The sequence below is a fragment of the Myodes glareolus genome, chromosome 1, assembly GCF_982192425.1.
Source record: "Myodes glareolus chromosome 1, mMyoGla1.1, whole genome shotgun sequence".
NCBI lineage: Eukaryota > Metazoa > Chordata > Mammalia > Rodentia > Cricetidae > Myodes > Myodes glareolus.
The window spans coordinates 60,642,126-60,699,833 of NC_142026.1; the positions used below are offsets into that span (position 1 = coordinate 60,642,126).

Sequence of the window (57,708 nt, forward strand, 5' to 3'; positions counted from 1 at the left end):
TGGGTTTGGGTTTTGGGGGAGCCTAACTGAAGGAAACATCCTGATGGCTGGCTAGCGAGTTGGGAGAGGCTCCTCTGGAGTTTTGTTCCACTGTGGAGGTCCTAGAGAGTGGGATGTCCCACCATGTGGCTGTTCACTCACCCCCTAAAGTTCCCTCAGTATTGGAGCAAGCTATGTTTCAGAGTGCCACCGAGGTTGCAGGAGGTCAGGCAGGTTGGGGGCGGGGTGTGGCTAGTAGTTTGGATGAGCCTCTGGATGGGTTTGGGTTTTGGGGCAGTCTACCCACAGGAAACTCCATGTTGGGTGCCTAGAAAAGCCTAGGGAGTTGGTGGATGGGTCTGGGGTTTTGTACCAATGTGGAGGCTCTAGTAGGGGAGCATTTTAGGAAGAAGGGTTCAGCAGGAGTGGGAATTGATGAGAGAGTAATGGGATTACCCATGACAAAAATACATTTGTATGTGTGTGAGTGCCAGTATGCCTATGAAATTGTCAAATAATCAATTTGAAATATTTTTTAAAGTGGTGGCTCCAATTCTCTTCACTCTTTGAAGAAAAAGAAAAATACTTAGAACACAAAATTTCCTCCTGACCATTTCTTTGAAACCTTAAAAGAGAAAAAAAGAATTGAGAACTGGTCTACCTTCCAAAGGCTTTCTGAGAAACAAAAGGACACAAAAATATTTTTAAATTTTTAAAAGACACAAAAGTATTTTGAAAACTTAATATTTTGAAAACTTTTGCATGTGAAATATGGATTTATTTTTAAATTCTAGAAGAATTTAGTATGAAAAACTAAACTTGGGAGGAAAGATGTCTCAGGAGTTAAGAGCACTGGCTCCCCTTTCAGAGGACCTGGGTTCAGTTCCCAGCACCCACATGGCAGCTGACAACTGTCTGAAACTCCAAGATTTGACACCCTCTCACAGACAAACATGCAGGAAAAATACCACTATAGATAAAATAAAATAAATAAATTATTTTAAAAATCTAAAGTTGTAAAGTTGGTTTTGTGAAAGAGTACTGACATTCATGCTCTAGTCCAAATTACTTAGTGAGCGTACTGGATAATTTTACATCCACTTGACACAGCCTAGAGTCATGTGAGAACACTTAATAAGAAAATACCTCCTTAAGGTCGGGTCATAGACAAGCCTGAAGAGCATTTTCTTAATTAGTGACTGATGGGGGAGGGTTCAGCCCACTGTGGGTGGAGCCATCCCTGGGCTCCTGATCCTGGGATCTGTAAGAAAGCAGATGGAGTAAGCCATGAGGAGCAAGCCAGTAATCAGTACCCTCCATGGCCTCTGCATCAGCTCCTGCATCCAGGTGCCTGTTTTCTTTGAGTTCCTGTCCTGACGTCCTTCAGTGATGAACAGTGATGTGGAAGTGTAAGCCAAATAAACCTGTTCCTTCCCAAGTTCCTTTTGATCATGGTGCTTCATCACAGCAATAGCAACCCTCAGACAGCAAGTTTATGAATTAAAACGACAAACTGAAAGAACAACCTAGACAACAGAGAAGCATATTTGTAAGTCATATACGATATGGCTTTTGTGTTCAGAGTAAACAACAGTAAAACTGAGGAAAACAGTGACCCCTGCACATTAGATAAATGCAAACTAAAATGACTGCAAGACACCAGCTCACCAGATAGAACGGCTGTCACCCCTATAACTGACAGCAGTGCTGCAGAGGATGTGGAGAAAGAGGAACACTAGTTCACTGCTGCTGGGGGTGCAAATTGATGCAGTCATTCTATAAAGTCTGTGGGAGTTCCATGTGACATAGATATTTCACTGGGCACATACCCAAAGATCCTGTACCCCACAATATTTACACCCCCATGAATACTGCTGTTCAATTCCATATACAAGGAGATGGAGCCAATCTAGATGTCCACCAACAGATGAGTGCATGATGCCAGTCTAGTGCATATACCAAATGAAATATTATTCATCTCTAGAGAAAAATGAAACCACAAAATTTAAAGAAAGTTGGTAGACTTAGAATGTATAAAGCTAAATGAGATCACCCAATGTCAGGGGGGGAAACACCTGTATGTGGATCCTAGCCTATAATGTATGCATGTAAACATTTTATTAAATATGCAGAGGTACTGTGCAACATTGAGGAAGGAGAACATGAAATTTTTTTTCAAAGTTTATTAAATTATAATAGTTTCCATTTCTGCCCCTCCTCCCATTTCCCTCCCACTCCCCCCACTCCCTCTCCTCCTCCCTCTCCATCCCTAAGAGCAGTCAGGGTTTCCTGACCTGTGGGAAGTTCAAATTCCTCCCCCCTCCCTCCAGGTCCAGGAAGGTGAGTATCCAAACAGACTGGATCCCAAAAATCCAGTATATGCAGAAGAAACAAGTCCCAGTGTCATTGTCAATGGCTTTTCAGAAAGACTCCGGGCCAGCCACATTCAGAGAATCTGGTTGGATCACGTGCTCGTTCAGTCCCAGTCCAACTGGACTTGGTGAACTCTCATTAGATCAGTCCCCTTGTATCAGTGGGTGAACGCATCCCTCGTGTTCCTGATTTCCTTTTTCATGGAGAACATGAAATTTTAAAGAGACAAAACACTCCCTAATGAGTTCACATACATGCTGTATTTTGTGGGTCCTCTGAATGCTCTCTCAACATGTGCACGGTTTAGATGTAAAACAGGCCCTTAACAAGCAATATCCACATGTGAATCTGTGCTGCCACCTTACTGGGAGGACCATGTTTGAAGGTATGGTTTTTACCCTTTAAATGTCTCTGTACAATGCAATTCAAATAAGTACTACCAACTTAGGGTATATTGTTCTCTAAACAATAATTCTAGGTATAAAAACTGTAGAGAGTGAAGGCTGTCCAAAGTATGCTTAAATCATCATAATCAGGGAATTTTGGTGAACTCCTGGGAATGCAAACTTACTGGCCCTGAATCTGGAAAACTAACACACCAGGAATTACCAACACTGAGAAGCTTGTATGATTTGGTTTGCTTTGATTTTCATTATATTTTATGTAATATTTCTAAAATGTGGTTTCTGGGTGGATGAATGTACTTCCCTTTAAAACTTAAAAGTCATAACAAAGCTATTTTAGAGTGAGCAAAGGCCTTGGATATTCCTGTCCCTGAACGAGATGTACAAAAAGCTAATGAACTCACGGGAAAGGGGGTTCAACACCATCAGTCTTCAGGGAACTGCAGATCAAAGTCGCAGTGAGTCTCACCTCAGCTGTTATAGTCTCCAGCAAAATCTAACTGGGTCCTCAAAGGCAGCTGCACACTGGGACCTTCCCTGGGAAACTTGGTGCTCAGCTCCACTACAGCCTTTGGAGCTTGTGACAGCACAGACATGAGCTGCAGGTCTCCTCATGGACACCAGGGGGCAACAAGAAGCCACATAATCAGTAGGGAAGCTCCCTGAGGCCTGAAATCTTGCAGCTTTGTCTCCATCCCAGTTCCAACAGACCTGGAGCTCCCTCACATAGTCATTTCCTGTGTCTCTGAGAACCCAGCTCTACAAGGAGACCCTATGTTGTCCCCTCTCCCTCGCACCACCCATGAGGAAAGATGGGGAGATCACAGGGCAGTCACCAAGGAGAACAAAGACATCCCAGAAGGGTCAAGGAGGGCATGGGCAGACCTGATTCACATTCAGACAGCACAGGAAGCTGGGGGGAGGGGTGTCTCCCTGGGGCTCTCCATGGGGAGCTGGAGCACACAGTCCTCTTTCTAGGACACACAGGTCACCTCCTCCTGCACGCAGGGATGTGAACCCCTGAGATAACTTTTATCCCTGGATCAGACACCTGACTGGTGACAGCAGTGACCATGGATCGGGTCCCTCCCCAGTCAACACTCAAACCTTTTCCAGCCCCTAGAGATAACTGTCACTCCCTCCCTGGAGTAACTCCCACTTTCCCAGAGCATTGAGATCACAGGGCAGACTGGGCTCTGTTGGGTTTTTGTGTCACAAGGAAATACACTCTTGGCTATAGGAAGTGCAGGGACAAGGCCCTGGGGTGAGCCACTGTTCTCTAGGGGCACAGGACACTTCCAAACCTTGTGGCTCAAAGTATGTTCTAGAACACAGAACCAGAAAGAAAGAAATAGAAGGAAGGAAGGCAGCACTGATACACAGACTCCACCCCCAGACCATGTGACTCCAGGAGGCTTCCTCCTCTGGGAGGAGGCTCTGGAAGAAAAACAGAGCAGACACCAGAGCAGGCAGACTTGGCAGCAGCCTGAGAGGCAAACCTCCTCTCCAAAGGAAGAGCCTAGGCCACAGCAGAGACCATGGAGCTCTCCTCAGCCCCTCTCCACAAAGGGCAGCTACCCTGGAGGGGACTCCTGCTGGCAGGTGAGGAGACATTCCTCAGGGGTGTGGACAGCAGGGGAGCTCAGAGACTGGATGGGGTCTTCTAAGAGAGGGACTTTGTCTGAGGAGACATCTGGCTTCTGCTTGAAGCCTGAGAGTAACAGGAAGCTGGCAGTGCATGCAAATTGGTAAGTGGGGAGGAAAAACTCAGGGGTTCCCCACAGTAAGTTTATCAGCACTGGCCTCTGTACCCTGAAGACTGACTCCCACAACTGTGTCAGGGTGACTCTCTAAGTGAAACTCAAACTGGGGCCGGTAAACAGGGTCAATTCCTACACACGACCCTGAGGAATCCGCAAATAAACCCCAGGCTCTGGGACACTGATTTGCTCACAGGTGTCTGAGCCTGTTCCAGGCAGTGGGGTTTAAACAAAAATTAAACCAGTTCTCCTCACACAGTCCTGGTGCTATGGAGCAGGAAGACAGAGCAGCAAGGACATCTAGAAGGTGGGGTGGGGTTGACGAGGACTTCCGAAGAAACAGAGCTGAAAAGGTCAGAAAATGAAGGCTGGAGTCTTTAGAGGAGGAGGTCAGAGAAGACAGGCCTACACTCACCAAAGATTCTGAGTGTGAGCAGGGATCTGAGGGACTGAGGAGTGAGCTGTACAGACACCCGAGAAGACAGTTTCATTCAGTGGAAAGATTCAGGGGTACAGAGGAATGGGGGTGATGCTGCTGACCTCACTACAATAGGACACACACCAAGGCTGAGAGTTGAACACGCTCAGGTCTCAATTTCTACCAATTGCAAAGATCTAACATTGATAGAGTTTTCTCTCTTTCCTCTTAGCCTCACTTTTGATCTACTGGAGCTCTCCCACCACGGCCCAAGTCTCTGTGAAAGCAGTTCCGCCCCATGTTGCTGAAGGGGCGAATGTTCTTCTACTTGTCCACAATCTGACAGAGACTGTCCACGTTTTTTACTGGTACAAGGGAGAAAATCGGGATAACAGTAATGAAATTGCACGATTTATAACGTCAACTAGCGAAATTACAACAGGGCCTGCATACAGTGGCAGAGAGACAATATACCCCAATGGATCTCTGCTCTTCCAGAACGTCACTCAGAATGACACCGGAGCCTACACGTTGCACATGATAATGGAAAACTTTGACCCTAAGACACTATCTGTGCAGTTCCATGTCCACCGTAAGTAATTCTCTGTATCCTCTGGGTCATGGGTGGACCTAATCCTACTTCACACATAGAATTGTCAGTCCTGGATGACTGTGTTATGGTCCCCATGTTGTGGTTCAAGCCTTTAGTAAAGGACACAGAGTGGAGGAAACAGCAATAAATCAGGATCCCTCACTGGAATCCACCCTCAGAGAGAGGGGGTGAGGTTACTCAGCCCAGGCTGTCAGACTCTGCCCAGGGTCTTAGATGCTCATCATGAACATGGCCTTGAGAAAGACCCTCCAGGACTCCGGCAGGGCCTGGCCTATGAAACCATGAGATTCACACAGAAACATGAACACCTGAAGTTTGCTCAATATCTCCGCCCCAGACTGGACCAGGAATTCTGGGAAGCTTGTAGACTGGGTTGGAATTTGACCTCCTGTTGGAGCTGACAGGGGACTGTGATTGACTGTAGGCTGGTAGCCTGCTGACCATCAGCCTGAGAGAGTCATGTCTGAGGCAGGTCACCTGGGCATCTCCTCCTGAGACTCAGTGTGCTCAGCATAGGTGGAGGGGTATGAAAGGCAACCAGTCAGCTGTCCTGGTGGTCTTCTGAGATCTCACAGGAGGGTGGAGAGCCCTAAAGAGATGGGAGAAATGTGTACAAATGGCTGTTCCTTGCCTCCAGGGATCCAGCCCAGAAATTATTTTCTGCAGGCAAATAGTAAGAGACACTGCTTGGTGGAGGGGTCAGGTCATCGCTCACATTTCAGGTTAACTTGCAGGCATGACAATGATCATTTACCCTGTGTCCTATTCTAGGGAAACTGATACAAGAAACACAGTCACTGAGTCAGGGTCACACAGGTCATGGGTCGCACAAGCTATCTGTCCACAGCCACATCTCCAGCCTTCCCATCATGGAGGCCTTATTAGGGTTATAGCCCCTGAGTCTTATAGATCATTTCCTAGACTTGTGCTTCTTTTAAGGTTCCCTGATTCATGTCAATCAACATCAAACTCCTGACAAGAGTGGCCCAGCTGAAGCCCAGCCTGACATGAATGGCAGCCAGATCCTGATCTGTGTGCAGTCTCTGACGGACTGTCAGGTTCTCAGGGAAGCTCAATGGGAAGACTAATCATGACCTATCTATCTGTAGGAGAGCCCTGAGCAGCAAAGGCTTGGAGGGCGCTGGTCCTCACTGAGCAGTGGAGGTCAGGGCAGCTGGAGGGACTCGCACATCGTGTCCCAAGACATGCAATGGGTCAGTGAGGACCAGGAGATAACGTGAGGTCTGTGATTCCAAATCTCAAGTCTGTCCATCACCACACACTGCAGCTCAATTCCCTCCTGGGAAAGCCCTTGCTTCTCCCATACACAGCACAGATGACCCCACTGTCTCTGAGAGCTCAGCTACTCCATCTGCCTGCAATTTGCTTCCTCCCTGATTCTTTGAGGTTCTGGGTTTGTGGGAAGATCAGAGACAATATCTGATGAAAGAGGCCCTTGCAAGAATCAGAGCCACCACACAGGGCAACCTTCTCTCTGTTGTCTGCACACACAGCACTGTTACCCAAGCCCAGCATCACAAGCAACAATTCCAATCCTGTGGAGGGTGAGGACTCAGTAGCATTAATATGTGAGCCTGAGACTAAGAATACAAGCTACCTGTGGAGGAGAAATGGCCAAAGCCTCTCAGAAGATAACAGGCTGAAGCTGTCTGAGGACAACAGGACACTCACTTTACTCAGTGTTGTGAGGACTGACACAGGACCCTATGAGTGTGAAACCCAGAACCTAGTGAGCACCTCCCGAAGTGACCCATTCACCCTGAACATTACTTGTGAGTATTGTCTGCTTCATCCTGGCTTCATCTGTCTATACAAAAGGCTAGAATTAGGACACTTGGTCCCCTTGGGTTGGTAACACAGACCCACCACACAGATACCTAGACTGGCCAGGACCTGCTGGCCCAGCACAAGCACATGCAGCCAGGCCCAGCATTGAGCGGGAATGGGTTTGAGACTCAGGGTGATGGAGACAGGCTTAGGCTCAGTGCATACATGAGTGTGCAGTGGGGATGTTTGTGTGCTGTGCTCGAGATGGATCAGGACTTGTGCCTGCTGCATGAATACTCTTCTACTGATCTGCACCCCAGTTCTGGGTGGGACCTGCTCAGCTGAGGTTATAGCACAGCTCAGAGAGATAATGTGGCCTTCTGCAGACCAGGATTGCCCTTCCCTCTGCTGACATCACATGTGACTTTGTTCTGTTTGCTCCAGATGGTCCAGATGTCCCGATCATATTCCCCTCAAATACTTATTTTCATTTAAGGACAAACCTCAACCTCTCCTGCCATGCAGCCTCTAACCCACCCGCACAGTATTCTTGGTTTGTCAATGAAGAACTCCTGTCATCCTCCCACGAGCTCTTTATCCCCAACATCACTACTAATAATAGTGGATCCTATATCTGCTTCGCCTATAACTCTGTCACTGGCCTCAATAAGACCACAGTCAAGAACATTACAGTCCTTGGTAAGTGGATCTCTGAAATATCAGCGACAGGTTTGAAGTGGAGTCTTTTGGCTTTCTGGGAAGACGCAGAAGAATTTAATTTCCAGCCCATGTCTATGGGAACAAGCAAAACTCCATTCTCCCCTGAGCATCCTGCTCCATCCCTATGTCTGATCTGCTGCTGCTCTGACTTTCCTGGCTGTAGGGATGGAGCTTGGACTGTGAGGAGGAGCTTCTCCCAGTCTTGGAAACCTCAGATTGTTAGAGGGACTTCCCAGGGGAGGGAGAGCCTTAAGGTCAAGATTTCTTTCTGTCACTAACACAGCCCTTCCTGTCCCCTCCATTTTCTTTTTATGACCTCCATCACTCAGAGGGACACCCAGGGCTTTCAACTGTGCTCACATTGTTTTCCCCCAAATGTGAGGAGAAAACTCCCTCCCCACAGATGGGGACCAGCAGTTCAGAGCTCTGCTCCCAGCTCTGCTCCTGTCTCAGGGGTGACTGGCTGAGCTCTGACTCCATGGGAGGGGAAAAGAGGGTGAAGGCACCTGGGAGCCCTGTTCTGACTCGGGGTAAACGATGTCCCTGACGATTTGATGATGCTCTTTCCCTTACTCTTCTCAAAAAAAAAAAAAAAAAAAAATCTAGAAATGTTGAACCTGGCAGTGCTGGCACATGAGAGAGGCAGAGGACGGCAGGGATCTCTGTGAGTTCAATGCCAGTCTGATCTACAGGGGCTATTTCCAGGACAGCTAGAACTGTTACAGAGAGAAACCCTGTCTAGGAAAACAAAAACAAAAAAAGAGTCCACTGAGTGTGGTGGTACATGTGCTTAATGCCAGTGCTAAGGAGGGAGAGGACAGGTAGACGATACGAGTTCAAGGCCAAACTGGTCTACACAGCAAATTCCAGGTTAGTCCAGGTCAGTCAAACCTACAAGTGAGACCCTCCCTCGACGAAAAAAACAAAAAGAAAAAAAATCATAAAAAAAGAGAAAGTAAAATAAAACGTCACTGATGCACATCAGAGCCCTTGAGGTCAGGAATGGGAAAGTGGAAAGGAGGCCTTCAGGTTAGTTGGCTCTGAACTGCGTCTGGCCACCAGCACAGGAGGTGACTGTTGAGAACAGTGAAGTACACCTGCTTGGAGAACAGAGACTGCTCTGTCAAGTCTCCACGCAGAGGAGTGCACGAGGAAAGTCCAGAGATATCTGTGGTGAGAGCCAAGGATGTTGGACTCAAGTCCTAGCCTTTGGGAGGCTGACGCAGCTGGATCTCTTTCAGTTTAAGGCCAGCCTGGTCTACATAGCAAGTTCCAGACTAGCCAGGACTGTAGAGTATGGAGGATTAGAGCAGCAGGCTGTGGTGAACGGCACTCTGTGACCACTCACTTCTCTGTGGTTAACCCATCTCCATGCAGCAGGAAATAGATTTCTCTTCAAACAGAAATTCTACTTATTTATTCATTCATTCATTCATTCATTCATTTTGGTTTTATGAGACAGGGTTTCCCTGTGTAACTTTGGTGCCTGCCTAGAACTTGCTCTGTAGACCAGGCGGGCCTCAAACTCACAGAGATCCACCTGCCTCTGCCTCCTACCACTGCCCGCTTCAAACAGAAATTCCTTAGATTGGGATTTCTCTGAGCCCTGAGGTGTAGGCTTCAACACCTTTAAGATTAGCTGGGCCATCTGAACCCCATGACACATTACTTAATGAAAAAAAAAAACAGAAGGCTATTTTATAATTAGGGATCTGACTGTTCACACTCACAGAAAGTGTGAGCAACAATTTGCACAAAAATCAATGTGGAAAACATTCTGCCCACCATGACATTTGTGGTCATGTGTACTGAAAGGGCTCCTAGTGTGGATCCTGCACATATACCCTGAGTCAAGGGTCACAATGGGCAGTCTGGGTAGGAGGAAGATTCAGCTCTCTCTTTACAGATTGTATCTTGCACCCAAACTTGCGATCTTCCAGAGGGCCATGTCATTCTGTGGGCCCTGTGAGCTGGCTGAGGTCTCTGAGGATGAAGGACTCTCAGCTGTCCCCTCCACTGTTTATCTACAGAGCCAGTGACTGCACCCTCCATTCAAGTCAGCAACACCACAGTCAAAGAACTGGACTCTGTGTCCCTGACCTGCTCCTCAAACGACACTGGGATCTCCATCCATTGGCTTTTCAATGGCCAGAGTCTGGGGCTCACAGACAGAATGAAGCTGTCCCTGAACAACAGCACCCTCAGCATAGACCCTGTCAGGAAGGAGGATTCCGGGGAGTATCAGTGTGAGGTCTCCAATCCAGTCAGTTCTGAGAGGAGTGATCCCATCCAGCTGGACATAATAGGTGAGTGACCTCCCCTCCCTTCTTACCCCATAGTGTTGGGGGGGGGGGATTCTTTATCAGAAGTGTCCAAAACAGATAAAAGTCACTAGGAGAAAAACAGTCAGTTTGGTGAGGGATGCATGTTAATCTCGCGTGTAACTACAGTTCCACGAAATTCATATCCTCTATTGTCCTCCTCAATTTCCAAGCGTGCATATGGTGCAGAGACATACAAAGCAAAATACCCATACATAGAAATCATCTTTAATTTTTAAATCTGCCCACTGTAGAATTCTGAAATGTACATCTCAGGGGCAGAAGGTGTATTCATATTGCTGTGTAAACACCATCATTGTCCATTTCCAAAACTTCTTGTAATCTATCCCACCCCTACAATCCTGAACGTAGCTATTGAGTTGAATGTAATTCTCTACTCTTTTGAGGAGCCACAGAGCTGTGCTCACGGTTACATTTTACCCTCCCATTGAGCGATGCCCCAGAGCTCTAATTTCTTTATATACTCCAAAGCTCTTGCTTCCTGTCTGTGATTTTAATGGTATGCATCCTAAGAGATGTGGATGGTGCTCTATTGCGACTTTGATTTCCCTTTGGTCAGTGACTGAGAAGTGAAGTGGAGCCTCTTTCCGTGTGCTTCTTGGCCATGCACACACTTTCTATCAAGTCCGTTCCTTCCTACTCTTGTCCTCTGTATTTCAGCTGGGTTCTTTGCTTTTGTTTGCTATGCTGGAGTTTCTTACTCTGAACATCGGCCTCTTGTCAGATGGTTTATTTACAAATATTTTCTGTCATTCTGAAGTGGACTTTTCACTTCCTGGTGTAGTTCTTTGTTTATTGTTAATAATGGTTTTTAAATTGATGTCATAATGGAATACATTCAAGAGAAACAATATCTAGATACAGTTTGGAAGGATTGATTCAAATTATTTAACACATCTGTTACTTCCCTTACCTTTTTATGCTAAGACATTTGAAATTTATTGTTCATTTCTTCGCAATCCATTATAGTGGACTATAATCTGCCTGCTGTGTCATACCTCTCAAAACTTAACCCTCTGCTCTGTCTGAATCCTTGTGATTTTGGTCAGCAACTCCCCATTCCCTCCTGCTGCCACTCAGTCTCTGGTAACCTTCATTCTTCTCTCTCTGTCCACAGAGATTGTGAGATTCTCCTGAAAGAGATCATGTACTGTCTTTCTGTGTAGGGTTTATCTCACTCAGCATCATGTACTCTAGGATCTTACACATAACCGCACTGACAGAACCACCTTGTTTTGAAATGTTTAACAGCACAGCCATGAGAATAGACATCACATTCTCCTTACTTACTCATCCATGGATAGACATTTAGTATCCTTGATTATTGTGAAAAAGGCCACAAAGACCTGCTGGGTCACATGACTGATAACATCGTCTGATGCACAAACATTTTCAATTTTGTGCCAAAATCCCATTTATCTATTTTATTGTTTTCTATGCATCTGGCATCATAACAAAGAAACCAGGCCAAGGCCAGTTTCAAGACGCTTTCACCCTGTCTCCTGAAAGGCTCATAGGTTTCAGCTCTGATCCATTTTAGGTCTTTGATCCATTTAGAGTTAACTTTTATATGATGTTAGCTGAAGGCTTAATTTCATTCTTTTGCCAAGATATCCAATTTCCCAAACATCTCTTGTTTAAAAGATTATTCTTCCATCATTGAACAATCTTAGCAATCTTAGCAGCCTGGTCAAAACTCATCTGGTCATAGAGGTGCAGTTGGACAGCGAGAATGTCTTCCAAGTCCTCTAACTCAGCAAGACAACCCTGTGTGACTCTGACCAATTCAAAGGAGTCAGCAGAGACAAATTTTCTTAACAATCGTGAAAATGGCAAATGAAGTAATGGATGTGCTACCTGCTTGGGTCTGACAACACATTATAATATATGTGCAAAAATTGTGCCCCATAAACACATTCATAGTAACAACTAATCTTTAATCTAATCATTGGCCAGTATGCATGAGCAGTTCTGGGCTTTCCAATTCTACTTCACTGATCTGTATGTGTGCCTTTATTTTGATTATTTTAGCTTTATACTAATATTATGAAATCACTAAGGATGTCCTGAAATTTAATTCTTCTTTGTTAAGATACTTTTAAGGCACTCACCTCTAACATCAACTTTGGGAGCAGACAGGTGGATCTCTGAGAGCTTTAAGTCAGCCTGGTCTACGTAGTGAGTTCAGGACAGCTAGAATGGACTTTTCTCTTTCTATACTGAGATTTTGATCTGATGTGCAAAGAACTGATAGATTACTTTCAGTAATATTGTTATTTATCTTTTTTTAAAAAAAAGTAATTACAGCCACTCATGAAGCTGACAGGCAAGGGTACCAAAGTTCTAAGAGTATCTAACATAGCCAATTCAAGGTCTGCCTGATTAATTTAGTGACGTCCTGTTTCAAAATCAAAATTAAAAGGCATAATTTGGCATAGTCCAACAATAGAGCATCGTTCATCACGTATAAACCCCAAGGTTCCATCCCCAGCACTGCAAAACAGCAATAATGAGATGAAGTTTTACCACCCATCAACCGCACTGGCTTTCATTCCTTGTCTTCTTTCATCATCTCTTATTTGGTAGTTTTCTGGGCGCAAGTTTTTTATCTCTTTGATGGAGTCAATTCTAAGTATTTTGTCCTTTTTTGGTGAGCTCATAAGTAAAATACTTTCTTGATTTCCTTTCCAGTTGTCCAATGTTAAGACTGGGGCTCTTGCTCAGTAACTGAACACTTGCCTAGCGTACATGAGGCCTTAGGTTCAAGCGCCACTACTGACAGGAAGAAAAGGAAATCTAACTGTTCATGATCAATATTAGTATGCAGAGATACAGCTCATCTGGGCACGTTCACTTTGTGAGCCAACAATTTTGCTAGTTTTGCTCATTTAGTTCTGAGACTTTCCATAGAAGGTTAAGGATTTTATACAATCAAGCTCGTGTCATCTCAGATGTATATTTTACCACTTTATAATCGGGCACCTTTTATTTCATTGTCTAGCCTGATGGTTCTGTGTGGTGTGTGTCCTAAGAGTCTCTTGAACAGAAGTGGTCACAGCAGCATCCTGTGTGCTTCCTGGTCTCAGAGAGAAAGCTGCCAGTGTCCCATGGAATATGATGCTGGCTATGGGTTTCCACGTGTGGCCTTTGTTAGACTAAGCTGGACTTCTACCCAGTGTCAGTGTTTCTGCCATTAAGTCTGTGAAATGTTGTCAAATGTTTTCATTCAATCTTGCTAGTTATACATTTATACTATTTTGTTTCTTTCTGTCTCTAAAGCATCTGGGTTTTCAGGAATTTGTCTGCTGCATCTCAGCCACCCAACAGTTAGCACATAACTATTGAGTGCTCTTGAAAGTTTTCTTATCCTTGAGAATGGATGGTAAGGTCTCAAATTTTAGTAATAGCTATCTCTTTTTTCAAAAGTTCATGTGGGAAAAGGTTAGCAATATTGCTAACCATTTTTGAAGAGCCAACATTCGGTGCATCAGCTTTCTCTATTGTTACTCTAGTCTGTTTGTTCATCCTCAATCTATTCTTTATTTCCCTCCCACCACTAGCTTGGGGGAGCTTTTAGGGAGGCAAGGATCTTATTATATGACCCAGACATGCCTCAAACTCACAATCCTCCTGTCTCAGCCTCTGATGCTAGGGTTCTAGGTTACATCACATCCTTCACCTGCTTCATTGTAGGTTTTAAAGACTTAATAAAAATAACCAATAACTTTTGGCAAAATATTACAGAGAGAGAGAGAGAGAGAGAGAGAGAGAGAAAGCAAAATGAATGCTAGCTGCAATTATTCCAACCACTCATGTTGGCCGTGAAGTCAGGTAGCCAGGTCTGTCTCTGATCAACCATACAGATTCAAGTACTTTTTACAAATCACTTTAAGCCTCAGTTTTTTCATTCTTTAAATGGAAATAATTTCATCTCATGCTAAGAATTCCCCAGGTACACCACTGGAAAACATTTTATTTCATTCCTTCTTGTCTTTTCCTTCCCTGACAGCTGACCCAACACAAGGGAATTCTGGCCTCTCGGGGGGTGCCATTGCCGGCATCGTCGTTGGATCTGTGGCTGGGGTGACTCTGATCGCAGCCCTGGCATATTTTTTTTATTTCAGGAAGACTGGCGGGTAGGACAGTCTTTCCTTTTTTGTGTTCTCCAACTCTTAGTGTAAAGCTTGGGAGTGGGCAAGGATTTCTCTCCCTCTGCCTCTAAGCTGGATCTCTTTGCCCCTCTGCGAACTCTCTGCTTCTCAGCACTGACCCTGTGGGTTCAGCCCCCCTGTCTTCATGTTCCCTGTACTCTTGTATCTTGGACTCCATTCCCACATAGATAGACAGGAAGCCAAGGTCTAAGAAGAAAGTGAGGGAATCCAAGGAGCAGCAGGAAGATGCAGGTGGCAAGTCTCTCTGTAGCAGCAGCGAGGGGTGGGGGTAGAGGGAGAAGGGACCTTAAAATGAAGTAACAGAAGCATTAAAGTTCTACTGGTCAAAAAAATAGGTAGAAAAAAGTCAGGTGGTGGTGGAGCACACCATTAATCCCAGTGCTGGGGAGGTAGAGGGCAGGCGGAACTCTGTGACTTCAAGACCAGCATGATCTACAGAGCGAGTTCCAAGACAACCAGGGCTACACAGAGAAACTATGTCTCAACACCCCTCCCCCCCAAAAAAAAAACAGAAATAAAGAAGGAAGAAGAGAGAGAGAGAGAGAGAGAAAGAGAGAGAGAGAGAAAAGGAGGGAGGGAGAAGAGAGAGAGAGAAGGAGGAAGGGAGGAAGGGAGGGGAGAGAGAGAGAGAGAGAATGAATATAAAAAACAGAACCATCCTTAGAAAACAAAGCAGGGCAGGTGTTACATAGGGCAGGTGCAATCCATCAAAGATAAGAGAGCTACACACCAGGGTACAGCTCAGCAGTAAAGCACCAGCACGGGGTGTGGTCCCAGCACCAGGGGACAAAGTAGAGCAGATTTGGAGTCCAGCAAAGACAAAGGACACCACTAGCAGGGATCACACCTAGATTAAGGGACGAGGCCTCAGGAGGGAAGGCAGTGCCAAGAATGGGGTGATGGAGCTTCAGTGACAGCAAGGAGCCCAGGAATGAGCTGCCCACAGCGTCCTCCCCGACTCCAGGAGCAAAGGCCCTGTGTGTGGGAAGAGTGGTTACAGTGTCTGATATTTATTTAGGGGAACTGACCAGCGCGATCTCACAGAGCACAAATCCCCAGCCTCCAACCACAGTAAGTAAAGCCGCTCACAGAATGAGAACTGGCTTTCTGCCACATATCCTGCTCTGCCAGGGGATCCTGGGCTCAAAGACCACACCTTCCTTTCTGCATGTTTGCAGAAGGGATCTGCACTTCCCTGCACTGAGGATCCCATAAATCATACCCTTCCTAACTACAGAGGAGTTGCCTGAGAGAGCCCTGAGAAGCTCCTTCCACCAGGCTAGGCAGGCCTAAAGAAGTCACGTTTCCAGGGGTCTCCTGATGCCTTCCTTCCTGCCTCGATTATAGACGTAGACATCTCCCTTGGGAGACTTTCTTTGTCTTATGGAATATCTGGGTGCTGTGGCCTCTATGCTCCCCCTGCCACTGGAGCATGCTGCTGAGAATCACCTCTGGGCATCCTGTGAACTGGGCAAACAGAAGGCTCTATCCTGCTCCTCCTCTGATACTAACACAGTGGGTCTGAGCGGCCTCTGAGGGAAGCTAATTCCTGAACTGACCATGGCCACCTCCCCCTGCAACCCCTGCCACCTGCCAAAAGTCAGGACACCTTAAGTCAGCTTTGCACTTCTATGCACTGACAACTCTCTCTTGCTCCCCTAGATCTGGGCCCCTCTGACAACTCTCCTAACAAGGTAAGCACTGCCACTTTCACTGACTGTTTGCTCATGGAAATGTCTCTGAAGAATGTGCGCTGTCTGTATGGTTTAGGTTTGTGTGCTTGTTTGTTGAGAGAGAGTCTCACTGAGCAGCCGTGGTTACCCTTGAACTATGTAACTCAGGCTGGCCTTGAACTCGTGACCATCCTCCTGCCTTAGCCTCTCATGTGCTGGGATGACAAATGTGTGCCACCACACCAGGCTGAGAATGAGGTATTCTTGGAGACATAACTGTGAAATTCAGTTTGGGTTTGCATTCCTTAGTGCTGCAGCAAAGATTGGATTAATGAGCCCCAAGAGTCTAATGCAAGAGTGAGTGTTTGGAAAAATCCCCCCCCCCGTGCTTAATTCCTGACCATGATTCCTAGTATTTGTGTCCCTTGACAAGTAACTTGAACGTTTTGATCCTCGGTCATATCACCTGTGAAATGGGCATTCTGTTCACCTCAGAAAAGAGACTCAAGGGAATAAAGGAGTTGACACATGCACAGCACTGTGCACACAGAGACAGCAGCACATCTTTTTCTTCCGATCTGAACCTACTCTGACCATAAAAAGGATGGATTCCATTCTAATGGGTCTGAGACCCTGTTTTTTTCTTATATAACAATTTTACCAAAATTTTATCATTGTAGCTTTTCAACCGAGTACAGGCATAGACTGAAGAGTGCTTTAAATCATAAGGACACTTTCACAGTGTGAACTCTCGCAGATTGAATACACTCGTAAGCAGCAGGCAAGCTAAGTGACTTCACAATCACCCCCATCCCGTAAACACACTTTGCTGTCACTTCCCAACAAAAAGCAGTGGCGGTCAGGATGGTCCACATCCTCGCGCACTGTTCTGTGGCCCATCTGGATGTCGCTGTTGATTCCACCTCAGTCCCCATGGCTCTCTCACCTCCTCCTCAACCTGTCTCCTCTAGTGACCACACATCAGACAGTGAGTGACGGGTGTCCTCTCCCATGGCTCACCCGGCACAGAGGCCACAGCACAGTGGTGCTAGATCACCAGCAAGGTGAGGTTCTGACCTGTGCGACCTGGTGTCACTGACCAACACTCATACTTTTAGGTGGATGAAGTGGCATACACCGTCCTGAACATCAACGGCCAGACACCCAAACCACCAACTTCAGCCTCCCCATCTCCAAGATCCACAGAAACAGTTTATTCAGAAGTAAAAAAGCAGTGATCATGGCCTGTCATACTGGCTACACCAATGATGCATTTCTAAATTCTCTCCCTCACTAGGAGATCTCTGTACCAAGAGATGAGGAAACACATGCACGTACACACACACACACACACACAAACACACACACACACACACAAACACACAACTAAAGGCGGCAGCATCAGTAGAAGGAAAAATGTATTCTGGAGTATACGGGAAACCAACCTGTCTTGGAATTGAAACTTGACTGAGAAAAGGGCATCAAAGCTGCCCGCCCTTCACTCCCCAGACATGGCTTGTCTTAAATTGCCCTGTTTAGAGCACATTCATTCTCCCCAGCTCCAGTCCTGTCCTAGCACAGTCTGACTTGAATTCCCATAACCTTGGATGTCACCTAAGTGCTTATGCCAAAAACAAAGGACAAGCAGGAAATGGGCATTCCTGTGTCTTTAAAGCTCAATGTGAAGCTATCGTGCATGGGAAGATCAAGTCCCAGCCAGAGGTTGCAGGAAATCTCCACACCGACAGCTGTCATGCTTGCCCGGCTGTGGCATCAGCGTCTCTTTATGTTGTGCATTTACACCTGAGCTCACCTCTGAGCCTCCTCCAGAAAACCCACTCAGAGCAGCTAGCAAAGCTCTTTGGCAGCATCCACAGCCACTACTAACGCAGAGTGCAGGTGCAAAGACAGCACCTCTAGCCTCTACCAGGAAGGAGTCCAGAAGGCAGGGCTGGTGAACTGACAGTCTCCTGGAAACTGAAAACAACAGAAAGATACCCTACGTGGAGCATTGAGATTGTTTTAAAAGAAGCCATGTTTGGAGGTACTGGAGTTTTCTTCTCTGTAAGACAACCCACTACTTGAATTTTTGTAACTGCTGACTTGGCTCAGTGTGTGAGCCAATAGGTCTGCCTTAGGGGCAAGAAGCCACTGTACCTCTGGCTCCCTTGGCCAGGATCAAAAGGCCTCTCAATCCCTTTTGATCAAGAGTTCCAAACCAAAAATGAATAAATGAATAACAAAGCAAATCAGTTGCAGAACCACTGCCTAGTGTTGACCTAAGCCTCCTACTTCCCTGAATTCGTCAGAAAAGTCTGACATTTCCTTTCTCCATGTCTTCACCTTTATTGTTGGGCACTGGTCAGAGCCTACACAATATTTCTCTGACACTTTGGGCTTCTTTGCTTTCTCCCTGTAGCTCTCCCGCCCCTACCCTGTGCAGGCTGCCAGCTGAACTCTTGCCTGGCTCAAAGGCCAGCCATTCCTCCTCCACTCCAACGCCTCTCCAGGCTGATGTTGAGATTTCCAGCTTGTCTGCCTTGCTGTTTTGCTTTATAACTCTAACAAAAACTCTCCTCGGTATCAACAACTAACAACAGACTTTCCTCATTCCCACCCAGCCTCTGGGGACCCAGGACCAGCCTCCAACTACCCTTCCACAGTGTTTCTGCCTGTGCATTGCTTGCCTTTCCTTGGCTTCTCTTTTTGACTTTTATTTTTTTTGGAGACAAAGTTTTAGCATGTAGCCTGAACAGGCTTCAATATCACAATAATGGTTTCTACAATCTCCCACCTGCTGAGATTACAGGGCAGGCCACCAGACTCAGCAGCTTGTGCATTCCCTGACTGCCCTGCACTCTCAGGAAACCTTGGCCTCTGCTAGTGTTTGGTCCACGTGAATTGTGCCCTTAAAGGAACACAGCCACTCAAGCCGAAGGCATTGTTTACAGCCTAGAGAGCTCGGCACTGCTGTTCCACTGGGAATGTGGGATACTAGCAGGGTGCTCTTCCCCAGCCCTGGGCTTTCAACAGCCTCAGAAACCTACTTTTCCCACCTGGGATGAATCCCAGCAACAGGAGAAGGAAAGGCCAACGTGTTCTCAGGGATCCTCTGTTCAAGACGTACACCCACTCTGTGCCAGTTGATCAAGGGTTTTATTGGATAATGTGTTTGTTCTCATGCCGTGTCTAACAGGCCTTCCAAAACAGTTATTCTGGAGTTTTGTGGGGTTTTTTTGTTTGTTTTGATTTTGGTTTTATGAGACAGGGTTTCTCTGGAGCTTTGGAGCCTGTCCTTTAACTAGCTCTTGTAGACCAGGCTAGCCTCAAACTCACAGAGATCTGCCTACCTCTGCCTCCCGAGTGCTGGGACTATGTGCCTGCGCCACCACTGACCGGCTATTTTGTAGTTCTTGTACTCAGGGATTTCTCTCAGGGACTTCCAGCCTGTGTATATTTTCCATTCTGGGTTAATTCAAATTTGCCTGGCTAAAGCCAAATCAGAGGTATTTGTAAATTTCCCCTATGTTCGTAATAAAATATCACATATCACTAATGCTACTTTGTGGGGTTTTCTGTATTTTGTTTTTTTCTGTTTTTGCCAAGCTTAGGATGGATACTAGGGTCTTGCACGCGCTAGGCAAATGCTCTACACTGAGATACATCCCTATCTGATACCACCTAGACAATGTCTTCCTCACAGGTAGAAGACAACTGCTGGATGAGGGGCCAGAGTGAGCCTTCTGCTAAGTAGAGTACAGTAGCTCTCTGACGTAATTGTCTAGGAATTAGCTAAATGCATTGCACCTTTTTTTTCCAAATTTATTTATTTATTTGTTTATAAAAATTTCCACTTCCTCCCCTCCTCCCCATACCCTCCCATTCCCCCTACTCCCTCTCCTCCTCCCTCTCCAGTCCTAAGAGCAGTCAGGGTTTCCTGCCCTCTGGGAAGTTCAAGTTCCTCCCCTCTCCCTCCAGGTCTAGGAAGGTGAACATCCAACCAGACTAGGATTCCAAATAGCCAGTACATGCATTGCACCTTTTTTAACAAAGTATACATGCAAGCAACAAGCCGAGCCCTGAGCTGCCCGGAAAGAGCTGTTTATAGTCCTCTAAGAGAGGAGGGATTACAGGAATAAAGAGCCTCTCTGGTCCTTTCCATCATAGTAAACAATTCCTCCTACCCAAGTGGCTCCAGCCACTCAAAGGCAGCCATGCAGCCTTCAGTTTAAAAATCTCCACATGTGCCTCACACTGAATTCTCTCCAGCACTTCCTGTCCCTTGATTGTTGCTAATTTCCTGCCTCTCCTCTTAAACCTCTGACCTGAATAAGATCAGTTGTAATTCCATCAAGTGCTACCCTGTCAACTCCTTTTCCTTCTTTGCAAACAATGACAATGTATGTGTGGCTGGCCCTTCCCCTATCCCATTTCCATACCCAAGACACTGGAAGCACCATGAAGCCACTGTCACTTCTTGGATTCAAAGGGGTATGTCACCCTCACACCATCTATGACCACAAGCAACTCTTCTTTTTGGGTCATTCGTGTTGCATCCACCACCAACATACAGCATCCTGACACAAGTCAGGCCTCAGACACTTCGTGTGCCCACCCCTTGCTCAGCTCCAAAGGTGTCTGCAGATGGCTCCTGCAAGTGTACCTCAAGCCCCTACCTCTTCCTGGAACTCATGGTGCCTGCCTCCTAATAAATACTCATACAAAGAGCACATCACACTCAGCACATTGATTTCTTTGTTTCAGACTTATTTTGAGTTTGTGTTTGTTTGTTTTTGAAACAAGTCTCCCTGTGTAGCTCTGGCTGATCTGGAACTCACTCTGTACACCAGGCTGGCCTTAAACTCACAAAGATTTGCCTGCCTTTGCCTCCCAAGTGCTAGGATGAAAGGCATGAGCACCAGACCTGACTCCCTTAATGGATTTTTTTAATTTTTCACCTACACATGTTGTATGTCAAGCATGTTCTCTCGTCTCCACCACTCTCAATTCTCAGTTCTCATTAGATGTGTCTCTGGACACATCCCTGTGCCTCTACCATATGTACTCATAGAAATCTTAGTCCCAATGCTATGCCTACAAATGGACACCAAGCAGCACGATTTCTCCATCACATTCACTGTGGTCACCCTTCATCATAAGCAACTTCACATACATCAAACTCTAGATCATTCAAGTGAGGACATCAGATTCAGGAAGGACACAACTGTGTGGTAGACAATATTTTCTTGGTGACTAACGTATGGATTCCTGAAAGGTACAGAAATTCTCTATCTTCTAAGATGGGGTCCTTCTCTAGGAAACATAAATCCTTAAGACACAAGACACAGAAAATAACAATAACACAAAATTTGAAAGGGACAAATACCACACGTACACAGAGAAATGGGGGCTGAGGCACAGTTCAGTAACATAGCACTGGCCCAGGAGTGTGAGACTCTCTGTTCAATCCCCAAAACACAAGGGGAGTGTATAGAGAAATCTAATGGGATACAGGAAAATATGGCTACATGTTGGAATCCGTGAGGAATAGTTAGATATGCCCAGGCCCCATTCACATCTTCTAATTGAATTGATCTACAAGGGAATGCAAACACTGGTAACATTAAATCTGCCGATGCTATTAATGGGTAGTTATGGTGGACAGTGTCAACTGTCATCCTGAGAGACCTAGGAGACAAGCCCCCAGGCACACCTGTGAGATCATCTATGAAGGCTAACCTATGAGAGTGTCTGTGAGGGATTGTCTCGTTACAGGTATTGACATGGGTAAATCAAATTACTTGTGAGGGGTCCATTTCCCGTGCAGTGTGCCCTGCACTGTGTGTGGGGAGAGATGGAGCTGAGTAACAGCATGCATTCCTCATTCTCGGTTCCCTGAGTGTGCATGTGATGTGACCGGGTGATTCAAGATCCTGCCACCTTAGCTCCCACCATGATGGACTGTACCCCTCAACTGTGAGCCTGAATAAACACCTGATTGCTTCTCTGTCTTAGCACAGCAATGGGAAGAGAAATGTGACAGTGGTCAAGAGGCCCCTGCTGGAGGAAGTAGAAGCTGGGCAGTGGCTTTTAGTTAGGGCTGTGCATCATTGCGGGAATTTCTCAACTTGCATAAACCTATATTCCATCCTGGGGAAAAGGGACAGTATGTTCATGAGACTTGGGCTTGGGTATTCTGGAAAACTCCCAAGTGATTCCCACATCCTACATGTCAGGAAACAGTGACCTGAAGCACAGAGACATGGAGACCTTAGAGGCTGAAAGAGAACTCAGTGTGATGGGCATGTCAGTGAACTGTTTCTGCAAGGTGCGAACAGAAAGGTCCTCAGGAAGAAATTGCTGACAAATAGCTACCTTTTAAAAGACTGACAGTACCAGTGCTGTGAGCATGGGCATGACTAGCACACGCGTGGCACTAGGAGTACACACTGGTACAGGCACTCTGGAGGAAAGTTTGACAAGTTCTCCTAAAGTCAAACACACACTTCTACAACCCAGGCATCTCACCGGATCATGAGATATTTATCAAAAAACACATAAACAGGCACACAAAGAGTTATACATGAATGTTCATAGCATCATAATTCATAACAACCAATAATTTTAAAACTCCATCAACATGGAAACTAAACAGATCATCATGTGTCCACAAGATAAAATACTCAGCTACTATTAAAGAGATAACTGTGTAAAATGAAATTATGAATCCTGCTGGGTACTGAGGCACACACCTGAGCACTTGATCCCAGAAGGTCTAAGTCATCCTAAACAGAGGAGAACACCATCTCAAAAAACAGAAGATGCGGCCGGGCGGTGGTGGCGCACGCCTTTAATCCCAGCACTCGGGAGGCAGAGGCAGGCGGATCTCTGTGAGTTCGAGGCCAGCCTGGTCTACAAGAGCTAGTTCCAGGACAGGCACCAAAAACTACAGAGAAACCCTGTCTCAAAAATAAAAAAAAAAAAAAAAAAAAAAAACAGAAGATGCGGAAGTGGTGAGATGGCTCCAGAATTAAGAATACTTGCTTCTCTAGAAAAGAAGTTCCCAACACATGTGGGGGTGGCTCACAACCACCTGTGACTCAGTACCAGAGAATGAAACATCCTCTTCTGGCCTCTGTGTATGTGTGCACACATGTATTGCATACACACACACACACACACACACACACACACACTTAAAATAAGTCTTTTAAGATAAATTTTGACAATACTGCCCCCATGCACAGCAAGCCACACACACAAAGAGCACATGATGATATTCAAATTTCCAAAAGCAGATAATTCTAATTTATAGTGCTAAGAATTCACACTTGGAGGGGCCGAGGAGATAGCATGGGTTAATGGTTCTGGTTGTTCTTCCAAAGAACCCATGTTCCATTCCCAGCACCCACATGGTGGCTCGCAGCCATCTGTAATTCCTGTTCTAGAGAAGCAAGACTCTTCCAGCTTCCTTGGGCACCAAAACACATAGTGGTGCAGTGCACAGGGGAACATGCACACAAAACGCGCATACACATAACATTTTTTATTACTTTTAAAAAGAAATTGACACTTGAAGGTGGGATATACTGCAAAGGTATTCAAAGAGATTTGGGAGTCAAATCACACACCATAATTCAGGTGGCAATTACACATTTACCAAAACTTGGGGTGTAAACTGTCATGGTGATTAGTGAGGAGGCTAATGCAATACAGCAGGATTGCTTGAACCCAAGAGTTTGGGACCAGCTTAGACTACATAGCAAGGCCCTTGATACAAAACAATACAAACACAAAACAAACAAACAAAAGAAATGCATAGACTGGAGAGTAGCCCCAAGAGAGGACGCAGGACTGAAATGATGAAGCATTGGAGAGTGAGGCCAACACCTCAGAAACAAAGTCACAGCACCAAGACAGAGGTACACATCAACAGATTTGAATTTTATCCCATTTTTCTCTTTCTATGCACATACTTATATTGGAGGGAGACATTGCCATCGCATTAATGTGGAGGCCAGAGGACAGCTGTGAGACTCAGGACTCTCCTTCCACCATGTGGGCCCCAGGGATCCACTCAGTTTATCAGACTTGATGGTCCTCTATCTCAATTTTATTATGTATATATGTGCTGGGTAGGAGTGGGGAATATGTACACGTGAGTGCAGGCGCCTTCAGAGATCAGAAATCTCACATCCCCTGGATCTGGAGTTACAGACTGCTGTGAGCTACTTCATATGGGTCCTGGAAACCAAACTGGAGCCCTCTGGGAGAGCAGTTTGTACCTGTACACTTAATGGCTATCTCTTCTAGCTTAAACAAAATCAGCTGCTTTATACACACAAATACATCTTCCAAATCCTGATCACCACAAGTTAATGTAACCGTGGGCAGGAGGTGGGATCTGAACAATGTTCTAGTTTCGGGCAGAGGGGCCAGCTGAGGATTCTGTGCAGCACCTCGTGCACAGCCCTGCTCTGAGGGAGCTCTTTCAGGGTCCTGATCTGAAAAATCGGGCAAGGAAGCCAAACAACTGATTGATGTAATGTGAGACAGGAGACCACCGCTGTGTCCTTTTGCCATGCCAGAGTACACACAGCTGGGTGTAGGAGCATTCATTTGTGATCCCAGTATTTGAGAAGCTGATGCAGGAGGACTACCAAAAGTACCAGGCATCATGATCTACATAGTGAAAACCAAGCCAGCCTGAGCTACATGGCAAGATGCTGTCTCAAAAAACAACAACAATAAAAATAACCTGTAGACTTAAGCAGAGAGTCTGTGTTCACACGAGTTCATGTTACACTCACAGTGCCAGAGCTGGGACACAAGACTGCACACGTGATAGGTTAGTGCCCTACCACTGAGTACAACCCCAACCCTAACAACTGAGCTTATTCTCATCATAGCTCAGGAGATACAAAACCAAAGTGCCAGCAAATTGTGTTGCTTACTTTTATTACTTTTGTTTTTCTTTATTAAATATTTTAGGTGAATTTTTTCAATTTTTAAAAATCAAAATGTAATTAAATAATCCCCCCAGCTCCCTCTCAAACTCATAGACTCTTTTAAATGAAATTTATTTTTAACTGATACAAAGACATAAAACTGTACAGAATAATGGAGTGCCATACGATGTTTTGATACATTGTGCAGTATTCAAATACAATTAAACATATTCTCAAACAGTTAGCATTTCTTAGGTTAATGGCTTTCAGTACTGAGAGAGACAGCTCAGTCTGTGAAGTGCCTACCATGCTTGCATAAGGTCCTGAGTTCAGATCCCATGCACCTGTGACCCCGGCGGGGGGAAGGAGGGAGGCAGTGACAGGTAGACCCGAGGGTCCCACTGGTCAGACAGTCTGACTAAAACAGTGACCTCTGGGTTCACTGAAAGACCCTGTGTGTAAGGTGGAAGAGCTGGAGAGATGCTATATCTGGCCTGACTCCAGAGTTTTCAGTCAGCCCCTATCCATCCTTTGTTTTACCTTTTCTTGCCCTATGTGAATTTTGTCTATGAGTTTCCCATGGATACAACTCACATGCAAAACTTGGTTTAGAGGAAACCTGGAAAACCGATTTGCACCTGGCATTGTATTTTCAGAAACCTCAATCAGTTTGTTTTGAGATATGGAAATCTACTAGCTAAAGTGTAAACATAGAAAAAATAAAGACACCTAGATGGGAAAGTGCTTCAGTTCACGGAGACTGAGCCCCCTGCAGCCACAGAGGCTAAGTTCATTCTTATGTGTCTCTAATCTTCATTTCATAGACCCGTGTGAATACCACACCCATGGCGAGTTACACGCAACAGATGGTTCCATAGTAAAAGCACTTATTACTTAGCAGAGGACCAAGTTTTGATGCCCAGCCCCTATATGGTAGCTCATAACCATCTATCTCTCCAGTTTCAGGGAAATGATGCCCTCTTCTGACCTCTGCAAGCACCAGGCATGCATGTGATATACATGCAGCCATACAGGGAAAACACACATGCACATACAAATAAAAATAAACCTTTAAAAATATTTTAAGGTGTAGAAAGACACCCGGACCAATCTTTGGCCTCTACACATGCACACACAGATGAGTTCACCTACACACACACACAGACACACACACACACACACACACACCATACAAACACTTAGCAGAAAGAGAAGAAGGAAGGCAAGAAGGACTCCTTTCCTGTCACCCTGTGTAAAGATCTGACAAATATTCCCTGTAAGGAAGATCAAGACGCTGTTAGCAGCAAGCACTTAAACTAACCCTGAAAAACTAAAGTTTTAAGAGGTTGAAAGGCATCCTGGGGACAGGGCACTCACTTAGCAAGACCAAGACTTAGTTTGACCCCCATCACCGCAACAAACACAAAAAGAGGAGCTCAGTGATAGCTCAGTGAGTGAGTACCACTTGTCATGTGAACACGGGGACCCTAGTTTGTTCTCATGTCAAAAGCTGGACATTAGTGACTGTGATAACACTGCTAAAGAGGTAGAGACAGGCGAATTGCAGGGGCACAGGCAAGTTCCAAGTTCAAGGAGAGATCCTGTCTCAATAAAGAAAAGAAGAAATAATAAATGAAGAAAAATGGAGGGAGGGAGGGGAGGAGGGGAGGAGAGAAGGAGGGGCGGGGCGAGGCGCGGAGGCGAGGCGCGGGAGGCGAGGCGCGGGAGGCGAGGCGCGGGAGGCGAGGCGCGGAGGCGTGAAGCGAGGCAAGGTCTCTGGGAGTTAAAGCCCTAAAGCCCGGCCTGGTTTATGGAGTAAGTTCCATGCCAGCTAGTGAGCTCCTGTCTGAAAAAAGAAAAGTGCTGGCAGCTCTTAAAGAGAACCTGGATTCAGTTCCCCAAACCACATAGAGGCTCAAAATTGTCTGTAACCCCAGTTCTAAGGGATCTGACACCCAACCTGAACTCCGTAGGCACTGAGCACACACAGGGTACACAGATGTCCATGCAAACAAAACACTCATATCCATATCAATAGATAATTCTTTTAATCCTGATTGTTTTTTTTAATAGTGTAGGGGAACACAAAGAGAAAGTAAATGAGAAAAACAAGCTTGACCTGAAACAGTGACTGATGAAGTGAGCGATGAGTAAATGTAACATCATTTAGAACTACTTGAAGTTTTCCAGATAGTTATAAGTCCCTGCTCTCTAGAAGCTGGCAAAGCAGTCAGACGTCCTAACAAGCAAAAGTACTACGCTATGCAAGCCTCCAGGACAGCAAGTGACCCAGGACAGATGGAGTGAAAGGTATGACTGAAGTCCCCTTTGACCAGGGCCTTTACAGGCATCCCAGGCCAAAGTGCAGTCAGGCGGGGCAGAAATGGCACCACTCTGCCCTTTGCATGACTTACTTGCAGTCACACTGGTGACACACCAGGTCACAGAGCCTGACCTTGTGTGCTGGATTCCTGCTTCTGAGTCCCAGCTGCTGGGAGACCTCAACCAAGTTCTGTACATCTCTGCTCCTCAGATTCTCTATATGAAGCAGGAACCATAGCAGTTTATACTTAAGGTAGATAGTGTCAAAAGTCAAGAAGTTAATCATTGTGCAAATGCCTACGAGACAGTTTGTGGATAAAAAATGTTACCTATCATCCATGCTGCTGGCATCTCTACCCAGAACAATGCCACATGTTTTGAAAACCTCAACTCATTTATTTGTTACATACTTCCTTTGTTAGACTAAAAATTTGCAGAAACTACATTATTAAGGAAGACTTTATCAAAGGGAGGGGGTACATGCCACAGAGCACATGTGGAGGTCAGAGGACAACTTTGGTTTTCTCTTTTCACCTTTACAGACATCCTGGACACCACAATCAGGCCATTGGGTTTATCCACTCAGCCATCTGGTCAACCCTGTAGAGCCTATATTTGATTTGTCTCTATATTTCCAGAACCTAGCCTAAGTTATACCCATAACAGGGCCTGGTGGCAACTCCCTTTTCAGGTGGCAAGGGAGGAACTACCAACAGCCGACTCACAACCTCTTTATTGCCAGTTATCTGCTTCAGTCCTGCCATTTTGGGGCTTCCTTTCTGGTCCTTCCTGGTCTAGTTACTGTGCGCCAGCGATGCCCACTGACTAGCTGTGCTTTCTGCTCCCTTCCCTGGAAGGTTTCTTGCTCTCCCTAGGTACGGTGCTGTCAAGTAAATGAAAGGGTTTTAAATTTTTTAAACATCTTATGCATCTGGGCTGAAGAGATGGCTCAGCAGTACTAGCAGCTCTTTCAGAGGACCAAGTTCATCTCCCAGCACCTACATGGTAACTCATAACTCCCTGTAGCTCCATTTCCAGGGGGTCTGGTGGTCTCTTCTGGACCCTGTAGGCACCTGCACACACGTGGTACACATAAACTCACACAGGAATACACATATACACACTCAAAGAAAAATCAGTCAATGGAGATGGAGGAGAGGCTAGATTTCTAGATCACTGGCCCCACTCACATCAGGAGTTGTAACCAGCTCTACAAAAAACCTAAGTGGGCAATATGTCAGCCAGAGTGTGGAGGTTCAGGCCTGAGGAAACCTTCCAAACATATTAGATTCTCAGATGACACCACACTATACTACTCTGAAGTTGAGAAATGTCTGGAGAGGAGAAGGAAATGCAATGATCAGGCACTGGGGCAGCAGCTTTCTGTGAAATTTTGTTTTGTAAACTCCATTCTCATTTACCCCCAAGACTAGAAATGGAGAAATATAACGACGCAGAGACTGAGAACTGGGAAGATACAAAACCACAAACTGTTAGACCTTAAAAATGAAGCAAAGGAGGTCAGAGTTAAGTTTCCCCTGTGTACAACACGCCCTCTGTCCTGAGCCTTTAGACACAGGATGGAGCATAGTCCTGATCTCCACAAGAGAAGGGATTACTGGCAGATCATTAACTAACTGCCCAGGAACAGAAGGAAACTTAGATCTCTGAAGAATTCCCTTTACTCATTTCCCCTCAAGTTATCACTGATACGATAAGTCAAGGCTATATGCTCAGCTCTGGGAGTGTAGGAGCTCTTTGCTGTGAAAAAGGAGGCAGATGGGAATCCACAAAGCAGAAATGGACGCTGGAGAAATTGTACTCAAAGGGGAGCCTGGACATGATTTGTTTAAAGATCAAAGTCTCATGAAGCATGCCAGCCCTTCTTCACAGTCTGTGCTGTTTGGTGAAAACTTTGTCCCAGAGTTGGAGCCCAGAAGGAACACAGAGTTGTCTATGCTTGGAGCTGCTGCAAACAAGATCAAGAAGACCAAAAAGCACAGACTATTAGGTTCCCACCCCCCAGTAATACCCAAATATAATTATAATGAGTAAGATTGACTTTATTATAGGTCTCACACTGGTAAACCTACATGATATGTGGGTACCAACAAAAAAAATTTAAATAGGTTTATAAGACCCACAAGAGTGCTCAGGGAAAAAAGGCACTTGCCACAAAGTCTGACCTGAGTTTGATCACTGGGACCCACATGGTAGAGAGAAAGAACCAGCTCTGGAAGGTTGTCTGTCCTCTGATGTCTGCATTACACATGATAGATAAGAACATAAACAAAAAGTTAAATAGATACATTTATTCCTAGAGAAGCTATTTTTTAGAGTACTCCATTTATCTGGGAATGATATATTTGTAAAGGGAATCCAACAGGAAGCCCCCTATATCTTAAACTTTATCATGCTAATTTCCTTATGCTAATTTACATGGGGCCGAGGAAGAATACGATATTGACAGGAGCTTGAGGAGACCAGCACCCTCAATGGGAGCTTTCCTAGGTAGCTCCATTCACAAGCCTTACTTGGTTCAAGAAGGGTGAAAGTGGAAAAAGGCAGAAACAGACAATAAATCTTCCCACTCTAAATAATGAAAAAGATGGTCGGGCATGGTAGCACACACCTTTAATCCCAGCACTAGGGAGGCAGAGGCCAGCAGATCTTTGAGTTCAATGCCAGCTGGTCTCTAGAGGGAGTTCCAGGACTGCTAGGGCTATACAGAGAAACCCTGTCTTCAAAATAATAATAATTATTGTGATGATGATGATGATGATGACATAAAGAAAAAGACTATTGTACCTTCACTATCCTACATAGAAACCTTAAGCCTTGTTTCTCAGTTGACTACTTTGGCTGCCTTGTGACAACTTAAAGAAACTCCATTTTATAATAGACATCTTGATACCCACTAGCCATTGGTCTCTGACTCCAGTCCCTATAAGATACATTTCAAGTAACTCTAACTCAGTGACCCTCACCCAAAAATGATTATCTACTTGTTATGATATGACTACTTGCTTACACAGATAACAAAAGATTTTTTGAGTTGCCTTAAGCATTTAACTTGACAGAAAAGATCAATTTTTGTTTGCTTGAGTAGATTTTGAAGATCTTCTTCTGACTTTCACCTTTAAAAATCCTTCCCTCACCCCCCTTCTCATGGCAATCTCAATTTTGACTCAGGACTGTTTATCCTGCTAGCAGCAAATCAATAAATCTTTAATTATAATTAAATTGAGTATATGGTCTTTTCCCAGGGGTCACAAACTCTATAACATTTTGAGGACCCAGTGAGATCCCTGAGGGACCCCAGACTCAGGGCTAGAGGTCTGGAATAGGTCCTAGAGGGAGCAAGACCACCAATTCCCAGTTATCCCCTCTCCCACACTGCCCCATGTCCACAGGAAGTAGCCAGATTTAAGCCGTCACCCTTTTATCCAAGGAGTCTAAAATGTTTGGCTGAGGGGCTTCACCTCAATTCACTGGCACCCCTTTATACAAAAAGTCTGGATTGTTTGGCTGGGGGCTTCACCCCAGTTCCTGAGATAAGCTCCTTCCCCTTGGAGTTGCCTCAATCCAAACTCCACCTTCAAAAAGCCCACCAAACAGTAACCCCTCCCTAGGGAAGGTCAAGACTGCTCCCATAGGCTATTTAAACTGCCCCTCAGAATGAATAAGTGGTCTCCGGGTTTCACGTCATCTCCCCTTCTCTCTCTTCTCCTCTCCATGTTTTCCTGGGGCTACCTGGGAGTAAGGTCATCTATTAAACATGGGCATTTTTTGATTTGGTCTGATTCTATCTGACTGGGACTATTTGTGTCAGCAGAGAGGTTCGCTGGCCAAAAGAGAAAATACTTAACATAAAGTTCAAAGTCTCTTCTGAGATTCATGCACTCTCTTAACTGTAATCACCTATAAAAATCAAAATCAAAAACAGATCACATACTTCATATATATATATATATATATATATATATATATATATATATATATATATATATATAACCATTCCAACGTAGGGAAGAGAGCATAGTGAGGAAATACTAACCAAAGCAAGACCAAAAATCAGTTGGAGAAAACTCCAAACTCTGCATCTCCATGTCTTAAGTCAAACTGCTTTTCAGATCTCCAGCTCCTTCCAGCTTTGTTGACTGCAGCACACTTCTCTCTCTTGGGGTGTTAACAGTTCTCCTTGGCAGGTATCCCAGGACTCTGGCATTTCTAACATTTTAGGGTCTTCAAAGCAATCCAGGCTTTACCTTTACAGCTTCACACAATGGCCTCCCTAAGTCTCCATTCAATGACACCCCTGACATACACCTGGCCTCAGCTGCTTTCCTTTCTTCTGTCCTTAACTCCAGAACCACATGGCTGAAGCTGCCAAATTCTGCTGCTTACTGAGACTGAAACATGGACCCTTTGTTCAATTACATCTTCATCATCTTTCTATTTTTGATAGTTTCCTTCACTTCCTAAGCTTGGATGTCCTGAAACTCACTCTGTAGACCAGGCTGGTCTCACACTCAGAGATCTGAAAGCTTCTCCCTTCCCAATGCTGGGATTAAAAGCCTGTGCCACCACCGCTTTGCCTAAACTTTTCTTTAATTCCTTTGCAAAAGTTGGAAATTTAGCTGAGTGGGATTTTGCCCTGAGGTCACCAATCCCTTTACTCCATTTCTTAATCTGTTCATCTTCTTGAATACAGGTCTTAGCTCCATTCCACTTCCCTTTCTCCTCAAATTGTACATTTTTATTTTTACTTGCTCAGCTTTCTTCTTTTCACTAGAAATCTTTATTGGAGTTAACATTAATAATCACACAATAGAATCTATACTAGGCTGTTTTTGTTATGCCCAGATCATAGAGTCCCTCCAAAACCAACTAGGAAATGAAGTACTATATATAAAAGCAAAAGGCCTTTATTCTTTTTTTTTCCCATTAGACTTGTTTATTCAAGTATCCGAAAACACTCTTTCCACTTCCTCCCCTCCTCCCAATACCCTCCCGCTCCCCCCACTCCCTCTCCTCCTCCCTCACCATTCCCCAGAGTAGTCAGGGTTTCCTGCCCTGTGGGAAGTTCAAGTTCCTCCCCCCTCCCTCCAGGTCCAGGAAGGTGAGCATCCAAACAGGCCAGGATCCCAAAAAGCCAGTCCATGCAGACGAAACAAGACTCAGTGCCATTATCAATGGTTTTTCAGTCTTCATTTGGACCTTGGGGGCTCAGTCAGCCCCCATGTCAACCACATTCAGAGAGTCCGGTTTGATCTCATGCTCGTTCAGTCCCAGTCCAGCTGGCCTTGGTGAGCTCTCATTCGATCAGTCCCCTTGTATCAGTGGGTGAATGCACCCTTCGCGGTCCAGACTTCCAGTTCTCCAATGTGGGTCTCCGTCTCTATCTCCATCCATCGTCAGATGAAGAAGGCCTTTATTCTTATGCAAATTTGAACTCTCTGTGTGTCCAACATATTGGCTGATCAGAGAGCCCCAAGCTCAGTTGGGGTTTGGTTTTTATTTTTTTCTTTTTTTTTCTTTTTCTTTTTTTTTTTGTTTTGTTTTGTTTTCTCAAGATGAAGTTTCTCTGTAGCTTTGGTGCCTGTCCTGGAACTAACTCTTGTAGACCAGGCTGGCCTCAAACTCACAGAGATCCACCTGCCTCTACCTCCTGAGTGCTGGGATTAAAGGCATGTGCCACCACCACCTGGCTGGGGTTTGGTTTTTACAATAGGAAAGGAAGGGGTGAGGGATTTCTAAGGTTCAGGATCCTTGATTGGCTGACATTTGTCTAGGGGTGTCCTGGTGAAAAGTGATGGGTGTGTGCAGGCAGGTTATCCTGTCTACAGTGGTGGGAACAATAGGAATTTCCTTTGGATGGTCTGTTCCTGGATGGTGTGTAACATGAGGGCCGGCTTGTTGGGGTATCTGTTCCCGCCCGGTACCCCACAACCGGCAAGTTCCAGAGAAAATCAATCACACAGAGATCTCTGTAAGTTATAATGCTGATTAGTCCATTAGGTCAGGCTACTTATTAGTTCTTATGACTTATCTTAACCCATTATTCTGATCTATGTTAGCCATATGGCTTGGTACCTTTTTCAGCTGGGCCAGTTACATGCTGCCTCTTCGGTGGTCTGCGCAGGAGTGACGAAGAGCTTCCTGCTTGTCAGAATACTCCCAGTCTCTTTGGTCCACCTCTACTTCCTGTCTGGCTTTCATGAGGGTCCTGCTTGTTGGGGTTTCTGTCCCGCCCGGTACCCCACAGCTGGCATATCCCAAAGAAAATCACACACAGGACTCCATAAGATTATAAACTGATTGGCCCATTAGGTCAGGCTACTTATTAGCTCTTATTCTTGCCAGAATACTCCTAGTCTCTTTGGTCCACCTCTACTTCCTGTCTGGCTTTCCCGCCTATACTGCCTGCCTGGCCAATCAGCATAGATAATTCTCTCACACCAATGATGCCTGGATGGTCTCAGTTTGTGGTCTTTCTTGGAACCAGGTAATTAGGGTAAACTATAAGACTCTGGCCTCTATTGAGCTTGTCATGACTGGGTCTTACAGTTTTGAAATTTCCTCTGCCAATGGAATTAATCCAAATCACTTCACTTTAGCCTCAGGCTAGAATTTTAGGATAAGAGCAAAAAAGCAGCCACATTCTTCACCAAAATATCACAAGAACAATCTCCAGTCACATATATTATATTCTTCTCCTCTGAAACCTCCTGAGCCAGGCCCCCACAGTTCATCAAATCATACTCAGCACCACTGTCTTCTTTGCTCCTCCTAGTCTGACCTATTAAGCAGCACTTAAAGCGTTCAACTGTTTTTCTAATCCACAGTCCCAAGGCCCATATCCCTTCAAAGAAAAGCATGGTCAGGTCTAGTATAACAATACCCGAACCCCTAGTACCAAATTCTGTCTTAGTTAGGGTTTCTACTGTTGTGAAGAGACACCATGGCCAGTGCAACTCTTACAAAGGAAAAACATTTAATTGGCTGGCTCACATTTTCAGAGGTTTAGTCCATTATCATCAGGTTGTGACATGGTGACATGCAGGCAGACATGGTGCTGAACGTGCTACATCTTGATCTGCAGGCAACAGGAAGTGGTTTGAGTGTCACACTGAGCAAAACTTGACTTCAAAGCCTACCCCCACAGTGACAGACTTCCTTCAACAAGGCCACATCTTTTCCAACAAGGTCACACCTCCTAATGGTGCCGCTCCCTATGAGTTTATGGGGGGCCAATTATATTCAAACTACCACAGCTGGAATATACCAAAAACCCATGTAAGATCCATAGTATATTTGTAAGATTGCAAATACAAATGCCTGAATGTTTGTTTTAGCAAGTTCTAAATTAATATCAAGGCATTGAACTTCATTTCTTCTCTCTTGCCACCAACTCTGCACCTTTTCCTCAACTGTTTAGTGGAAACCTGTTGGAAACCACAGTCCCTTACAAGTATACTAATTCTGTGAGCATCGATTATGCGACAGAGACTTGGTCTAGACTACAGGATTCCACAGGGAATGGAGTCACTGCCTATAAGATGCTGACAGCTCACTCATCCATTTTTCAGTCCCCGTCGGTATAGCAAGTGCTAGACAAGAGGATAGTGCTGGCTACTTCCACAGGACCACAGAAGTGATGCATAAAGCAACAACTGACGAGCAACTGAAATAAAGTTGGAAAAGCGACAAATTAGAGTGTTCTAGACACACAGACGCCCAAGGGCTCAGGCACAGTACAGAGCAGGGACATTTAAGGAAAAGTCATTTAGAGGACGCTACAGCCCTAATAATGGAGTAGGGTAGGGAAGGACTTTGCAAAGAAAAGTCTGAAGAGTGAGATCTCCTAAGTGGGGAATCAGACTGACTAGATGGAAATGCATTCTGGGGTAACAGAAAACCACTAAAAGGCTGTAATAACGAAGAATACCATACGGACTACCTGTATTGTAGACAATGAGTTAGGGATGATGACATTAAACTGGAGGAGGAAAGGGACTCAGAGGCAAGCCTGGTGTGGTGATCTACAGAAAAAAAAAAAACCCTACTTTGGTAGTCGGAGGATGAAGAGAGACTGGACAAGTCCAGCGACACGGTGGAGGTAGTATTGTCAAAACTGGATGATTGGGAGCCAGGCATAGGGCCATATGCCTTTGATCCCAGCACTCAGGAAGCAGGGGCAAGCAGGTCTCTATGAGTTCAAGTTCAGCTTGGTCTACACAGGAATTCCAGGACAGCCAGGGTTACATAGAGAGACTTCATCACAAAACTAAACTAAACTAAACTAAACTAAACTAAACTAAACTAAACCTGAATGATTGGGGGCTAGTGAGGTAGTTCAATGGTGGGGGGGCATTTACTACATAAACCTGTCAACTTGAGTTTGATCCTGGAACCCACATACATGTAGAAGAAGAGAACTAACTTTACAAAATTGTCCTCTGATATCCATGCACATGTTATGGCACAGATCATGTGCACACATATTTGCACAATAATAATGGCTAGGCATAGTGGCACACACCTTTAATACCAGTACTCAAAAGGCCATTCTCTGTGAATTTGAGATCAACTTGGTCTACACAGTGAGTTATAGGCAAGTCAAGGCTGCATAGTGAGATCATATCAAAAAAGAAAGAAAGGTAGGAAGGAAAGAAGGAAGGAAGTAAGAAAGGAAGGAAGAAATACAGACACACAATAGTAACACACTGACATTTTTTTAAAAATAAAACTCAATGACCAACTAAACAAGGTACTATTAGGAAAATAGAAAGTTACTAAGGCCTTTGCTTAACTTCAGAGCTAAGTTTTACAGTGCTTCCCCAACTCCACCTTCCATGACTCAACCATAATTGCTGTACTTTCCAGGTCTATGTGCTCACGCTCCTGGTCACCCAATATAAATCACCATCCTGGCTCAACTTGCAGCTGTCTCTGGTTTCTGCTCAGAGGCAGGCATTTTGTGTCCTGGATTAATAACTCTCTTAAATGAGATGTTGCCACATAAGGTGACTCTGTGATAACTCTAGCACTCCCAAAAAGTCTGAGTACCCTTTCATTGGTTCTGGAACTCATATAGGCTCTTCCAGTCAGTGCCCTGCTCACTCTTGGGGTCAGAGCCACATAGGGATCCTGTCTTTCACCTCTATTTCACCCAAGACAAGCTCACCTTCTAACTCACCAATCACTTGACACCCCATCTACCACTGGCAATTAGGCAAGTCAACTACTCGGGAGATGTAAACATACTCCGAGTCCAAGAAAGTGACCCTTGAGCATCAGCCACTCCTACGGTAGTCTTGGAGGTAGAGGTACCCCCAGCCACAGTCTTTAAGGCTATGGCTGGCTCTCTTCAACAACCTTGTTTCCAATATGTCCCTTGGGTGAGACCTTGGTCCTGGGCTTGGTCTTTTTGCCTTCTGCTTTTACTCAAAAGCCCTGGCACTTCAGTTTATCTATCTTATTTCTGTTAAGTGTGGTTATAACCCACTAATAAGTTGGTCTTCTTTCAGTCCTCGAGACTCTTGGGGACACCGTTGGCTATAAGCTACAAACTTTTCTCTTACCCATGGGAATACCTTCTGTTCCTGCTTGGAATGTCTCTTAGAAAACCTCCAGCCTCTCCACCTAGCACTCAACCTAGAGGCTCCTAAATTTATTTGCTTTTGCAACCAAGTCTGGCCTCAACACCCCCTGAATAACAGTCCAAATAGCCACCTAACAGCCTTAGATTCCAATGTTATTCAGGATCTTCACAGCTATTGTGATCAATAGTAGAAATGGAAAGATATTCTGTAAGTCCAGATTCTCTCTTACCTCTGCTCTAAGCCTTCCCTCTGTGCTAGCTGCTAGCAAAGGCCCAAACCCCCAACCGACTCTCCCTCTACCACTGTTAGACCAGCTGAGAAACCTCCTTCCTACAGACCTCAACTCACAGTACCCTATCTATCACCACTTCCATTGCCTTCATTTAGCTCTTCAGCCACCCTCTCTCACACCACTCCAGGCCCCTCCTCTTGACCTGCTCTAGCTCCTGTCCTTCCCTTAAACACAAAAGAAGAAATGCAAAGCAAATAAACACAACAGAATAGTCACGAATGAGCAGTTGTAGCAGCCTTATTTCTGACAAAGGTATCGAAAATATACATTAGACAAGCATTGTGCACACCTTTAATCTTAGCACTCACGAGGCAGAGGCAGGTGGATGTGTTATGCCCAAGTCTCAAGATCCCCCAAAGATCACCAAGGAATCCAAATCCAAATTCAAAAGCAAAGAGCCTCTATTCAAGCTCGAGCTTGGACCCTCTTGTCTGTTCCAGCGCAGTGGTTCAACTGGAGAGCATCGAGCCCAGTTGGGTAGGGTTTTTATCATAATAAAGGTTGGGGTGAGAGGGTTTCCAACTTTTGGGACACTTGATTGATTGACATTTGACTAGAGGTGTCTTGGTAAAAGGGAATAGGTATGTACTAGGCTTAAGGACATCTGGTGATCTTATCTATAACAGTTGGAACTGAATATTAAGTGGCCCATGCCTGTGTGGTCTTACCTAGAACTGGGTGTTGTCTTAGAGTAAACTGAAACATAGGGCTACTTCTCTGACCCATTTCAATTGAGCTTGTCATGGCTGCAGTATAGCTAATTGCCATGGGTCTTACATTCCCTATTTCTTAAGTACCAATGACAGAGGACTCAATTATGGGCCCTGTCTGTTCAGGAGTTCATGGGGATGATATTGTGACCTAAGATCATTAGCTGAATGCTGCTGACCTGCTCTCGGACAAAGGCAGTTAATCTATTGAAGAGGCATGGACCAAAGGTGAGAAGAAGCGAGATCATTAGGGATCCTGCTAGGGCTGAAAGTAAGGCTGAAAGTAGTTATCCAGGGAAGCCAGTTGAGCAAGTTTTCATACCATCCAGTTTCCGCACATTCTTTATCTGATCCATTTTCTTAAGAAAGCCAAGAAATCTCTAATGACCCCTGATTTACTTAAAAACAGCATTCCTCCCCAAGGGTGGCACATAAGCTTCCTTGTTATATAAAGACGAGGTCCAGACCTCTGTAGTTCTAGAAGGCAACCTCGGCCAAGGAATCCAAGGAAGTTTCTAGTTTAACTTCTATATTAACTGTTCTATATTCTTGAGGTCCAAATTAATGGCCAACTGAAGAGACTAATAATTTTTATCTTTAAGAATCAAGGCCACAGTGCCAACCCATGTTGCCCCAGTTATGCCTAGCCCTACCAGGAAGAAGAGTAGAACTGTGGTCGCCCCTATAGCCCAGTTTGCTCTGTGGAGCATTAGGAACAGGGCTAACTCCATCTGTGTCTACTCATAGTATTTCATATTGGGGACTAGCTGAGCCATTACACAAAATCCACCCCTGGTGTTAAGCACCATCCCATGGATGCAGGGAGTGAGCAGCAATGAGCAAGCCCACCACCCGGCAGAGACTGAATAAAGAGTATCATTCCATATGGGGAGGGTCTCGTTGCACAGTCCTTTCTAAATATTTTCTGTGAAGGTAGATTCAACATAACAAAAATGACAATCTTACTGAAGGCAATCAACAGATTTATTGTAAATGTCCATTAAAATTATAGCAAAATGTTTTACAGGTTTCGATAGAACAATCCTCAACTTTATAAGGAAAACAGAAACTCAGGACAGTCTAAATAATCCTAAACAATAAAGGAATTTTGAATGTGTCACAATCTCTAACTTTAAACTTTATTACAAGATCACAGTACTGCAAACAGCTTGATACTGGCATAAAAACAGATATGAAGACCAAAGAAACCGCTATCAATCCATACACCTATGAACAGCAGGTTTTTGACAAAGAAGCAAATTTGTGAAATGGAAAAGGGAGTATATTTAACCTGTTTATTTTTTATATACCTTTAACTGTTCTGAAACTGTAGAGGCTACCTTTTTTTAAACCTGTCAGCTCCTTACTAGAGCCAGGCTGCATGTCAGGGGGCAGGACATGCTCTCTCTCTCTCTCTCTCTCTCTCTCTCTCTCTCTCTCTCTCTCTCTCTCTCTCTCTGTCAGTCTTTTTTCTGTACTAGGGATCAGGCATTGTCCGTTTTTTATTTTTCGTTTATCCTGAGCGCAGGCCATGCTCTTTAAGTTGAAAAGACCCATCAGAGTTCAGTGTCTGATACATTTACAGGCTCTCTGGTGTCTGCCATTGTAGCTGCTCTAAGATAGTAGTGCGCTGTCACAAGCTCTGGTGGGTGTAGCTGTGCCAATTTTATTAATTTTTTATTTTATTTTGTAATCATAAATTTAAGAGCACTCCTGAACCTCTCCTCTGTTATACTGACCGACTCTGGGCTGCTGACTATGTGGGGTTAAATTTACTCTCTAAATTTATTCTGTCTCCTGCTTGCCTTTTTAGCTCCACTGTGTAGGTGGACTAGATTTAGGTGGCTACTGCATGTGGTTCAAAACTCAGCTACAGCACATGTGCATGGAACTGCAGCAATCTCAGCGGTAACCTAGGTGATCACTAGTAAAAAGGTACTTTTTTATTTTTTTACCCGTTTAGCAGTAATAAAAGCTATATATCCTTGAACATCATGCTTACAGACTCTAAATATATCTGTCTTTGCTTTTGCTTTAATTTTTTAGTTATTAACATATATAACTGATTATTATTTATAAATTTTTACTCCTGATTTTTAATTTTTTCATTTTATGCTTCCTTAAATTTTATTTTTTTTATTTTTGAGCACTCATTACTCATGTATCTACCTATGATACAAATTTCTTGTGGGTTTCTCACATTCCCTCCGTGTGTCTGGTTATTTTTCCAGTGTATTTTAGGGTTCACCGATCAGTCCCATGTTGGGCACCACTATGTCAGGTACCAGCCGCAACAAAAAATATTTTTTGATCCAGAGTGAAGGTGTGGGAATGAAGACACAACTCACATGACTTTATCGGATGGGAGTTATTAGGGGTTCCTCATGAAATCCTAAGTTTACATTCAACTGGTGGGGTACACCAAATTGGTCCAGTACTCCCTCAACTCCAGGAAGCACAGAAGTGGGAACTGCTCCCAACACACACACACACACACACACACACACACACACACACACACACACTTGTGGTACCAGGATTTACTAGTTTTGTGTCCCGGGTAAACATAGAAATGACTAATTCTAAGGACGTGTTGGTCCCATGTGGGCAGAAGTAGGTTCCACACATCAAACGTCCAATCTGGAGAACCTTTTTCCCAAGGTGCCCAGTGCTGGGATCCTCTATCTCTGGGTCTACTGTTGTGGTGTGGGAGTGGTGGATTCAGGTGTTGATGTTGTCTACCTTTAGGGCCATAATTATGATCAGTATTACTGTGTAAGGATCTTTCCAGCAAGGTTCCAGGGTTCCTTTCTAGTGTCTCTTCACAAAGACTCAGTCTCCAGAATGGAACTTGTGCAGGATGAGTAACAGGGATGCTTCATAAATGACCAGCACCATAGATCCCTGTAGGAGAGGGCCACAACCTCAACAGAAGCAACCAGGTTAACATCATCAAATTCAGAAAGTTCAGACCTCAAGTTGGGAAGAATAAGAGGGGTCTGCTGAACATGATTTCAAAAGGAGTTAGCCCCAAAGTATAGGATGAGCTTTGAACCCTATAGAGGACAAAGAGGAGAATCACCCAGTCACCACCAGTTTTCGTTGTTAATTTGATAAGGATATCTTTTAGGGTTCCGTTCAAGAACTCTGGGGTCTGTAAGCACAATGTAATTTCCAATTGTCTCTCAATGCTCTAACCAGGAATTGTGTTATCTGAGAGACAAAAGCTAGTCCATCATCAGAACTCAGGAAAATAGGGATACCATACCTTGGAATAATAACTTCCAGCAAATTCTTAGTCACAGTTTTAGAGGTCTCATGTCTGGTGGCGAAAGCTTCCATCCAACCAGAGAATGTATCTAGAAATACCATACTTACCAAGTTTGACTTGTGTAAAATCCATGTCCCAATGGGTTCCTGGTTTGATCTCTGTGAAGTTCATCTCCCAGTGGGCTCCTGGTTTGATCTCCATTGAAATCCATCTCTCAGTGGGCTCCTGGTTTTGTTCCCGAGTCTGGTTCCTGGATTCTTAGGAAGGCTGTCCATGTTGCTGAGGTAGCAAGCTAAGCATTTTTCAGCTATCTGTTCAATTTTGTGCCTGAGAGCAAAGTTGTTTTGGGGTTTTTGTTTTTGGTTTTGGTTTTTTTTTTTTTTTTTTTTTTTTTTTTTGTGAGGCCGCCTCACCAAGTTCTCCATTTTTCTGGTTCCTAGATGGGTGCAATGAATGTGGTGTAGGAGAGCATCTGCTAATTTTCTCAGCCAGATAAGTCTCCTGCTGTCTGTTACCCACCAGATCTCAGGCTTCTGTACCATTAGACAAATGGCTATGTATCATGCACAAATCTTCAGGGGTGTAGACCAGGAGGTCAGGAAGATCAGGAGGTCCTAGGTCTGGCAAAGTGACTGCCAGGACCTCAGTAGATGGCTCAGCCACTTCCTTTGCTTTTTAATCAGCTCTCAAGTTTCTCCTGACATTGGTGTCAGCCTTTTGATGACCAGGGCCAATTTTGATAATGGCCAATTTGGTTGGTAGCCATAAGGCTGCCATTAAGTCCAGGATCTCCTGTTTGGTTTTAATAGTCTTTTTCTTAGCAGTGAGGAGCCCCCATTCCTCATAGAGAGCTCCATGAACATGGGCTGAGGCAAAAGCAGAATGGCTGTCCATGTAGATATTCAGCCTCCTCCCTTTTGCCATCTCTTAGTTAAGGCTATAAGTCCAGCCCTCATGGGAGGGTCATGACTGAAACAGTCTCCTTGTTCACCACCATAGCCCCCACATAACTTTTGCCATCCTGCATGAAATTGTTCCTGCCCACATACCAATAAAGCTCTGCATCCAGCAGGGGCTTATCTGCAGCCTGTGTACCTGGCTTTGGATTCCTGAACAACCACGTAGTGGAATGTCCAGGTCTGGGTCAGGAAACAGGGATGCGGGGTTCAAGACCTTATTTGGAAGGAAATAAATATGTGGGGCAGGGAGAGGCTAAGGAGTGAGCCATGCTAGTGTTGCTCATTCGTCAGTCAGGTGGCTGTTCAAGCATCCTTCAAAGGTATAAGGGGTGGTAATGAGGAGCTTCAGTACCATGGTTAGCTTGTCAGCATCCTTGACCAGCAAGGCTGTGACAGGAATGATTCCTAAGAATGGGGGGCCTACTGACTGCAACTGGGTCTAGTCTTTTGGATAGAGAGGCCACTGGCCTATTCCCAATGTCCTAGGGTTTGGGTTAAGACACCTCTCGCTATGCCTTTTCTTTCATCTATGTAGAGATGGAAGGCTTTGGTGATGCCTGGCAGCCCTAGTGTAGGTGCCAAGAGGAGAAACTTTTTGATTTTATTGAAAATCTTATCTTCAGCCCCAGTACATTGGAAGGGCTGGCTTTCTTTTGGGGCCTCATATAATGACTTAGCCAGTTCAACAAACTTGAGGATCCAGAGGCGGCAGAAGCCTGTGGACTCAAGGAATTCTTTAATTTCCCTCCCGGTGGTTAGAGTGGATATCTTGAGCAATGTCTCCTTACGGACATCTGAGAGCCACTGCTGCCCCCTATGGATATATATCCCAAATAAGTTACTTCTGTTTGGCTGATTTAGCCTTTTTAACTCTTACCAGATACCCCAAGGTCCCCAAGATGGTTATCAGGTCAGCAGTGCTTACCTGCAGTCTTCTTCAGTGCCAGCTGCTATCAGGAGGTCATCCACATACTGTAAGAGGGTGGCCTGTGTGTGTCCCCTCCAGTATTCCCCTAGGTCCTCATATAGGACCCCATTGAAGATGGCTGGGGAATTTTTGAATGCCTGAAGCAACCTGGCGCAGGTTAGCTGTCCGTTGTGCCCTTTTCCAGGGTCATACCATTCAAAAGGAAACAAGGACAGACTTTTTGGGGCCAGGAGCAGGCTAAAGAAAGAACCTTTGAGGTCTAGTACCATGTACCAGACCCTGGTAGGGGAAAGTGAGCTCAGAAGGGTTTAAGGATTGAGCACTGTGTGTTAAATATCCATAACCCTGCAGGTGACTTCCCAAAGGTCTTGCACAGGCTGCAGTAATCATTTGAGCTGAGTTTCTTAACTGGAGGAGGGAGGGTATTCCAAGAGGACTGGCAGGAGATCAGAATCCCTTGTTTCATGAGATGTCATATGTGAGGGGTGATCCCATCTTTCACTTCCTACAACATAGGTATTACCAAACCTGAGTGGGGTGGGCATCAGGCTTGAGTGCAACAAGCACGGGCGCTCGGTGCTAGCTAGGCCCATTCCCCCACTCTCTTTGATGGCCTCAGAATACTTAGCCACCCATGTGAACACGTCCTTGGGGTTAGGGTTAGTCTTTGATGTGGCCTATATTCATCCTCAAGCTGGAGGGTGAGGACTTGGATTGGCTGTTCATTTTTATTTGTAATTGAAATGCCATTTTCGTGGGATGATGTCTGAGTCCCAACTTTAGTAAGTAAATCTCTTCCCAATAAGAATTAGGGGAAGTTAGGTATGACCAGGAATGAGTGGAATACCCAGCCCACTTCAAGATCCACTGTTCTTCAGGTAGTCCAAGACATCATACATCATACATGTGGATCCCTGAACCCAAGACTTATTGTGAGACAAATTTCCTTGGGGTTTGGTCAGAACCAAATGTTGGACTCCTGTGTCTATTACAAAGTCTGTAAGTTTCTCATCCACTTTGAGAGTTACCCTGGGCTTGGAGAGGGGGTCCAAACCCTGTCTCCCCTAACCACTGAGGTCGTCGAACAATAAACACAGGACAATGAACAACCCTAAGGCAATTTGAAAGTGAGACACCAGCCTCAACTAAACCTTGGTAATGACCCACTTCATCTCCCCAAGGATACTAATAGGATGCAATCCCAGTCAGAAAAGTCCTGGGACATCTCCCAGTCCCCTGCCTGTAGTCTTCCAGAGCATCTGCCAAGACCCAAATCAGGCACTTACAGACTTACAGACTAGGATCCCTTTTACAGCATAGAAAAAGATGGAGAAAAAGCAAAAGCACAACAAATAAAATTTACTGGCCAGCCAAAGACTCTACAGTCGGTGGTTACGGTGGGCCTGGCAGATCCTGGACAAGGCCCTAAATGTTACGACCAAATAGCAACATTCCCCAAAGACCATCAAGGAGTTCAAATCAGTATCCAAAAGCATAGAACCTTTACTCAAGCTTGAGTTTGGACTCTCCATCTGTCCAATAGAGCAGTTCAATCGGAGCACCTCGAGCCCAGTTGCAGTAGGGTTTTTATTATAGCAAAGGTTGTGGTGAAGGGGTTTCCATCGTTTAGAACATGTCATTGGTTGACATTTGCCTAGGGGTCTCTTGGCAAAAGAGGACAGATGTGCGCTGGGCTTAGGGATATCTTAAATATAACAGTTGAAAATTTAGGTATTTTCCCTCTTAAATACCTAATTTAATTTAAATACCAATGTTAACTGGCCCATTCCTGGGTGATGTCAGTTTCTGGTCTTTCCTGGAACTGGATGTTGTCTTAGAGTAAACCAAAACTCGGGCCTAACTCTCTGACTGGTCTCCATTGAGCCTGTAATGGTGGTAGTCATGGCTAAGGTGTCTTGGGTCTTAGAGATTCTCTGTGAGTTCAAGGTCACTCTGGCCTACACAGCAAGTTCCAGGCCAGTCAGAGCTACATTACATAAAGACCCTGTCTCCAAACCATAACAATAACAACAAACATACATGGGAGAAAACCTCTCCCACAAATGGTCCTCTGAATAGGCACATAGACAAGAAGGAAACTAGATCCATATCTCTCACCCTGCACAAGAATTAATTCAATATGAAGCACAGACTTTAATGTAAGACCTGAAACTATGAAACTGCAAGAAAATACAGGCAAAACAATTAAAGATACAGGCATCTGGTGCTGGTGACTCTCAGTCAGTAGAGTGTTTGCATTGGTGAAACCCTAGGTTCAGTCCTCAACACTGCACATATATTAATATTATTGATTCAGTTTATGTTATAAAGAAACCACATTCTTCAGAACTGGATCTTTCAAAACCATATAAGTAGCTGCTAACCTATAAAACTCCAATGGAGATATATAAATAGTTGTTATCTCTTGCCCTTATTTTCACATGTGTGGTTTTAATAGAAAGGGGGAAACTTTTGCTCTGTTTTTCAGTTGTTTCACTTGGTTGGTCTAGATTTGGGTTTTGAAATAGCATCTCAACTACAGAGCACAGGCTAGGTTGGAACTCCAGATCCTCCTGCCTCAGCCTCCGGAGTGCTGGGATTGTAGACCTGCTGCCTCTCTTCTCATCTAGGCCCTAGGCTCTCCAGTGATATTGCTGTGGCAGTGTTTCTCTGGTACCATTAAGGACAGGCTATGACTTCACAGGTGGGGCAGAAATGATCCATCATAGCAGTAAGGACACAGGGGGCTGACCCTGACCCTCCTGGAGGAAGGCTCCTCTGTAGGCACGTGGTACAATTATTTAAAGATGGTCATTTGCATGACCCTGATCTAGAAGGTATATGATGCTCATAGCTAAACCATATGCAATTCCCTCCTTCTAGTGCAGGTAAGAACAATACCCGAATATACCACACAGCAGCTAGCACTGAGTGACATCAGGAGGTCCAGAACTTGATCTGTTTACAGCAGGAAGATACTTTTGTCTTCCAAAGGACTTCATGAAAAGGGCAGTGCTGGGGCTGGAGAGGAGGCTCAGTGGGTGTGAGCCCTGGCTATTCCTGCAGAAGACCTGGGTTCAGTTATCAACATCCACATGAAGACTCACAACCACCCATAACTGATCTGGCACCAGGCACTGAACAGGGTGCACAAACATAATTCTGACAGAACACGTATACACATAAAATAAAATATATAAATCTAAAAGAAACAAGAAGAACGGTATTCCAGAAGGCCATGGAAGGATAACAATGACATCATAGGGGATATATTTTTTTTCTTCTTACTGAAAATAGATTTTCAGTATATCCTGATTAAGGTTTCCCCCTCTCTCTAATCCTCCCATTTCCTCCCTATTCCCTCCTATCCAGATTCATTCCCTTTCTGCCTCCCATTACAAAACAAACAGGCTTCTAAGGAATAATAATTTTAAAATATGAGATAAAGCAAAACTAACACATCAGAATAGGGCCAAATAAATAATCAGAAGATATTGTGGGATATTCGTACACTGTGTGAAAATGTATTGTGATTGGTGTGGTAAAATGTTGAAAGGCCAAGAACGCCAGGAGAAGCATAAGCAGTACCGGGGTGGGCCGGGCCAGATCACCAAAGGATTAGTGTGAGCAGAAACACAGCAGGCAGCGATGACAGCAGTGGCCTCCAGAAATTATCTGACCACCAGAGTCTCAGCTTTAGCCCTGCCAACACCAGGAGGAACCACCATCTGAGTTTTGGACCAGCAGACACCTGGAGAAATGTTCATTGAAGGCTCTCTTCTACCTACACCTTAAGGAGAGATCAACAGAGCCACATCCCCAACTACACAACTATACTAATTGGAGGAAAAGGGATCCCCCAGAAACACAGGATCTACCTGTTCTAATTGAAGGAAGAAATAGGTAGACAATACTCAACAACATTAAGAGCAATACAGTACCACCAAAAACTAGTGGTTCAAAAATAGCAAGACCTGAACATCCTAATGCAGAGGAAGCAGAAAAAAATCTTTAAAATAATTTTTTGAAGATGATTGAGGTCCTTAAAGAGGAAATGGAAAATTCCCTTAAAGAAATGGAGGAAAAGACAACCAAAAAATTGGAAGAAATCAACAAATCCCTTAAAGAAAACCAAGAAAAAGCAGTTGAAAGAAACAATTCAAGACTTGAAAACTGAAATAAAGGCAACAAAAAAAACACAAACAGAGGAAAATCTGGAAATTAAAAATCTGGATAAACAATCAGGAACTACAGATCCAAGTATAAATAACAGAATACAAGAGATAGAAAAGAGACTCTCAGGCATTGAAGATACAATAGAGGTAATAGATTCATCGGTCAAAGAAAATGCTAAACCCAACAAATTCTTAACACAAAATATCCAGGAAATCTGGAACACCATGAAAAGACGGAACCTAAGGGTAATGGAAATTGAAGAAAGAGAAGTCTTCCAGCTCAAAGGCACAGAAAATATACTCAGCAAAGTCATAGAAGAAAACTTTCCCACCTAAATGACATGCCTATGAAAATTTAAAAAAAAAAAAAGCTTACAGAACACCAAATAGACTGGACCAAAAAGAAAAGACCCCTCACCATACAATAATCAAAACACTGAACATATAAAATAAGGAAAGAATATTAAGACCTTCAAGTAACATATAAAGGCAGACCTATCAGAATTACATCTGACTTCTCAATAGAATTGATGAAAGCCAGAAGGTCTTGGTCATGCATTATGCAGACACTAAGAGACCATGGATGCCAGCTGACAACTATATCCAGCAAAGCTTTCAATCAACATAAACAGAGAAAACATGATAATCCATGACAAAACCAGATGTATTCAATATCTAGCCATAAATGCAGTCTTACATAAAGTACTAGAAGGAAAACTCCAACCCAAGGAAGTTAGCTACACCCACAAAAACACAGGAAATAGATAATCCCACACCAGCAAATCCCAAAGAAGAAAAACACACACACACAATACCACCAATAACAACAAAACCAAAAATAACAGGAACTAGCAATCACTAGTCATTAATATTCTTAAATATCAATGGATTCAATTCACCTATAAAAAGGCACAGGCTAACAGATTGGATATGAAAACAGAATCCACCCTTCTGCTGCACACAAGAAACACATCTCAACTACAAAGACAGACATTACCTCAGAGTAAAGGGTTGGGAAAAGATTTTCCAATCAAATGGCCCTAAGAAACATGCTGATGTAGCTATCCTACTATCTAACAAAATAGACTTCAAACTAAAATTAATCAAAAAAAAAGATAGAGAAAGAATTTCATATTAATCTCAGTAAAATACATCTACATGAAGTCTCAATTCTGAATATTTATGCCCCAAATACAAGGGCACCCTCATTCATAAAAGAAACATTACTAAAACTTAAATCACACCTTAATCCCCACACACTGACAGTGGGAGACTTCAACACCCCACTCTCACCACTGGATAGAACTGCCAGACAAACTTGACAGAGAAATAATGGATCTAACAGATGTTATGACTCAAATGGGCTTAACAGACATCTGTAGAACATTTCACCCAAACACAAAAGAATATACCTTCTTCTCCGCACCTCATGGAACATTCTCCAAAATCATCCACATCAAAACTAAACAAAAAGCAAAGAGAGAATATCCAAATTAACAAAATCAGAAATGAGATATACAACAACAGATACAGAAGAAATCAGAGAATCATCAGGTCATACTTCAAAAACCTGTATTCTACAAAACTAGGAAACTTAAAGGAAATGGATAATTTTCTGAATAATTACCACATACCAAAATTGAATTAAAACCAGAGAAGCAAATTAAATAGACCTATGGGAGGGAGGACAGATGGCTCAGTGGTTAAGAGAACTGACTGCTCCTCCAGAAATCCTGAGTTTAATTCCCAGCAACCACGTGGTGGGTCACAACCACCTGTAATGAAATCTAACTCCCTCTTCTGACCTGCAAAGACACACGCAGGCAGAACACCCTTACATAACTGCCAGGCGGTGGTGGCACATGCTTATAACCCCAGCACTCAGGAGACAGAGGCAGGTGGATCTCTTGTGAGTTTGAGGCCAGTCTCTCCTACAGAGGGAGTTCCAGGACAGGTTACAAAGCTGTACAGAGAAATCCTGTCTCAAAAAAAGTAATAATAATTAAATAAATAGATCTATAACTGCTAAGGAAATAGAAACAGTCATCAAAAGTATCCTAACCAAAAAAATTCCAGGACCAGATGGTTTCAATGCAGAATTCTACCAGATTTTCAAAGAAGAACTCATACTAAATACTCCTCAAATTGTGCCACAGAAGAAACATTGCCAAACTCTTTTTAAGGGGCCATAGTTACGCTGATACCAAAACCACAGAAAGACACAACTAAGAAAAGGAATTATAGACCAATCTCACTCATGAACATTGATGCAAAAATACTCAATAAAACACTGGCAAACCAAATCCAAGAACACATCAGAAAAATCATTCACATAACCAAATAGGCTTCATCCCAGAGATGCAGGGATGGTTCAACATACAAAAATCGGTCAATGTAATCCACCATATAAACAAAATGAAAAAAAAACACAGGATCATCTCATTAGATGCGGAAAAGGCCTTCAACAAAATTCAGCACCCATTCATGAGAAAAGTCTTGAAGAGAACAGGGGTACAAGGAACGTACCTAACATAATAAACTGCCAACCAACTGCCAACATCAAACTAAATGGAGAAAAACCCAACACAATTCCACTGAAATCAGGAGCAAGACAAGGCTGTCTACTCTCTCCGTATCTATTCAAACCACTACTTGAAGTTCTAGCTAGAGCAATAAGACAACAAAAGAAAATCAAAGAGATACAAATTGGAAAAGAAGAAGTCAGACTTTTACTATTTGCTGATGACATGATAGTATACTTAAATGACCCAAATATTCCACCAGGGAACTGCTACAAGTAATAAAAACCTTCAGTAATGTAGCAGGATACAAGATTAACTCAAAAACATTAGTAGCTGTCATTTGTGTGTAAGATGTCATTTATCATCTGTGTAAGATGATAAATGGGCTGAAAAAGAAATCAGAGAAATATCACCCTTTCCAATAGCCACAAATAACATAAAATATCTGGAGTAACTCTAACCAAAAAAGTGAAAAACCTGTATGACAAGAACTTTAAATCTTTGAAGAAAGGAAGCAAAGACATCTGAAAATGGAAGGATCTCTCATGATCTTGGATAGGTAGGATTAACATAGTAAAAATGGCAATCTTACTAAAAGCAATCTACAAATTTAAAGCTATACCCAGCAAAAATCTTCACAGACCTCAAAATAACAATACTCAACTTCATATGGAAAAACAAAAAACCCTGGATAGCCAAAACAATCCTATACAATAAAGGAAATGTAGAGACATCACAATCCCTGACTTCAAACTCTACTATAGAGCTACGATAATGAAAACAGCTTGGTATTGACGTAAAAACAGACAGTAGAACCATCGGGATGGACTCAAAGACCCAGATATTAATCCACACACCTGTGACCACTTGATTTTTAACAAAGAAGCTAAAATTATAAAATGGAAAAAATGAAACCATCTTCAACAAATGGCACTGGCATAACTTAATGTCAACATATAGAAGATCGCAAATAGATCCATATCTATCACCATCCACAAAGCTCAAGTCCAAAAGGATCAAAGACCTCAACTTAAAACCAAACACCCTGAACCTCAAAGAAAAGAAAGTGGAAAGTACCCTTGAATGCATTGGCACAGGAGAACACATCCTAAATATAGCACCAGTAACAAAGACACTAAGAGCAACAATTAATATCTGGGACCTTCTGAAACTGAGAAGTAAAAGTAAAAGTAAAAGTAAAGTAAAAGTAAAACACAGCCAACAAGACAACATGGCAGCCTACAGAATGGGAAAATATCTTCACCAACACCACACCTGACAGAGGGTTGATCTCCAAAATAAACAAAGAACTCAATAATCTATTCATCAAAGGAACAAATAATCCAATTTAAAAAATAGAATACAGACCTAAACAAAGAACTCTCAATAGAGGAATCTCAAATGACCAAAAGACACTTAAGGAAATGCTCAACATCCTTAACCATCATAAAAATGAAAATCAAAACAACTCTGAGATACCATATCTTATACCTGTCAGAATGGCCAAGATCAAAAACACTGATGACAGCTTATGCTGTAGAAGATGTAGAGTAAGTGGAACACTATTCTGTTTCTGGTAGGAGTGCAAACTTGTACAACTGCTTTGGAAATCAGTATGTTTTTTTCTCAGAAAATTAGGAATCAATCTACCTAAAGAACCAGCAATACCACTTTTGGACATATACCCAAAGAATAGTCAATCATACCACAAGAACATTTGCTCAGTTATGTTCATAACAGCATTATTCATAATGGAAACAACTTATAAGCCCCTCAACCAAAGAATGGATAAGGAAAAAGTAAGGTACACTTACACAATTGAGTACTACTCAGTGGTAAAAAAAAAAATGACATTTTGAAATTTGCAGGCAAATAGACGAAACTAGAAAAAAACAATACTGAGTGAGGTAACCCAGACTCAGAAGGACTAATATAATATGTACTCACTCATAAACAGATTTAGGACATAATGCGAAGGATAGCTAGCATACAGTTTACAACCCCAGAAAACCAAGACAAGAAAGAGGCCCTGAGAGAGAGATTCATAAGTTCACTTAGAAAGGAGAAAAAGACACAATCTCCTGAGTAAATGGGGAGTGTGGGAGTCAGAGGGGAGGGAAGAAAGGGAGTGGGAAAAATGTATAGCACACTCTGGATCCCACAAAAACACTACACTGGAAGCCATAATATATACCTAAAGAATCTGCTTCCCTGGCCAGAATCAAAAATGACATCTCTAATGAAGAAAGAAATATTTCTTAAAATGCACAAAACAGTAAATTATCTTTTCTAAGTGTAGTTTGGAGTGTGGGAGAGGGAATGAGAGTCGTTCCTACAGAGGAAGGTGACAGAAGGAATCCTGCTCACATCTGACGTCACTGGTTTCCATTGTCAGCATCATTCTTAGCCCACATAGAGTCCTAATCACAAGGGCAGTGATGAGCTACCAGGATGAGCTGAAAATGGGAGGTACTGCAATAACTCAACAGACAAGTGGTGGAAATTTAAGACATGGCATTACGAATGGCATCAAAGTTTTAAAAATGACTTTGTATCTTTATTAACACGTGTCTTTCCAGTTGTGAGTCTTAGATTTAAAGACTTGAGTGGTGACTAAACCACCTCTCAAGACCTGCTGGACTGTTGAAAAAGCCAAAGTCTTGACAAGTTAGGGAACTATTTTTTGTTGTTGCTGTTGTTGTTGTTTTTAATTTATTAGATTTTTTAAAAAATAGCAATCCAATTTCCCACTCCCTACCCTCTTCCCATTCCCTCCGCATACCCTCCCACCCCATCCCTCTCCAATACTCTGAGAGGGTAAGGTACATTGTTTTGTGGAAGGCCAAAAGTCATCCCTACTATTTCTAGGCTGATCAAGGTATCCATCCAAAGAGAATAGGTTCCCAAAAAGCCAGTACATGCAGTAGGGATAAATCCTGGTGCCACTCCCAGTGGCCCCTCAGTCTGTCGCAGGCATGCAAATGTCAACCACATTCAGAGGGACTAGTTTGGTCCTATGCTTATTCCTTACCAGTCCGGCTGGAGTTGGTGAGCTCCCATTAGTTCAGACAGACTGTTTCAGTGGGTGAACCCATCATGGTCTTGACCTCTTTGCTCATATTCTCATTCCTCCAACTCTTCAACTGGGCTTTGGCAACTTAGTCCAGTGCTCCAATGCAGGTCTATGCCTCTGTTTCCACCAGTTGTATGAAGGTTCTATGGTGATATTTAAGATAATCACCAGTCTGACTATAGGGTCAGTTCAGGCCTCCTCTTCTCTATTGATTAGGGTCTTAGCTGAAGTCAGCCTTGTGGATTCCTGGAAATTTCTCTAGAGTCAGGTTTATGCTAACCCTATAATGGCTCCCTTAATCAAGATATCTTTTTCTTTGCTCTCATCTCTGTCCTTCCTCCATCTCAACTAACCCATTCCCTCAAGTTCTCTTCAACCTTCTCATTTTCTCCTCTTCTTCCCCTTCCACCCTCCCTTCTCCCCCCAACACCATGCTCAATGAGGGCACTAGAACAATACAGAAGACAGTAGATTCAGATTTTACAAAAAGGCAGTAGTAAAAAGATTTGAAATGATTGAGGAAATTATTGGAACTGATGAGCAGGGAGAGAAGCTATAATAACAGGATTTAGGCTAGCCAGTATGGGTCAAAGTCAAAAGCAGAGTTTTAGCTGCTTATCCAGTAATATCCTCTGAGAAGCCATCTGGTACTAAATACCCTAAGGTAGTCAAAGAATGAAAATGGCAATCTATAGGTATGAGCAATCTAAAGGACATTAAACAAGTAATAGTATCTTATGACTTGCATTCACCATTTCTTAAGGAAACAATGAAAACATGGGCTTCAAGCAATAAGGCTACCCCACAATTGGCTTTAATTAGTCTCAGTGGTCCTCAAAGATAGACCCCAGCTGCTATGGAAGGGCTATTGGTGAGAAGAGACAAAAATGACAGAACAACAGGAAAAAAGGAAAAGGATTTGAGGTTTCCCAAGATCAAATTCCAGGCAAGGGATATTACTCAGACTCACAGGACCAGGCTCTACACGATGAAAACACCTTGTCCCTATGCCACACAGTAACCTTAAATGCTTGGGACAGAATACAAGAATAAGGAAAAAGGATTGAATCATATACCAGTGTTAAACAGGGCCAGAGAGAAATCTTTAGTGACTTTTTACAAAGAATAACTAAGGCTGTGCTAGTAGGACCCAGAAGCTAGATGAATACTTATTGAATCTCTGACTTTTGAAAATGCCAACTTAGAATGCAGAAAAACAAAGATGCTTGAGCCTTTAAAGGTCAGATCAGCATCAATGGATGAATGGATCCTGCATACAATGAATGTTGAAACTTTCAACTATAATACTGAGGCTTGGGTAGGAGATGCAATTTCCAATGGTATGAGGAAAAACAAAAATGCCAATATTTGAATTGTGGTAGGTAGCTGAGGAGGGATTGTAGGCAAGGAGTTCCTGAAATAATGCCTCCTCTGGGAATGGCAAAAATAGAAGATTTCAATCTTCTGGATTATGTAGAAGATGTGGCAAAGGCCAACATTGGACCAATGAATACAGATAACAAAAGACAGACAAGTCAACTAGATACAATCAGGAAAGTCCTTGGGGGGCCTCTCATAGGCCCCCAAGTCAAACATGCTCCAGTCATTCTCAGTCACTATGGAGAACATATCTCACCAGGAAAATTCAAAAATCCAGTGTCTACAGTTAAAAAAAACTGTATGTTCTGGAAGATGGAATAAACATGGAGGATGAATCAAAAACTCTAGTAGGAAATAGAAAATGTATATTTTGGCAGACTTCAATAAATGATCAAAGACCAAAGCTAAGAGTGTGTATAAATGACATTTTAATTGAGGGATTATTGAACACAGTAATCAGATATGACTATCATTACTCCAGAATCTTGGCATCTAAACTGACCTCCTCAAGAGGCAGATGTTCAATTCCTAGAAATTGGAACCCTACCTCAAGTAAAACACAGCAAGGGATGAGTTGAATGAATAGGATCAGAAGGACAGAGAGAAAGGCTGAGGTCATATGTAGCTAATATTGCAGTGAATTTATGTGAACTCCTGCAGCAATGGAATACCCATATTAGCATTCCTGCAGTCCCCAAATTTCATGTTTCTGGGAAGGATATTATAAGGTACTATAAACAAAGGTCACCAGCCATTCAGGCTATACAAGAACACAAAGCAACTAGCAAACCTTTGAGGTACTAATGGCTCTACCTTTAAAATGGTTAACTGAAGAACCATTGGGTAAAATATGGGTAAAATAATGACTTTTAACAGAAGAGAAACTGCAGGCTTTAGAACAGCTAGTACAGGAGCAACTAGATGCTCACCATATTGAAGAATCAACCAGCCCTTGGAATTCTCCTATATTTGTTGTTAAAAAGAAATCTGGAAAATGGAGAATGGTGACAGATATAAGAGCTGTCAACAAGGTAATTCAACTTATAGGCCCTCTACAATCTGGAATTCTATTGCCTTCTCTATTACCTAAAGGAAGGCCTCTTATAGTTATTGATTTAAAAGATTGTTTCTTCACTATACCTTTACAAGAAAAGAACAGAAAAATTTGCCTTCACAGTGCCTACTTATAATAACTCTAAACCTACTAAGAGATATCAGTGGACTGTCCACCAATGGGGAATGCTCAATAGCCCCACCCTGTGCCAATACTTTATAAGTCATTCATTGGAAATAATATGTAAACAATTTCCTAAATCTATAATTTACCATTACGTGGATGACATTTTGCTATCTGATTCAATTGTAGATACCTTAGAAAGAATGTTTGAAGAAGTAAAGAAAGTTTTGCCTAGATACAGACGGAGACCCACATTGGAGCACCGGACGGAGTCCCCCAAGGTCCAAATGAGGAGCAGAAGGAGGAAGAACATGAAAAAGGAAATCAGGACCGCGAGGGGTGCGATCACCCACTGATACAAGGGGACTGATCTAATGAGAGTTCACCAAGGCCAGTTAACTGGGACTGAGCGAGCACGTGATCCAACCAGATTCTCTGAATGAGGCCAGATTCTCTGAATGTGGCTGGCCCAGAGTCTTTCTGAAAAGCCATTGACAATGACACTGGGACTTGTTTCCTCTGCATATACTGGATTTCTGGGATCCAGTCTGTTTGGATGTTCACCTTCCTTGACCTGGAGGGAAGGGGGAGGAGCTTGAACTACCCACAGGGCAGGAGACCCTGACTGCTCTTGGGGATGGAGAGGGAGGAGGGGAGGGAGTGGGGGGAGTGGGAGGGGTATTAGGTATTATAGGTCAATAGTCATCCATGTTTGTTGGTGTGGGAAGACTTTCTGTATATGTGTTTCTTTTATTAGTTCATCAATAAACAAGCTGCTTTGCCCTGTGATAAGGCAGAGTAGAGCTGAGCAGCAAAACTAAAGTGAATGCTGGGAGAAAGAAAGTGGAGTTAGTGAGAAGTCATATAGCTGTCTGCAGAAGACAGATGTGCAGAAACCTTGCCAGTAAGCCACAGACATGTGGTGATACATAGATTAATAGAAATGGGTTAAGTTGTAAGAGCTAGCTAGAAATACACTTAAGCTATTGGCCAAACAGTATTGCAAATAATAGAGTTTCTGTGTGGCTATTTCCAGTCAAGCAGCCAGGAATGAACAAGAAGACTCTCCCAACAGTTTGTCATACTTATAGTTGAACTAATCAGGTTCTTTAGATACACAGAGATTGTATTCCAAATAGATAGATAATCTTCAACTACTTCAAAGAACTGTACAATATTGCATTTAAATAACTTTGGGTTCTGTTGACATGAGACACAACTGCTCCTGGCAGCACTGATCTATTCCCAAGAGAATGTTGAACACCAAAGATGCTCCGCTTGGAGCTTGTTTTCTTCTTGGCAAAAGTGTCCTTTGGGCAAGGAACTGCCCATGCCCTGATCACTGACAAAATGCATGGTGTCCAGACTGGACAAGCATGATATGGAAAAAAGACTGCCAAACCTTGCCAAGATAGGATAAGCCAGTTTTGAAATTTTTCCTACCTCTGAAAGTCATCTGTCAGTTACTCTAGGCCTTAGCCAAAATTGGTTGCTCCGATATGGCAAATGAGACTTTGGGTGATTGCCCAGGTAGTCAGTTGTCTCTGTCATCTACTGCACATTTTGGAAGCTGACTAATTGTACTTTCTGCATATTTAAGTAATATTATCTGCCTCCTCGGGCTTTTGATAGGGTTAAAGACTAGGTAGTCACCGTTACTTTCCTCTTATGACTTAGCCAAGCCTTTTCTTATACAAGACTTAGATTCTTTAGGACAGAATAATTATTGAAACATTTAGCATATGTTTCTGGCTTAATATTGTTCATGCTGGTTGTAATTCTAATTTTTATACTTGAAATCTGTTTGTATTGTATACAGTTTTGTACGGGGTTTGGAACTCTCTTATTTTGACAAAAGGGGGAAGTGATAGGGAACCTCCTTCAGCCAATGGCCTTTGGGAGGCTGGACCAGGTTACACATGGCCTTGGGTACCAAAAAGCACACAGGTCCCTCTGCTTGCTGTCCCTTCCCACTCATCCCACCCAGATGTTGGGTTCCATTCCTGTTCCCCATTGTGACCTGTGAGTTCCCATTTGGTATGGGATGCCCTTCTATATATGTGTCGCTTTTATTGGTTAATGAATAAAGAAAGTTCAGTCT

General features: G+C 43.7%; 1 protein-coding gene across 5 annotated transcripts; it reads left to right on the forward strand.

The window, feature by feature from the left end:
• The first annotated feature begins 4,194 nt into the window (after positions 1–4,194).
• Positions 4,195–19,798, forward strand: LOC148123383 (cell adhesion molecule CEACAM1-like). 5 transcript variants are annotated; one of them, XM_087907671.1, is made up of 9 exons: positions 4,196–4,358; positions 5,167–5,526; positions 7,062–7,340; positions 7,780–8,034; positions 10,086–10,361; positions 14,407–14,533; positions 15,588–15,640; positions 16,232–16,263; positions 16,923–17,150. In XM_087907671.1, exons 1-9 carry the CDS (start codon positions 4,295–4,297, stop codon positions 16,944–16,946), a joined length of 1,470 nt encoding a protein of 489 aa, XP_087763797.1. In that variant the 5' UTR covers positions 4,196–4,294; the 3' UTR covers positions 16,947–17,150. The 5 variants fall into 5 exon arrangements, with proteins under 5 accessions (XP_087763807.1, XP_087763797.1, XP_087763794.1 ...); XM_087907668.1 differs by lacking the exon at positions 16,923–17,150 and adding an exon at positions 17,361–19,798 and having other exon boundaries at positions 4,197–4,358; XM_087907674.1 differs by lacking the exons at positions 15,588–15,640; positions 16,923–17,150 and adding an exon at positions 17,361–19,798 and having other exon boundaries at positions 4,197–4,358.
• Positions 19,799–57,708: the final 37,910 nt, after the last annotated feature.

Coding starts and splice junctions, on each gene's coding strand:
- LOC148123383 (XM_087907668.1), top strand. CDS start 4,295: ATGGAGCTCTCCTCAGCCCCTCTCCACAAAGGGCAGCTACCCTGGAGG. Junction 14,534..15,587: donor TATTTCAGGAAGACTGGCGG/GTAGGACAGTCT, acceptor ATATTTATTTAG/GGGAACTGACCAGCGCGATC. Junction 16,264..17,360: donor CTGACAACTCTCCTAACAAG/GTAAGCACTGCC, acceptor TCATACTTTTAG/GTGGATGAAGTGGCATACAC.